The 72089-nt window shown below is 47.1% G+C and overlaps 1 protein-coding gene across 2 annotated transcripts; it reads right to left on the bottom strand.

The window, feature by feature from the left end:
- Positions 1-25898: 25898 nt before the first annotated feature.
- On the bottom strand, positions 25899-59246 carry PPP4C (protein phosphatase 4 catalytic subunit). Of its 2 annotated transcripts, none has more exons than XM_077447397.1 (9): positions 59079-59246; positions 35070-35194; positions 32565-32616; positions 31609-31659; positions 30135-30236; positions 28582-28755; positions 28219-28345; positions 27336-27525; positions 25899-27214 (listed from the first exon to the last, which is right to left on the bottom strand). In XM_077447397.1, the coding sequence occupies exons 2-9, from the start codon at positions 35165-35167 to the stop codon at positions 27085-27087; spliced, it is 924 nt and encodes a 307-aa protein (XP_077303523.1). In that variant the 5' UTR covers positions 35168-35194; positions 59079-59246; the 3' UTR covers positions 25899-27084. The 2 variants fall into 2 exon arrangements, with proteins under 2 accessions (XP_077303523.1, XP_077303524.1); XM_077447398.1 differs by having other exon boundaries at positions 35070-35191; positions 59079-59231.
- Positions 59247-72089: the final 12843 nt, after the last annotated feature.

The raw sequence follows: 72089 nt of genomic DNA, 5'->3' as shown, positions 1-72089 counted from the left end.
AAAGATAACATGATGGCAGCTGCAAGTTCATTTCCTGAACCAATGGAGACTGCGAGTTCGCTTCCTGAACCAATGGAGACTGCGAGTTCGCTTCCTGAACCAATGGAGACTACGTGTTCTTTTCCTGCACCAGTCGTGACTGCAAGACAGGTCCGCGGACCAGTCGCGGCTGCGGGACGGGTCCGCGCACCAGCCCCGGCTGCGGGACGGGTCCGCGCACCAGCCCCGGCTGCGGGACGGGTCCGCGCACCAGCCGCGGCAGCGGGACTGGTCCCCGCACCAGTCGCGGCTGCGGGACGGGTCCGCGGAACCGTCGCGGCTGCGGGACGGGTCCGCGGACCAGTCGAGGCTGCGGGACGGGTCCGCGGACCAGTCGCGGCTGCTGGACCGGTCCGCGGACCAGTCGAGGCTGCAGGACAGGTCCGCGGACCAGTCGCGGCTGCAGGACAGGTCCGCGGACCAGTCGCGGCTGCAGGACAGGTCCGCGGACCAGTCGAGGCTGCAGGACAGGTCCGCGGACCAGTCGCGGCTGCAGGACAGGTCCGCGGACCAGTCGCGGCTGCAGGACAGGTCCGCGGACCAGTCGCGGCTGCAGGACAGGTCCGCGGACCAGTCGAGGCTGCAGGACAGGTCCGCGGACCAGTCGAGGCTGCAGGACAGGTCCGCGGACCAGTCGAGGCTGCAGGACAGGTCCGCGGACCAGTCGAGGCTGCAGGACAGGTCCGCGGACCAGTCGAGGCTGCAGGACAGGTCCGCGGACCAGTCGAGGCTGCAGGACAGGTCCGCGGACCAGTCGAGGCTGCAGGACAGGTCCGCGGACCAGTCGCGGCTGCAGGACAGGTCCGCGGACCAGTCGCGGCTGCAGGACAGGTCCGCGGACCAGTCGCGGTTGCAGGACAGGTCCGCGGACCAGTCGAGGCTGCAGGACAGGTCCGCGGACCAGTCGAGGCTGCTGGACAGGTCCGCGGACCAGTCGTGGCTGCGGCACGGGTCCGCGGACCAGTCGAGGCTGCGGGACGGGTCCGCGGACCAGTCGAGGCTTCGGGACGGGTCCGCGGACCAGTCGAGGCTGCGGGACGGGTCCGCGGACCAGTCGAGGCTGCGGGACGGGTCCGCGGACCCGTCGAGGCTGCGGGACGGGTCCGCGGACCCGTCGAGGCTGCGGGACGGGTCCGCGGACCCGTCGAGGCTGCGGGACGGGTCCGCGGACCCGTCGAGGCTGCGGGACGGGTCCGCGGACCAGCTGCGGCTGCGGGACGGGTCCGCGGACCCGTCGAGGCTGCGGGACGGGTCCGCGGACCCGTCGCGGCTGCGGGACGGGTCCGCGGACCCGTCGCGGCTGCGGGACGGGTCCGCGGACCCGTCGCGGCTGCGGGACGGGTCCGCGGACCCGTCGCGGCTGCGGGACGGGTCCGCGGACCAGCTGCGGCTGCGGGACGGGTCCGCGCACCAGTCGCGGCTGCGGGACGGGTCCGCGGACCAGAGCGGCTGCGGGACGGGTCCGCGCACCAGCCGCGGCTGCGGGACGGGTCCGCGCACCAGCCGCGGCTGCGGGACGGGTCCGCGCACCAGCCGCGGCTGCGGGACGGGTCCGCGCACCAGCCGCGGCTGCGGGACGGGTCCGCGCACCAGCCGCGGGTGCGGGACGGGTCCGCGCACCAGCCGCGGCTGCGGGACGGGTCCGCGCACCAGCCGCGGGTGCGGGACGGGTCCGCGCACCAGCCGCGGGTGCGGGACGGGTCCGCGCACCAGCCGCGGGTGCGGGACGGGTCCGCGCACCAGCCGCGGGTGCGGGACGGGTCCGCGCACCAGCCGCGGGTGCGGGACGGGTCCGCGCACCAGCCGCGGGTGCGGGACGGGTCCGCGCACCAGCCGCGGCTGCAGTAGAGGCACCTGCACGTCAGGTCCGTGCACCGGCTGCAGGACAGGTCCGTCCTCCTATATATACATATATACATATATATATATATATATATATATATATATATATATATACACAACCATTAACATTTAACATATAATAACATGCCCCAGTCTGGTGATCTCTGACGGTGACCCAACATATTCCCCAAATAACCAACTCACTGCGGTACCCATTTTAACATAACCAGGCCTCCAGCTGTGACCGCTCAGAAACAACTTCTGTCAGTGAAAACCAGTATTCCATCCACCGTTCAGGAATACACCGTAGGGGCGCATACTACCGATGAGCCCCCCACCCCTTTCAAATCACCACTGGTTTACCACCAACCATCAAAGACTACCAGAAACACCGCCCCTGCTCCTCCGGGCCCACTTCGCTGTTATGATGACCATCACACGACACCTGAGAATAAGAAGAATAAAAGAAAAAACAAAAACACCACAACCAACCATCATGCCATACAAATAGGGAGCTATAACCCTTTACCATCCTCCCTTAGTCACCCTGTCATGTCCAGCCCCTTCTCTACCTCCCTTCCGTCCTTCATGCCGGGGGCCTCTCTTTACCCGCTTTTCAACCTGACCTCATGTATACACCACCAGCAATCAAATCTGATACCACTGATCTTCTACCTACTGTTCAGGCTGATACTACTAATCTTTTACCCACTATCCAGCTGGACTCCATTGGTACTTAATCTGCTGCCCAGCCAGATTCCACTGATCCTTTACCAACTGACCAGCCTGATACGCCACCAGCTATCCAGTCTGATGCCACTGCTCCTTTACCTACTGTCCACTCTGACTCTACTAACCCTTTATCTGCTGTCCAGCTTGAATCCATTGGTATTTCACTTGTTGCCTAGCCATATGCCACTGATTCTTTATCTGCTGACAAGCCTTATGTTGCTTATATACCACCTGCTGCCCAGCCTGCCTCTGCTAGTTTTGTGCCTGCTGCCCAGTCAGTCTCTGGTACTATGGTCAAGATATCACCAGCTCCAGAGGTCTAATACCCCCGCATCTCTGTGCTTGTTGCATGCCTGGCATGGGTTACCCGTTTGGTCTTAGATTCCCATAGACAACTTTCATGAGCTATTTGCTTATGTTGTGCCAAAGCTTGGTGGTCCAGATTTCTGCTTTTTATTGACATCTCCAGTAGTAGAGGTGTTCTGGGTGAGGGCAGATTTCCATATGACTTTTGTCCTGATCCAGTTGTAATGTGTGCCCCTGCGACTCCAAAGGTGTTAGGGGACCTTTGCTGGGGAACCAATGTCTTGGTAAGACCTGAATGACTGTTAAAATCCCTTCCACTTACACGTACAGCCCCAGTAGTAGAGGTGTTCTGGGTGAGTGCAGATTTCCATATGACTTTTGTCCTGATCTAGTTGTAATGTGTGCCCCTGCCACTCCAAGGGCATTAGGGGACCTTTTCTGGGGGAACCAATGTCTTGGTAAGACCTGGGTGACTGTTAAAATTCACTTACACGTACAGCTCCAGTAGTAGAGGTGTTCTGGGTGAGGGCAGATTTCCATATGACTTTTGTCCTGATCCAGATGTAATGTGTGCCCCTGCCACTCCAAGGGCATTAGGGGACCTTTTCTGGGGGAACCATTGTCTTGGTAAGACCTGGGTGACTGTCAAAATCCCCTTACTCGTACAGTTTTCAGTAGTAGAGGTGTTCTGGGTGAGGGCAGATTTCCATCTGACTTTTGTCCTGATCCAGTTGTAATGTGTGCCTCTGCCATTCCAAGCGTATTAGGGGACCTATGCTGGGGAACCAATTCCTTGGAAAGACCTGGGTGACTGGTAAAATGAAAAACAGTAAAGGGACTCCATGTTAAGCCTGCAAATAGTGATGATCTCAGCATTGGGATATGTTCTGTCTTGTGGAGCTGCAAGATCCAAGTGTTGTACTTCTTAAAGAATCTGATCTGCAGGGCACTCAGCCAGCTTCCAGACCCCAGCAGCAGGGCACTCAGCCAGCTTCCAAACCCAGGAGGCAGGGCACCTAGCTAGTTGCCAGAACCGGGCGGCAGGGTATCTAACAGACTGAAGGACTATCAATTTTCAAATGTACCTTGTATCATATTATAGGGCACTTTTAAAGCAGAACAGGTTGCTTTCAACCAAACTATAAACACATCTTATGGCTGGTGTCATAGCTGATCACCAACACAACACCATGAGAACTGCAGATCAAGCAGAAATTAAGATGGAAGCTTCCTTGCATTTAAAGGATAAGAGTTCAGTCGACGTAATAGTAACCACCAACAATGGTGTCAGTGGGTGCAAAAATCCCCAGCATTGGTGTCAGTAGAAGCAATATTAACCCCCAAGCATTGATGTCAGTGGACCTGAACCTAGGTAATATTATGCCTATTTGGATGCACTGTGCCCGCACGGGTGTGCCGAAGAGCCGCAACCTCGGAGCTGCTTTGCAGCACAACATGCACACCTCCAGTGGCTGAGGTGAAGACCAGGTGGCTCCTTAGACCTGTGACTCTGGCACAACTCCGTTTGCATGCGGTCACACTGCTCCAACTCCAAAAAATAGCCACAAAAATAGCTGAATTAAAAGAAAAATTTAGTCCATTCAAAGATGCGTCAGAATACAGAGAAAAATCTTCTCAAATACAGAAGTTTTTGGCTAAAGTTGATAAAGACATCGAAACATAAAACATTTTTTTTTTTTTAACCGAAGGGATTGGAATGACTATAGAGAAAACAAAGTGCCCGTATTTATCAACGTATAACATTATCTTAATGGTTATACATACCACACCAATCCTTTATAAACACTCCACCTTATCCCCGTCCCCCCCCACCCATCCACTTCTCTTCCCTGCAGAAAATCTCACAAGGTTCATAGTTGAGTTATCCTTTTCTCCCTAGGTATTATCTTTTTCTGTCTTATTTTGTAATTTCCTCTACACACACATTCATTTTAAGAGGGAAGTTTAAGGAAAAAAAACAACTTACATTTTAAATAAGGAACTTTGAAGCAAAATAAGGGTCAATGCCCATCTGCAGCCTCACAAGTACCATCAATGCAGCCTCATCAGCCCACATCAGTGCAGTCTCACCATTGCCATCAATGCAGCAGCCTCACCATTGCCATCAGTGCAGCAGCCTCACCATTGCCATCAGTGCAGCATCGTCACCATTGCCATCAGTGCAGCAGCCTCACCATTGCCTTCAGTGCATCAGCCTCACCATTGCCTTCAGTGCAGCAGCATCACCATTGCCTTCAGTGCAGCAGCGTCACCATTGCCTTCAGTGGAGCAGCGTCACCATTGCCTTCAGTGCAGCAGCGTCACCATTGCCATCATTGCAGCAGCGTCACCATTGCCATCCGTGCAGCAGCGTCACCATTGCCCATCTGCAGCCTAGAGTGGACAGGGAGTGAGTGGGACGAGTGTGAGTGAGTGAGAATCTCCAGTGAGACAGAACAGCAGTCCAATGGCGGCCCAGGAGCTGGGAATTATTACATGGGCCGCCGAGGGGCAGCACAGTGGTGGAGTGGTTAGCACTCTCACCTAGCAGTAATGGGGTCGCTGGTTCAAATCCCGACACCAACTGCCTGGAGTTTGCATGTTCTCCCTGTGCCTGCGTGGGTTTCCTCCGGGTACTCCGGTTTCCCCCCACACTCCAAAGATATGCTGGTAGGTTAATTAGATCCTGTCTATAAATTGGCCTAGTATGTGTTTATAAGCACATCAGAACCCTATGGGGTAAAGCACCACACTATATCAAGGTGCAAATCAAGGGGATGTGGTGGAAACACCCACCCACCCCGCTACCTCAAATTACTAAGTGTTCAATAAAGGATTTCAATTCGAAAAGATGTTGTCCATGTCATTTACTAGGAAGAGGAAATTAATTCATTATAGTAATGATTAGTTATGGTATATTACAAGAACTAGGAACTGGGAATGAAACATTGTCTAAACCTCTGGTTTATGGAGACTGAAATGTAGAGTAACAAGTGTAATCTGGTTAACTCTAACCAATTCTTCTTTAATCAAATATATATATATTACATATATATTACATGCATATTTCTCCATTTACATGAAGGTCAGGTTAATATAACCCAGCCAGCACAGCGTTCCCCCATATATCAGAGTCTGCAGGATTCCCCCTTACAGTGCAAGGGAACTGCACAGGGGAATGCTGTGGATCATGATCTAAGGGGGAACCCGCAGACTTTGGTGTAAAGGGGAACTCTAATGTAAGGGAGCGGGGGGGCTCTGGTGACCAAAGCGTACCTTTATATCAGAGTCCACTGCATTCCCCTTTACATCACAGAGTTCCAACTTGCATTTAAAATGGAAACTCTAATGTGGAGGGGGCTCTGGGGCACTTTCCGCAGAGTGAGAGTCGCACACATGATACAAGAGATGGTCTGGGGCTGCAGAAATGATACAGGAGATGATCAGAAACTGCAGACATAATACAGGATATGATCCGAGTTTACAGACATGATACAGGAGATAATCGGAGAATACAGACATGATACAGGAGATAATCGGAGAATACAGACATGATACAAGAGTTGGTCAGTGACTGCAGACAAGATACAAGAGATGGTCAGAGACTGCAGACATGATACAAGAGATCAGTGGCAGATGGTGCTCACAATTCTAGGAGGGGGGGTGCAAACAAACTGAAAAAAAAAGAAAAATATCAATTGCAGCCACTGTGACCATCAAATGCAGCCACTGGATGGGATTGGGGGTAGGGTGGATGGAGCCGGTATGGGATTGTGGGGATGGATGGAGCCAGGATGGTATGGGGGATGGATGGAGCTGGGATTGGATCGAGGGGATGGATGGAACTGCGATGGGATTGGGGTGGGATGCATGGAGCTGGGATGGGATGGGATTTGGGTGGGGTGGATGGAGCCGGGATGGTATGGGGGATGGCTGGAGCCGGGATTGGATTGGGGGGATGGATGGTGCTGGGATTGTATCAGGGGGGTGGATGGAGCCGGGATGGAATTGGGGTGGGATGGATGGAACCGGTATGGGTTTGGGGTGGGGTGGATGGAGCCAGCGTTGGTATCAGCGTTGGTATCGGTGACCACAATAACAATGCCCAGCAATGGTGTCAGTGGATGAAATGATATCTTCCAGCATAGAGACCCCTTTCACACTGTGCCACCTAGGGTTTCAGCGGTAAAGCAGCGCTATTTTTAGTGCTGCTCTACCGTCGCTCTAGCGTCGCTAATCAGTCGCTAGAGGGGCGGTTTTAACCCCCCGCTAGCGGCCGAAGAGGGGTTAAATCTGTCCGCAAAACTTAGCCGGCGGTATAGCAGCGCTGCCCCATTGATTTCAATGGGGAGCAGTGGTGAGTCCACTGCTGCAAAGAAGCTGCTGGCAGGAATTTTTCTGATGCCCTGCCAGCACACTGCCTCAGTGTGAAAGCCCTCAGGCTTTTTACAGGTGCTATTTTTAATGCTATAGCACCTGCAAAATGCCTTCAGTGTGAAAGGGGGTCTAATGCTAATATTTGCAACAATAACCCCCATCATTGGTGTCAGTCACTGCAATAATAACCTACAGCATTGTTGTCAGTCACTGCAATTATAACCTCCAGCACTGGTGTCATTGACTGCAATAATAACCCCCAGCACAGGTATTAGTGTCTGAAATAACAACCCCCAGCATTGTTGTGAGTGGCCAAAATAACCCCCAGCATTGGTGTCAGTGGTCACAATAAAAACCTGCAGCTTTGGCGTCAGTCACCGCAGTAATATCCTCCAGCATTGTTGTCAGTGGTCGCAATAGAAACCTCCAGCTTTGGTGTCAGTGACCGTAATAATAACCTCCAGCACTGGTGTCATTGACTGCAATAATAACCTCCAGCACTGGTGTCATTGACTGCAATAATAACCTCCAGCACTGGTGTCATGGACTGCAATAATAACCTCCAGCACTGGTGTCATTGACTGCAATAACAACCCCCAGCACAGGTATTCGTGTCTGCAATAACAATCCCCAGCATTGGTGTCAGTGGCCAAAATAACCCCTAGCATTGGTGTCAGTGACCACAGTCAGTGACAAATGTGAATGGGCCCTTTAATAGAATAGATAATTGACCAGCTGATCAGAGAACAAATGTAGCGTGCAGTTCACTAAACAGGCACACAGTTAGAATCAATAATGCAAAACAGAATGGCAGGCTCTTGCTAAGAAACCAACCCGTACGTGGTCTTCTTCTCAAGAGTCCTCCCCTGGAATGCTATGAAGCTAATGGGTCTCTCCCAAACCGGAGATGGCACTGGACCACCACGGAATCCTTTCTTTTTTTTTTAACAAACCAGAATGTTCCTTTATTGCAAACAATTAAGGCACGTTACATCAAATAAGTCCAACATGGACCAAATCCAAAGCAAAGAAAAACAAAACATAGTACTTGTACCGTAGGCAGACATAAAATGGAAATACACATCCAAAAAAAAGAACGGGAAAGTTACAGGGAAAAAAGACAAAGAGAAGGAAAAAGGTAATTAGAAGGATGTGGGACTCCCACTCTCCCACCCGACAGCCCCACCCTCTATCCATGCCATCCATACCCTGGAGAATTTTTGGGGACAGTGTCTGTTCATGTAGGTGAGTTTATATAACGGGAGCACCGCATTAATGGACTTTTCCCACATACCAACCGTAGGGGGGGAAGGGGTGTGCCACCTCAGTATAATTTCCCTTTTGGCATAGAACAGGAGGTAAGTCAACAGCAGTTTGGTATATCTGGGCCTCTGATCATCGTCCTGAATCCCCAGCAAAGCCAACTCCGGCGACAGGGGGAGTTCCAGCTGGAGGCGACCATTAATAGAGTCAACTACCTGGGCCCAGTACTCAGCGACTTTGGGACAACCCCAGAACATATGTAAATACGTGCCCACAGCCTGTTTGCATCTGGGGCAGTCCCGCGATCGCTGGGGGTACAGTTTATGAAGCCTTTGGGGGGTGTAGTAGACCCTGTGCAGGAATTTAACCTGAATCAGCTTTTCCCTGGAGGATATCAGGATAGCAGCGCTATCCGCCAGACAGTCCTCCCAGTCTGACCTATCCAGGCCAGGTAAGTCTGCCTTCCACAGGTCCCACAATTTATGCATCTTAGCAGAGTCCGTCCGCAGCAGGCCAAGGTACAGAGCCGAAAGGGGCCTATCCACCCTCTCCTGCACTAGTATCTCCTCAATAGGGTCCATCTGCAGTCTAATCGGGGAGGGGAACTGGGCCCCGATGGCATGGCGTAACTGGAGGTAGCGGAACAGCATCCAACCCGGTAAGCGGTACTTCTCCTGGAGGGCTGAGTAAGAGAGCAAGACTCCGTCCACGTATATGTTCCCTAACGTTCTGATCCCATATCTAACCCAAATCCGAGGATCCGGCACCCTCTGTACATGGGAAAGACCAGGGTTGCCCCAAAGAGGGCAGTGAGGGGACCAGTCCCGCGGGCCAACAAGCCCTCGCCTGGCCACCATCCATGCCCTGAGGGTAGTTTTTGTAAGCGCCGGGAGCTCGCTGCGTGCCCGCCTCCCCTTATATACCAGGTCGCTCAGCTCAGCAAATGACCCCACGACCTCCGCTTCTAAGCACACGGCAGCATTCCCTCTAGGGAGCGCGAGCCACCACCGAACCGATACCAACACCGCCGCCCAAAAGTACGCCCGATAGTCCGGTAACGCCAACCCCGCACAGCGGGCAGGGAGCATCAGGGTTGTACGAGCCAGCCGGGGGGTCCCCCCCTCCAAATAAAGGAACCCACGCATTTGTCAACCTCCGCAAAAAAGAAATTGGGTACCCAGGTAGGACTTTGGCGAAAAACATACAAGAATTTGGGGAGGAAAATCATCTTTAGCAAATTGATGCGGCCCATAAGGTTCAGAGGGAGGGTAGCTCATGCCGCACACCTAGTCCGAAGCTGGGACAGGACCGGCTGCAGATTAAGCTCCCCAAAGCTTGACAGCTCCTTTCCAACCTGGATGCCCAAGTACCTGAATTGATCGACCCAACGAAGAGACACATCTACAGTACGGTCCTGAACTTGCGGGTCAATTGGAAATAAGTTGGATTTGGACCAATTGATGTGGATACCGGAAAATCTACCGAAGGTGTTAAAAATCTCAAGAGCCGCTGACAGGGAGTCATCTGCATCCTGGAGATACAGAAGGGCATCATCCGCGTATAACGAAATTTTTTCCTCCAGTGACCCCAACTGCAGCCCCTGCACCCTCTCCGAGGCCCTAACCAGCACCGCCAGGGGCTCAATCACCAATGCAAACAGGGCCGGGGAGAGGGGGCAGCCCTGCCTCGTGCCCCGCTGTAGTGGGAAGGATGTCGAGAGTCTATTGTTGGTCCGAACACGGGCCCGAGGTTCCCGATACAGTATCCGCATCCATCGGAGAAATCTAGGCCCAAACCCGAAGCGACCCAAGAGTTCCCACAAAAAGACCCATTCTACCGAGTCAAACGCCTTTTCGGCGTCCAGGGAGGCGATGACCCGTTTCCTGCAGTTACTATGCGCTATGGATAAATTAAGAAAAAGGCGCCGGAGGTTGATGTCGGTGCCCTTCCCGGGCACAAACCCGGTTTGATCTGAGTGGACCACCTCCTCTAATACCGCAGACAACCTGTTCGCCAGGATTTTCGCCAGCACCTTGACATCTACATTCAAGAGCGATATCGGTCGGTAAGAGGAGCAGTCCTCAGGATCCTTACCCGGTTTGGGCACCAACACCACCACCGCCTCATACATAGATGCCGGTAGTGCCTCCAAACGGAAGCACTGAGCATACAGGGACACCAGCCGGGGGGCCAGTAGATCTGGGTACTGTGAGTAAAATTCTCTAGGCAGGCCATCTGCCCCAGGGGTCTTCCCTGCCTGCAATTGCGACAGGGCAACCTGGACCTCCTCCAAGGCAATATCCTTCTCCAGTGCCGAGCATGCCTGAACACTAAGGGACGGAAGGGGAATACCTTCCAGGTATCCAGACAGCTCCTGAGAGCTATAGTCCACCCTGGTTGAGTAGAGGTGTGGATAGTACTGGGCAAATCTTAGATTCACCTACTCTGAGGACCGCAGCAGTGTCCCGTCCAAAGCCCGTACCCCAGTGATGTGGTTGACTGCAAACTGTCCCTTAGCCAGCCATGCCATCAGACGTCCAGTCTTGTCCCCGTACTTAAATATTTTTTGGGCTGTGACTAGCCGTGACTTCTGCATCCCCTCCACCCGATATAAGGACAACTGGCGCAATGCAAATTGCCATTCCCCATATGCCAGCTGATCAGGAGTGGCCACATACCCTTCCTCCTTTTCCCTAGCCACCCGTTCTAGTTCGTCCAGGGAGCGGGAGGCCTGCTTGCAAGCGGCTGAAATCCTAGCAATATATTCACCCCTAGTCCAAGCCTTAAAGGCATCCCACGTAACCAAGGGGGACAAGTCAGCCTCATTCTCCAGCCAGAAGTGACACATCCCCTCCTGTATTGCCTCCCGCACCCCCTCATCCTCCACCCAGTACCTGGACAACCTCCGCAACCGCTCCCCCGGCTGCCCATACGAAAACCTAAGGAGCAACGGAGTATGGTCCGAAATTCCCCTGGGCAGGATATCCACCTCCAACACCCCCTGAAGCATGGAGCTGGAGGCGTACACCATATCAATATGGGACAAGGTACGGTAAGTATTGGAGTGGCACGTAAACCGCCTGGAGTCCGGGTTGAACCGGCGCCAGACGTCTGTCAGGGCAAAGCTGTCAGCCCAGGCAGCCAAACCAGGCGTCCACCTAGACGCCGCTCCCATCCTATCCACATCAGGGGTTGGAGTCAAATTAAAGTCCCCCATTATCAAAACATCCTCCACCCCATAGGAGACCACCCGCTGCATCAGCTCATGAAGTAAGGCCTCATCCGCCGGGGGGGGGGGAGATATAACCCCACTAAAACACAAGGGCTGTCAGCTAGCAAGGCATGAAGGACCACATATCTTCCTGCAGGGTCAGTTTTGATATCCAAGAGCTGGAAAGGCAGCTGCTTGTGTATCAGGATGCTGACCCCCCTAGAGTAAGTAGAGTGCGTGGAATGGTAGTGTGAACCAACCCAGGCCCTTTTCAAACCCAGAATCCGAGATCCCAACAGATGAGTCTCCTGTAATACACAGACTTGCGGGGAGTATTTTTTAAGGTAGTTAAAGACCAGCGTCCTCTTTTTGGCAGAGTTCAACCCCCATACATTCCAGGAGATCATAGAAACCTTGGTCATTGTACTAGTGAAATAGAATGAGGCACACAGGACCGGACAGGTGCAGCGGCAGATAGTGCCAGTGTCCCCTCCAACCGAGGAACACTGAGCCACCCCCACCGCCCCCACCCCGTCCCACAGTCAACCATATTGAATATTTGAGCTTGCCTTAAAGGAACATAACAACAAAACATAAGAAAATAAATCAGAACATAACAAACTAACGCCCACAGAGTGAGCGAACCCCAGTCGGCAACGGCCAACCTCCCCCCCCCCCCCCACCCCGCAGAGCCCACCCAAGGTAAGTCTGCATGTTTCCCTAAAAACCGGCCTGAAGGAAACTAATAGCAGGAGGCGTGTGTGTACTCAAGAGGCAGCAACGTGCATTGCCTATTCAGCTGCAACAGTTAGAGTCTCTCAATCTTTACTGCCCTCATGTCTGTGTAAAACAGCATCAAGTCCAAGAGATGCTGCCTGAAAATTTAGCCGTGTCAAGAAGATCACCCGGCCTAAGCCAGGGGTGCAAACTTAAAGTACCTTGTGCTTTGCGGGAACATACCGGAGGACCATCTCTGGCCTGGGAAGCAGCGGGCACAAACGGACCGAAAGTGCACTGAAAGTGCAGGGGGGGGGGGACAGAGGAAACATCCCCCAGCTTCACCCCGACCCAGCCACATTGCTCATCCCGTCAGGAGCACAGGGGGGGACAAACCAGGGGAGAACAGCATCTGCAACGGAGCTAGTGCAAGTCTCACAATTCCCCTCTCCTTCATGCCAGGCGTCCAAAGCAAGTACTAATGGAGTCGTCCCCCCCCACAAGTCCAGAAGCACCCAACCACCCCACTTAATAGGTCAATCCATCCAGTACTCACAGTCCAGCAGCCTAATAGACAAGGTAACTTGGTTCAGGTATTCGGTAAGTCTTCATCCCCGAGGGGGGATAGTTTCAACCCACGCGGCCGCCTCCTTGGGGGACAGAAAGAATCTGGTAGTTTCTCCATCAATCACCCGGAGCTTGGCAGGGAAGAGTACACTGTACTTGATGCCCTTCGCCCGAAGAGCCGCCTTCACAGCATCAAAGGAGCGGCGGAGCTTCTGCGTCTCCAGGGAGAAATCAGGAAACAGCATCAGCCAGTTATTCTGGTAAGTCAGCTCCCCCGCCGCCCTAGCCGCCTGAAGCAGCTCATCTCGGTCCCGGAAATTTAGCAGGCGTAGGATGAACGTACGGGGAGGGGACCCCTGCGGACCGGGCTGCGGCGGCAGCCTGTGGGCCCTCTCCACCGTAAAGTAGGGAGACAACCGAGCTGCAGGGAGCAAGGAACGGAGCATCTCTTCCGCAAATACAGCCGGATTCGGGCCCTCCGCGCCCTCCGCCAGGCCCACGATGCGCACATTATTCCGGCGGCATCTGTTCTCAGAATCCTCGGCTCGGTGCTCCAGTAGTTTGACTCTAGCTTGCAGGGAATGGATGGCGACTGTATTTTGCCCCGCCGCATCTTCCACCAGTCCCACTCTGTGCTCAGCCTCCGACACTCGGGAGCGGACTTTATCCAGGTCCTGCCGGAAAAGGCCCACGTCCATCTGCACCTCCTCAATCTTATTAGTCAGGGCCACCTGGCAGGACGTAACGGCCGTCTGACAAGCAGCAATCGCAGCCATGACTTCGGTGATGCCCGGGGCTGATGCAGCAGTGTCCCCTCGTGCGTCCGTCTGAGACGCCATGTTACAGCGGGGCGGCCGGTCGCTAGGTCCAGGGGGAACCAGGGATATCAGGGGGAAATTACAGTCTCTTACCCCCTTTTCCGCGCCCTGGGAGTCTGGAAGGCATTCACCGACCCCAACCACCAAAAATGACAGCAATCCAAACGGTTTAGCAGGTTACAGGATAAAAAGGGCAGCAGAGCTCTCTGGCACACGTCTTCTCACTCCGCCATCTTGGACACGCCCCCCGAAATCCTTTCTTTAGTTTCCTTGTCTCGGGCTAGCCAGCCCCGAGACATAAAGTCAGATGGAGCCGTACCCCAGGCTATAGCCTTCCTGGGGGCTGGTCGGGAGGACCATGGAGTCAGAACATACTTCTGGACCCGGAACCCCGAACCACGTGACATCCGCATCTTAAGTACCCTATCCCAGAAAGCACAGCAAGAGTGACACTCCCACTGGGCAGGCTCCAAGAGAAAGTAACCTTAAAGCACCCAACCAAACTGCAGTTCAGGTATAACGTTAAATTTCAAAAACATAGCGCGTGCTCTTCATGAGCCAGCGCTACACATTCTAAAGGGAACCTGGAGAATCCGGCAACTTCTCCTCCAGCCCGGCTGCTGTGTTCAAAGACTCCCGTGTGAGCGGGAGCAGCTCTGTGCAATCCCCGCTCCTGTCCTCTCCTCCCTCCCGCAGTGCAGATCCAATCCAATCACAGGGCAGAGGAGAGAGAGGGAGAGCCAATGGAAGCATCAGAAACAACTTGCTGGGCAGAAGCTGTAGATAATGGCCACTGTATTTTCATATAGATATAGGACACCCCCAACCCCCCCCCATACAGAACTGTTAAATAAAAATGCTTGATATGCAGTTTGTCACACAAAGTTCTTGTTTTGTGTGAAAAACTCTGCATCTCGAGTAGGGTTGTCACCTCATCCCTTTAACCACTTGACATCCGCTCTATAGCCAAATGACGGCCACAGCGCGTATCTGAATTCCCCTGTGCACGCTCCCTGCAGGGCACGCGCGGCGCGGGCTGTGATCACCGAGTCACTCGGGTGATCACCGATCTGAGTAAGGGGCCGGTCCCGCCCCTTACCATGTGATCAGCTGTCAGCCAAAGACAGCTGATCACATGATCTACACAAAAGCTCGGTAATCGCCATTTTTTTCTAATCGCGATGTCAACCGATCACTGGCTTATGTTAAAGGGACATCGGTCCCGAAGAGGAAGGAGGTGATTATGCCTCATCTGTGCCACCTGACAGTGCCCACAGTGCCACCTATCAATGCCCACCAGTGGTGCCAATCAGTGCCACCTAGCAGTGCTGCATATCAGTGTAACCGATCAGTGCCCATCACTGCCGCCTCATCAGCGTACATCAATGCAGGAGAAAAATTACCAGTTTTACCATTTTATAACAAAATATTTTAAAAAATATAATTTTTTTCAAAAATGTCTTTTTACATTTTAACAAAAAATAAAAAAAACGCAGAGGTGATCAAATACCAACAAAAGAAAGCTGTATTTGTGGGAAAATAAATTATAACAATTTAATTTGGGTACAGTGTTGTATGACCGTGCAATTGTCATTCAAAGTGCATCAGCGTTGAAAATTGGCCTGGATAGGAGGGGGGATTTAAGTGCCCAGTAAGCAAGTGGTTAAACCCCAACACTGTTTTTTAAAAACATTTTTTTATCTTAATGCATTACCTGCATTCGAATAAAAAATGAATTAAAAATCCCTTTAAACCCGAACACATATGAATTACACGGGTTCTGTGGCTGATTAAGGTGGTAATTAAACCCATTTGGTGCCTTACCTGCATTAAATTAGCCTCAGAACCTGTGTAATTCATATGTGTTCAGGTTTTAAAGGGATGAGGTGGCAATCCTAATCTCAAGCATTTTCACGTAAAAAAAATTTCCATTTATTTTTTATTCTAATGCAGGGAATGCATTAAGATTTAAAAAAAAAAAAAAAAAGGACAGTTTGACTTTAGAACCACTTCAACCACTTGACCTCCGGAAAGATTTACCCCCCCATCATGACCAGACCATTTTTTTTTACTATGCGGCATTGTGTAAAGGCCCGTACACACGATCTGACTTTTTGACAACAAACATGCAAATTAGCCGTTTTATGGCAACATGCGACTGTGTGTACGCTCCATCGGACAAACTTTTTCTGTTTTCATAGGACTTTTGTTGGCTGTGCGAATGGACAAACTTTTTGACAACATAAGTCCGATGGAGCAAAGTCCGATCGTGTGTACAGAAAACCATCTGACTTTTGTACAAAGTACAAACACGCATGCTCAGAACCAATGCAAAAGATCAGACAATACAGAAGTTGACCAAAGGGTGGCGCCGGAGTAATTGAACATCCTCTTTTCAAGTGTCGTCAGTACGTTGAAACGTCACGTTCGTGTTTGTTGCCTAAAAAGTCAGATTGTGTGTATGCAATACAAATTTACAGCCAACGCCCTTTGTACAAAAGTCCACGGACCGTTTCTGTTCTGTTTCTGGAAGTCTCCTTACATTATTGTATTCACTCCCCCCATACATCAGTGAACCCCCTCAGACTGGCCTGGCGGCGCTGTCACTGACCTCCTGTCAGGTGCACCTTGCATGGATCAGTCAGTTGGCTCCAGCTTGGTGGCTCTGGTTTCCTGAAGTCTCCTCTCCACAGTTCACACGTCTGACTTGTCCCATGACCCCCATCCCGGCGGTGCTCCCATTCTTGACTCCTCTCCAGACTCCCTCAGAGACTGCAGATATGATATAAGACAAGAGATGGTCAGAGGTTGCAGACATTATACAAGAGCGGGCATGGTACAAGAGATGGTCAGAGACTGCGGACATGATACAAGAGATCAATGCTTCACTCTCCCCTTAATTGCTTCCTTACCGTGCCCTCATTGTTGCCTTACTATTCCCTCATTGTCACCTTACTGTGCCCTCATTGTTGCCTTACTATTCCCTCATTGTCACCTTACTGTGCCCTCATTGTTGCCTTACTATTCCCTCATTGTCGCCTTACTATTCCCTCATTGCTGCCTCACTGTCACCTAACTGTTCCCTCATTGTCGCGTTACTGTGCCACCATTGCAGCCTCTGTGCCCTCAGTATCGCCTTACTATTGCCTCATTGCCGCCTCATTGTCACCTTACTGTGCCCTCATTACATCCTTACTGTGCCCTCATTGCCGCCTTTTTGCGCCATCATTGCATCCTTACTGTGTCCTCATTATCACCTTATTATTCCTTCATTGCCGCCTCATTGTCGCCATACTGTGCCCTCATTGCTGCCTCATTGTCGTGTTACTGTGCCACCATTGCAGCCTCTGTGCCCTCAGTGTCGCCTTACTATTGCCTCATTGCCACCTTACTGTGCCCTCATTACATCCTTACTCAGCCCTCATTGCCGCCTTTCTGTGCCATCATTGCATCCTTACTGTGTCCTCATTATCACCTTACTATTCCTTCATTGCTGCCTCATTGTCGCCATACTGTGCCCTCATTGCTGCCTCATTGTCGTGTTACTGTGCCACCATTGCAGCCTTTGCAGAAAGGTAAATTTCCAGGCAGGGGTCACTGGCAGGAACAAAAGCCTGGTAAGATATACACCTTACACTACCATAAAAGGTTGACTTTGAATATTTTTAGAACAAAGCGTGTGTGTGTGTGTGGTCTAGGTATGATGCTAGGCATCTCGGAGCTGATACGGCGACTCAGTTTGGTGGCACGCCACCAATTGCTAGTTATGTGCTCAGATACTGCCACCCAGTGGTCACCAAAGAGAATGCAAGCTATAAAGGTTACTGGGTTTTTATACCAATACACTATATTGTCAAAAGTATTGGGACACCTGCCTTTAAACACACATGAACCTTAATCGCACCCCAGTCTTAGTCCGTATGTTCAGTATTGAGTTGGCCCACCCTTTGCAGTTATAACAGCTTCAACTCTTCTGGGAAGGCCGTCCACAAGGTTTAGGAGTGTGTCTATGGGAATGTTTGACCATTCTTCCAGAAGCGGATTTGTGAGGTCAGGCACGGATTTTGGAATTGCGGCCTGGCTCTCAGTCTGCACTCTAATTCATTCTAATTCCAAAGAAAGAGGGTGCACCCCCCAAACACGTTAGCTTATACCTTGTGATGGTATAAAGGCACAGGGTTCCATACTGTGTGGGATAAAGGCAAGCAAAAGGCCAGACTGAAGACTACTGCTCTAGAGATTGCTAGGGCTTCCTTGAGCAAAAGCAGATTATTGTCCCACCTACTTGGCATCCAATGTATGGGTTTACTTCTACAATGATCTCAAATTTTAGGGTGAAACGTTTGCACTGTACAATAATGTAAGGGGCTCTCTTTCTACTGACCACCAATGCAAAAGGTAATTTCTCCCAACTACCAAAGTAGGGGCGCATTACACTACTGACCCCCCCAATGTAAGGGGGCATTTCTTCACTGACCCTCAATGTAAGGGGAATCTTTATAATGATCTCCAAGACCATTTTTGTTTACTATTTGTCCACTTTTCCACTGATCCCAAATTTAAGGGTGAAAACGTACCCCCTGTCCACTAAGGTGAAGGGCTTTCTTCTACTGGCCATCAACGTAAGGGTAATTTCTCCACCAAAGAAAGGGGACTTTTCTCCACTTAGCAATGTAAGGGGCATTTTTCTATTGACGTATATTCTTCTTTTGTTTGTCTACTGCTCCACTGAACCCCAATTAAGGTGTGAAAACCATCCACTATCCACCAATATAGAGGGTTCTTCTACTTACTACCAATATAAGGGGGGGGGGGGGGGTTTACTCAACTGACCACAAATGTAACAAGTTATGTCTCCAATGACCACTGATGTAGGGGGCATTCTTCTCACTGACCACCAATGTAAGGGGGACATCTTTCTATTGACATCTGAGCTTCTTTTCTATTTGTTACACTTCTAAATTATTAGTAAAGATAATTTTGTCTAAGAGAACGGGAAGGGTGTTAAAAAATAATGCAATGTGGGAGTCAAATATCCTAGAAATGCCACCTTCTTAATTGTTTTCTTTAAAATGTCCGCAACTCACTGACCGTGATAATGCACCTTGAGCTGCAGATATTATGTTCAGCTGGGTTCCCTGAGATCTAAAAAATATTTCAAGTCTTCCTCCAGGGTAAAAAGGTTGAGAAAGGCTGTGTTAAAGTCTTGAAAAAAAAAGTGATCTGCACGCCCAGAAGTAGGAATTTCAAAGCGCCGTGTCTTGATTGAGGTACTAGTATGTTTCGATTAGCTCTTCAGGGATAAGTAAATTGCTTTGAACCCACAAACTTGTACATCAGCCAACATTTCTCCACCTTCCTGCAGGTAGGATAACACATTTCAATTGCAAGTAGTTACAAATACAGACGCAAAGCAGAAACAAGTATTCCAACAGGACAAAAAGTACAAATTGCTGTAGCTTCAAGGAAATCTGTCATGGGGAAAATATGTAGGGAATGGGCGACATTCCTCCCACTGACCACCAACGTAAGGAGGACATTCTTCCCACCGATCACCAATGTAAGGAGCATTCACTGCCTTGATTGGGTCCTTGGGCAAGTGGGTTTAAAGGAAACTTGGGGGAAGAGAGTAGAGAAACGCCAGTCTGTAGCCCCCTCTTACCATCTGGAGGATGTGGAGACGGAGTAATCCTTTCCTACTGAGAAAGTGGGGAAGTCTTCCCCCTACCCTTATATCACTTGGTATCCTTGTCGGTGAACTTCTGGCTGCTGAAGAGGAAACCTCCCTTCTGTTTGCCTTTTCTGACAACCCCCCCACCCCCAAAGCCCGATACCCCCTTTTTTTTTAAATCACTGAACCGGTTTCAAGCCTGGGTGCCTCAAAAAAAATTCCCATCCTTAGGTTTAATAGGAAACTTCTTACCCTTCTCTGTAGGCCAAGAAAAGGCCTGATCCAACTCAGTGCCAAAAAGCAGGGAACCCTCAAATTGAAGACCACACAACTGATTCTTAGAAGAGTTGTCCCCATCCCAGGTCTTGACCCACAAGGCTCTCCTTGCGGAATTTAACAGGGCACCAGTCTTGGCGGTTGTACTCGACTGCCACTACTGCCCTACCTATCACCTCTAAATAGACCTGTTTGGGCTTGGAGGTTCGAGACACATGATCCATTAGTCTGGTGACCCACATGTCTGCGTTCCTTGCCACACAAGCCGAAGCAAAAAGGTAGGACCCGTTGCTGCTGCATTGGCTTCCTAGGCCCTGCGCAAGGTCTCGGCTCGTCGGTCCACCTGGTCTCTGATGTTGCCTACATCCTCAAACGAGAGGTCAAACTGCTTAGAAACCTGCGCCAGGGAAGAATTTAGTCTAGGTGTTTTAAAGAACCGCTCTTCCTCTTTAAAAGGGACACCTACATTTCCACGTTTTAAACTTCAAATGTTTTTCTTTCAGGCTCCTTCCACTCCCTCAGGATGATATCTTTGAGGGCCTGGTGAACCAGGAGAACTTTGGACTAGGGCTTAACCAAGCCTCTATACATTCTGTCCTGGGAAGACACTTGGGCTGAGGGTTCCTGAATTTCCACTGACGCATATACTGCCCTAAGGAGGCCCTCCATGTCATCGGCCGAAAAGATATGTCTGTCGGGTTTGGAGTCCTCATCAGAAAGACTGATCAGGAGCCTCAGAATCCTGAAAAGGGAGAGGGGGAGAGAGGGGGAGAGAGAGAGGGGGAGAGAGAGAGGGGGAGAGAGAGAGGGGGAGAGAGAGAGGGGAGAGAGAGAGGGGGAGAGAGAGAGGGGGAGAGAGAGAGGGGGAGAGAGAGAGGGAGAGAGAGAGGGAGAGAGAGAGAGGGAGAGAGAGAGAGGGAGAGAGAGAGAGGGAGAGAGAGAGGGGGAGAGAGAGAGGGGGAGAGAGAGAGGGGGAGAGAGAGAGGGGGAGAGAGAGAGGGGAGAGAGAGAGAGAGAGGGAGAGAGAGAGAGAGATCAGGGGGTACAGGAAGCCTTCTACTGCCCTCTTAAAAGGAGAAGCACCACTGGGAGGAAAAACCCTTTTTGCTAGTCTGGGGTTCCAGATCCCTAGGCATAGAGGGATGCTTTGTAGGCCTCAAGAGTTGACAGCATCTCCATCTGTACAGAAAGAGAAAGTCCCTCATGACCTCAGATGTTTCTTTCCCCGCTAACTTGTGAATACATTTGTAGCAAAAAGGTTTAGAATGGTCCTGGGGCAACTTATCGTTACAATACCCACATCTTTTAGAGCGGGAAGGAGCTTTCACAGGATGGCTGGCAGCCCCCTGGGGAGTGACGTCATCTCCTGCATAAAGACACACAAGTTAGCTTACAATAAGCGCAGAGCTGTGTCCTGCAGGGGTAAGTCAGGGTGCGCCCCCCCCCCCCCCAAATCATAACCCCTGCAGCCTCCTCCATAGCTGTAGTCGCTGTGGGCCCCTCCTCTTGCTCCATCTGTGATACCGACGTCCTCCAAGTGGGCAGGTACTGATCAGACCGGCAAGAGCAGGATGTGGATGCCTGTTCCTCCACCAGCAAGACCTCCACTTCTGGTCAAAAAACACCACCATTTTCTTGAGGCCTGGAAGCGACTCTGCAACGTAATTTACGGCACTGGAGAGGAAGCCACGTCATTCCTCTTACAAACAGCAGATGGATGGCGCCTGGCTCCCACTCCTTGTAGGAGACCTGCTAATCATCGCCTCACCAAAGGAAGGTTGTGCGAGCCACCACTGTAGATTCCACAGCTTCCCAAGGGGAAAACTGACTGCCAGCTTCCCTGTTGAATGGAAGCCTGGCCAGACAAGTGGGAGGGAGCAGGAAACTGGTCCCTGAAATTCTGGGTACCCCACTGTACCCAGGGTCTTTAAGTACTCAGGCAGTCTCTTTCCAAGTCCAAGATCTGCTGCCACCACGCCACCCACCCAGGAAGGAAAGAATTCATACCGGACCCAAAAAGCTTCACAACCCTGTGGTCCAGCTCCCAGGAGACCACGAGCACCAGGTGTTACAGGGGGATGGTTTTGTTGTGGGGAAACAATCTGAGGAGCACAGGGAGGGGGTGGGGATTTTAGCTTTGGCGATTGCGTTTACTGTCAGGTGGGACCAGTCGTCTTTCAGGGTGCCATCCTGGAAGAAGACTTGAGAAATCAAATTCTGCCAGGGTATGTAAACTTATGAGCACAACTGTATGTATAAAGCTTTCTATTTTAGGTTACAAAAAAAACGCTCTAGAATGACTAAGCATAATATTTTAACATTTGTACAGTAATCCACCCCTCTGCTTGCCACCCAACCATATGTTTTAAACATATATAAAAAGACAAGTACATTAATACATAATCATGAATTTAAATGTATTATTGGGAGGCTGTATACATTCAACTCCATGAACAGGTTTACTTCCTCGGGACAGAGAGATGGTATCTACAATACACACAAAAAAAGCACAACACTAATCTCTCTCAAAAAAAAAAGCAGACCTTGTGGGCACCACACGAGGCAGTATGTATAATAATAAAAAAAAAAATTACATCTTTATTACAAAATAGTTTAAAATCACACAGCAACACATTCTACAAGAGAGTAAGTCAACAGATAATCAATTACAGATGTGGAGGTATGAATCCTTTCATATAGAATAGTGGAATGTCCAATCAAATTTTGTGTGTGTAAATAAGTATCAGAATTAGTGTTGTGCCCAAAGTCCACTTTTTTTTTTTTTTTTTTGAGAGAGATTTGTGTTGCTCTCAATCCTTTTTTTCTATTACTTGGATGTTGGCAAGGTGGGGGTCCTCCCTTTTGTATCTACAATACACACCAGGAGGAGACTATGAATATATGCACATAGAACTTCCAACCATCACCTGTTTAAGAAAACACATTGGATATATACAGCAGCCTCTTATACGTTTAACTCCAGAGGAATCCCAGCTTAAAAAGTGGTTGTAAACCTCAAAACATGAAATATGAACAAAGCATCTCCCGCTATAGTGCACAAATCAAGGTCCATAAAAGCACAGGTGAGGAAGTTTGAGGCCTTCACAGAAGAGTGGACTAAAACTGGGGTGCCATTGAGAGTTCAAGTGCGTGTAAAGGCAGGTGTCCCAATACTTTTGACAATATAGAGTATGTTTTTCGCTGCATTATATTCCTTTAGTAATACAGTAATTTCAAGCATGAAAAAACTCGTGTGCACCCACTTGAGAATATAAATTAATTTCCTTCACTGGCTCCAGTGCTCCAAACACCATCACATAAATATACTTAGCCTAAGGCCGCGTACACACGGGCGGACTGTTCGCCCAACTTTGTCCGCTGAACAGTGTTTGGGCGGACAGTCCGCTCGTGTGTGGGCTTTCAGCGGACAGTTTCAGCGGACAGTTGGACGGACAAGGTTTTTCGGAATTTCCGAAAAACTGTCCGCTGAAACCTTGTTTCAGCGAACAGCCCGCTCGTGTGTAGGCTTGTTCGTCAAACAAAGTTGCGCGCATGCTCAGAAAGGATTTTCACGCCGAAAGCTATAATGCAGTGTATAGGACGTCGTATTTTTCGTCCCGTCGTACGTGCCGTTCACGTCATCGCGCACGGTTTCAGCAAACTGTTCGTTCGTCGTGTGTGGCCATGTCCGTCCATGCTAATTTTGAGCGGACTGTTTGCCGAAACTGTTGGACGGACAAAGTTGGGCGAACAGTCCGCCCGTGTGTACGCGGCCTAAGACCTCACAACACAAGTGATCTGCAAAGGCTTTTGATCTGCCTCATAGTAATGCATGGCTCTCTCACTGCAGGATATCGTTCACATTAAAATCCAGCATCACACATGAAGAGAGAACCTCAGTGTAGCAACTTACAAATCCCAGATAATATACTCACAAAGCCGCAAAAGAACAGCCAGGCATTAAACAGAGAAACAGCGCCCCATCAGAGCTGGCGCAATGACGTCACCACTTGACATTGCCGATACGCATTTCCACAGAACCCCATTTGCAGGGGGTGACGTCATCACGTCAGCTCGGAGGAGCCGTGCTTCTCAGTTGATGCCTAGCCTGCAGTTTTGTATGTTATCTGGATGTGTAGCAACTTTTATTTACAAATAACACTTCGCTCATCCAAGCATCACGTCTCAGATGACGAGCATGTACGCGATTTGGTATTTCTGGGAGAGCGCACCGACTGCGCCATCATTCACTACAACACAAGCCAATCAGCGGGGTCCCTGCCAATGGTTTATGTGCGGAACCCACTAATCGGCTGAGAGCCAGAGCAGGGAGTAAAAACAGCACATTAGTAAAACAAAGTAAAACCTTGTTAAGCACATATTTAACCCCTTAATCATCCTAGACGTTAACCCCTTCCTAGCCAGTGTCATGACAGTGTACATCAGCACTGATCACTATTAGGGTCACTGGTGATGTCAGTGGCAGTATCTCCCCCCATCATCAGTTTGTCCATCACATTATCACAGTCCCATTATAAGTCATTGATCACTGTCATTGGTATAAAAGTTCCAGTATGTGTGTAAAATACACTAAATTGTCAAAAGTATTTGGACACCTGCCTTTACACACACGAACATTAAATGGCATCCCAGTCTTAGTCCGTAGGGTTCAATATTGAGTTGGCCCACCCTTTGCAACTATAACAGCTTCACCTCTACTGTGACAAGGTTTAGGAGTGTGGTCAAAAATTCCCATAGACACATTCTCCCAGAAGCACATTTGTGAGGTCCGGCACTGATGTTGGACAAGAAGGCCTGGCTCACAGTCTCCACTCTTATTCCCAAGGTGATGGGGCTGAGGTCAGGGCTCCATTCAGGCCAGTCAAGTTCCTCCACCCCAAACGCGCTCATCTGTGTCTTTATGGACCTTGCTTTATGCACTGGTGCGCAGTCATGTTGGAACAGGAAGGGGCCATCCCCAAACTGTTCCCACAAAGTTGGGAGCATGAAATTGTCCAAAATGTCTTGGTACGCCAACGTGAGTTCCCTTCACTGGAACAAAAAAGGGACCAAGTCCAACCCCTGAAAAACAATCACAACATAATAGAGTCCTGACCTCAACCCCATAGAGAAGGGACGTCCAAACTTTTTTTTCCCCAAAGAGGGCCAAATTTGATGAAGTGAACATGCGTGAGGGCCGACCATTTTGCCTGACATTCTTTGAACCATTAAAATGCGGTCCAAGTGTGTTAGTTTGAGCATCAATACACTGCCCAACAAGAATTCTCTTGCCTTTGGCTGTGTGCGATTAAAGAGATGAGCTTGGGGTTATGATTTGGACATACCGTATTTATTGGCATATAACACGCACCTTCACTTTAAGAGGGAAGCTTCAAGAAAAAGAAAAAAAATAAATAAATAAATAATGACATTTTAAATAAAGAACTGTGAAGCAAAATAAGGGTCAGTGCCCATCTGCAGCCCCACCGGTGCCAGGAATGCACTCAAACGCCAAAGATTACCTACAGGAGAATCTCCTGTTTACACAGCAGCCTCTTTAATAGAAAGTCCAGCCTCCTTTGATAGGACAGAACAGTCGCCCAATGGCAGCGCCAGAGACGGGACTTCCTATTACAGAGGCTGCTCGTAAACAGGAAATTCTCCTGTGTGTACGGCGCTCGTGCCGACTCCTCCCTGTCCCCTCCAAGGTATATACATCTTTTGTGGCCCCGGTGCTGGGAGATCGGGGGACACAAAAGATGTGTCCAGATAACCAGACGGGCTGTTCAAAACCGGAACGCGGGGCGGACTTTGGAGATACCTGCCATAGACACTCCTAAACCTTGTGGACGGCCTTCACAGAAGAGTGGAAGCTGTTATAGCTGCAAAGGGCGGGCCAACTCCATATTAAACCCTTCGGACTAAAACTGGGATGCCATTAAAGTTCATGTAAAGGTAGGCATCCCAATACTTTTGACAATGTAGTGTATTAGTTATATGTTGTACATAAATAACCTACATTTAAATAAAAGTTCAGCTTTAAGCATGGGCCAAGTAATTGAACAAACCAAAGACACAGTTTGATGTTTCCAGTTTTTTTTTTTAATCTTTTTTCATGTTTTATTAGCAGACTTCTGTGGCTGTATCTACCAAAAAAGTAAAATAAAAAATAAAAACTTTTGACTGATATATGTGCAGGGTGTTGGGGGGGGGGGGGGGGGGGGGAAACAAAAACAAAAAAAAAAAAACTGGGAAACAGTTTAAATTTCTCTTTCTTGTAATGCAAAGAGCGACGATATAAAAAGATGGCAGAGAGAAAGAGGAGAGGGCTAGGAGGAGGGCCAATCCAGGGGATTGCTGACAAATGAAGCCATCGAGTTTTTTGTTTATCCCAGCCAGAGTAGGCTGTTGGCATGATGACCTAAACCCCCCACCCACCCCAGCAGTGCTCTGCATTTCAGCACTGTGTCTCAATAACGCTGTTTGCTTAATTCTGCATCTTGTCTGTCAGAAGAAGCCAAAACATGGGGTGAATTTAGCATGGCGGCTAACAAAGTCCGGAGAAGGGAGGTATAAATAAAGAGAAAGGGGTGAAACTCGAAATTTATGGCAACATATTATGGGAAATGCGCACATCTTTCTCAGCCCCGCTAGGAATATGAGCCCAGGGTCTGCTTGCACTAAGGCACTCCAAACTAGCATTGTCCCAGCAGAAAGACAGACCGTGCCAGCCTTAACTGGTCAGTCAGAGATCATGAAGAGGAATGACTGGATTTGGGTGCTAGGAATTTATAAAAATTGGAGGAAGAAACTCCTAAAAAAAATAATAATGTTTAAAAGGATTTTGGTTTCCTTGCATAACTCTCCCCCTTCCCCAATGTCATCCCGCCCCCCCCCCTACCCACAATGCTCCTTTGCCCTCAACCCTCCCCCCAAAAAAAAGTCTTACACATCTTTAAAGAAAACCCAGTTCCTGAGACTCACAGTACATTGCTCCATTTTACAACCCACAGAGCACTTCTCCTCTATTCCCTACAATGTTGTGACTGCCCCAGTGTCATAAGAGTTCACTGTCCCCTTTACACCCCCTCACTGCATCACATCATCCTTTGTAAGACCTAAAAAGGGACCAAGAGATGCTCTTTACTGGTTCTTCCGTGCTGGTCCTGAGGCCAGAGAGAAAGGGTCAAGAGGTGCCGGGAGGTCAAAATAGACATCAGGAGGAAATAGTGGAGAGGCCCCCCAGAGATGAAGGGTGGGACAAGTCACAGGAAGTAGTCAGCAACAGGCTTCTTTGAGGGAATCCCTCTGGTCTCTTGTGGTGCTGCTTCAAAGATGATGAACTCCTTTTGGAGGTGTTCGTCCAGTTCAAGTATGGCAGCAACATTTCCACATCTAGGCAGGAAAGAGGCAGAGTTAGACCGACAATATCACATGACAGAAGGGGCAAACCAAGCCACCTACCCAAACAAACCACCCAAAGACACCATAACCCTCAAAAGAGAAGGAAGCTCACCTATAACAGTAGTTTGGAGCCGACCACACCGTCAAGACTGTCTCATTAAAATGCCACTTGTACCCTTCCATAACCAGCTGATGTGCCCGACAGATCATGTCTATGTTGTTGGCTGCATTGAACTGTGCTACGACGTCACTGCCGAATAGGTAACCAGCTCCTCGCGGGCTCACTCCCCATCCAGTGGTGTCTAGAAAGCAGAAGAGCATTTATACACTGAGCCCATTTCACAAATTCACTATGTTGCAAAAAGTTTGTGCACCCCTGACCATCACACCTACCTAGCCAAAAATATAGGGACACACCCTTCAACTGAGTGCAGGTGTTTCTAGTGAAGGGTATGATCCATGCTAAAGCATACTAAGGCTCCATTTGCATGGGGGGAGGAGAAGTTTGGCAATTGTTCACTTCCAATCCTGTGGTATCAGTTTGGGGAATGCAAATTTCTGGTCCAGTATGACTGTGGCCCTGTCCACAAAAAATGATTTTGCCCAGACTGGAGTGGTGGAACTTGTGTCCTGCACAAAGCTCTGATACCAACTCTTTTGAATACTTTTAGGATGAAATAGAACACAGACAGCAAATGTGTTCACAATCAACATCAGTCCCTGATAGATAAATTATCTTTTGGCTCACTGGCCAATATACTTCCACAGACACCCTCAAAAAATCTTGTAGAAAGCCTTTTCCACATACTGTATATTATTGGGCTTGGAGTACATGGCTACATTATTAAACCCAGCCACTGATTAAAAAAAAAGCAAACGGCTTTGCTACTGAGATGTCACAGTAAATCAAGTAGTTAGGAATTATGAATGACAGTAGTATATTGCACATACATTTCCAAACCAAGGGCAAACAAATAAGGCTGCAGCACATTTACCTTCTGGATCAGACCACAGAAGGTCGCACATGGGCCCGTCGTGGGGGACTTCCTGTTTGCGGTCTATGGTTCGGATCTGGTCCAGAGTCTGTATAGAGGGCGACAATCCACCGTGCACACAGAAAATCTGTGGGAAGAAAGATCAAAAGACTTGAGAAAAAATAAAAGGCTCAAAGCCAAAAAGGAGACAAGCAACCAGTGAGGACAGACAACCAACAAGGCACTACTGACAAGCAAAGGAGGGTAAATCGGGTATATTTGTAACTAAAGCATGAAATCATAAATCAGGTGGTTGGTTTACCATTCAAAATATCAAAAAACAAAAAGCAGAGAAAGCCAGAAAGTTGTAATTCTATTCCTCACCTTTCCATCAATGATGGCAGACAGGCTGAGATAGTCGAAGATTTCTGTGCAGTACCGCCATACAGTCACTGAGCCATATTTGCGCAAACATTCATCATAGAAGCCGTACACTTGAGTAATCTGTCGACTTTCGTGGTTGCCACGAATCAGTGTGATCCTGTCTGGGTAGCGGACCTGCAATTTTATAAAGGATAATACAATCAGCAATATAGTCTTCAAATGTTTAAAGGGCGCCAGCTTCACTTGTATGTCCCATCTGCAACTGGTGTTTGGCTGAAAACTTAATTTCTTTGCAAACCTCTCACTCGCCCCACCATGTGCCTCTGGTTTTCCACTGAAGGACAATGCAGTAGGCACACTTCCCATCTGCAGAGCTAGTCTCCGCAAGACCCCAAGACTGTATTTGGACACACCCAAGGGCTTCAGGTGTTGTTAATGACAGCTACTATTTCCTATGTGGTATACACAACTTACAGAGCCAATTTCACCTTGGTGAAAAAGTTAGCTTTAGGGCAGGGGTCTCAAACTTGCTCCCCCCAGCTGTTGCAAAACTACAAGTCCCATCACGCCTCTGCCTATAGGAGTCATGCTTGTAACTGTCAGTTTTGAAAGGCCTCAGGCAACAACTGGAGGGCCACCATTTTGAGATCTCTGCTTTAGGGTGTCCTTCCATTTGAACAAAATTACTTTTCTGGCAAAGAGTCTTAGTTGCTATGTGTAACATGGCACTAATACCCAAAGGAAATACATTTTTGGGAGGCAAGGCAGAGCCCAGCCCAAATTTATTAGCAAGGAGTGCATTGTCAATAAAATAAATTTGGAGCATGGTCACAGAACATGTAGAGATGTTTTGGTATCACTGAGCCTAGTAGTTGATACCCAAGGCCACTTTCACACTGAAGACCGCCCCGTGTCCATGGTAAAGCGCCACTCGTTTTAGCGGTGCTGTGCAGTTTGGGAGCGGAGTGCTTTTAACCCCAAATAAGGGGTTAACATGGGGTTAAAAGTGCCTGAAAAACACTGCTGATTGATTTCAATGGGCAGGGAGTTTTGTGAGCGACGTATACACCGCTCCCACACCAAAGACGCTGCTTGCAGGACTTCTCATCCTGCACGCGGTCCACCCCAGTGTGAAAGCACTCGTAGTATAAAAATTCTGCAACAGGTTTTTCTTGTTCAAATTTTTTTCTTCTATTATCAAATATGTCACCAGAAAAAAGAAGCTATATAATAAAATCATAGCTCCACACAGTACATTTTATTGGGTAGAAATGGAAAAATAGCATGTGAAGGTCGCGGAGCCGTTGAATGCCCAGAGATATTAAAGTCTCATCAGAAAGGGTAACTAGCAAAAAAATAAAAATAAAAAACACCTACCTTAAAACATTCAACCTGTGGTGCATGAAAGTACCCACTTTATTCTTTAAACTTGAACCCCGAAAACCCCTCTCAAAGCTTAGGCTCAATACAAAACAATAACTTACCAGGTTTAAGCCCCACCCCCAGCTATCAAGCTGCAAAAGTAAGGAGAAAACGTATTTTAGACCTTTTACCTTCAGTGCTAGGAGGAGTAGGAATGTTTCAACGCTATAAAAGCCACGGTCCACAAAGTCTCCCATAAACAGATAATTAGTTTCTGGAACATCTCCCCCAACCTGAAAGAAATAGATTTAATGTTTACTTGGAGTGTTAAAAACAAGTGTATTAAAGTGGAACTTCTCTCCCAATCCACATTTTAAAATCCTCATATTGCTAGCATGAGTAAATAGGAAAGTATATCATATTTACTTGTTTTATACTTTATTTCTTCAGTTACTTCCTGGTTTCTTGCCTAGGTAAATTATGTCATACATGCCAGTAGTCTTCAGGAGGGGGTTTTCTCAGCTGAGCACACTTTACCGCATGCATGCCTGAGCCGAGGGAAAATGGCTTCCAGAAAGTCAATGCTACATAAATCATTTGCCCTTACTCAAGATGGCCACGTCCAGAAATGTTAGAAGGGTGTTTTTCGAAGTGATCTCCCAATGAAATAAAGCATGGAGACATGGATGGGGGAGTTTGCATTGTACATTCTCTTTTGGGGTACTCAGAGTAGGGTGTGGAATATAGGTTAAGTAGGTTAAGTGAGTTCAGAAGAAGTTATGTAGCAACTGTTACAAAGTACCCACAGCAAAAGAATTGGAGGAAGTGCACGAGTACCTCATATGGGCTCTAAGCAGAAGTGGTGGTAAAGTGTGCAACCTGTGCTGTGAAGTCACAGCTGGTGATCCACTTGATGTAAGTTCTAGGTGGCTGGATTCTAGTGTGATATCTCTAAAATTTTACACTATAGAAGTGAATATCTTCCACAAAAAATTACATATAAAAATAGAGCCATACAGTAACAGATAGGGATGACCTTGCTGGTCAATGAAGCTGGACTCTAGCATGTCCAGGCTACCTTATAGGAACAGTGTAGCTAAAATGAATGCTTTCTTTAAAACCATCTGTCTAATGTCCCCTCTATTCTTGTACAAAAGTACAGGAGCTCACACAGTGATATACAATTACCATTCGGCCAGCAGGCATAATGCATCTCGACAAGATTTATCCATGCTAGCCTGGGCCGACAGAAATGGGTTAGCAAGTGGCTGGCGAGAAGAGTTTGAGAGCCAACCGTGTGAACTGGCCAAATATTTAACATGAACACGGAGGGGAAGGGAGGAGAGAATCACATGCCCGACTTACTTGGGGTAGGCGGAACACTTTGGTGGGGGTGGGTCAGCCCGACACTTGACCTCTGGGGGACACCTGCTAATCTCTGGGGGAGGTCCCTATTCCAATCCCTGAGTCCTAACCTTGTTCTTCTAGGGCAGTGATGGCGAACCTTGGCACCCAAGATGTTTTGGAACTACATTTCCCATGATGCTCAACTACACTGCAGAGTGCATGAGCATCATGGGAAATGTAGTTCCAAAACATCTGGGGTGCCAAGGTTCGCCATCACTGCTCTAGGGGAAACCCCAACCTTACACATTAAGTACTCACCCTGAATAGCTCTTTCAGGTCATAGAACTGTCCATGGATATCGCCGCACACCTATTACAGAAGAAAGGCCAATTAATGTCAGCACAAAGTTGCAAAAAACTTTGACGTAAGAAAAATAAAAACCTTCAGAAGTGGAGTAACCTATACAAAGTCAGCTGACTCGGTCTTTTGCATTGGCAGTCATAATTAACCCAAGTTAATTTAACAATAGCAACACAATTATAAAAAAAAAAAAAAAAAAAAAAAAAAAAAAAAAACTAACTATGACATCATCTTTGTAAAATAACCAAGATATCACGTCTCTAACCCTTTCACTGCCAAGTCTGTACGCCTTAAGGCGGCAGTCATTCACCCTGTCCTCGGGGCCCACTAACAGGCCAGGTTTGCAAGATAACTGAAATACAATCACAAGTGATCTCATTTGCTGCACAGTGATTCTAGTCTGCATCTCCCCAAGGTAATACTTAAAACCTGGCCTGTTATTGGGCCCTGAGAACAGGAATTGATGACCTCACTTTAGTGACCATAAGCTAAATATCAGAATTGTTCAGCAGACTCTGAGCAGTTCTACAACTGATCAGCGGCTTACAACCCGCTGATCAGTTATTAACCCCTAATGCAGCAGCTGGTTATTTATATTTACCACTGCAAATAGATATTCAATAAAAATGGTCTGTTTTTAAACTTTACATAGCAATTATACACTAAATTTTTTAGGTTGTTATATCTGTTCATTTATTCGAAACAATACCCAGCCAACGAATAGATTATGCAAATATTTGTACATTGCAGCCCTAGACTCGGAACACAAACTGGTAAAATGGACACAAAAAATAAAATTTGGAAATTTCCATAAAAAAAAAACACACACACACACACACACACACACACACACGTTGAGAAGCACCGATTGACTTCCTTTACATTAAAATGACGAGCTAGAGAACATTTCTTACCGTGACAGGGGAGTCCACCCTCTGAACATTGCTCTCTTCCACTAGAATTTCCCTGTAAAACAAGAGACAGTCAGACACTCAAACTACCACTCAATGTCCAGTGCGCATGAGGCCTGACAGTTTCTGTGCTGCACAGAACTTGCCAGGACTGACCATTTGAGAAAACTGTCACGCTCTCCATTCCTGGGATTCAGTCCTTTCCCCTTCAGCGTGTGCTTGTTTACATTTACCGGTCTCACTCAGAGCAGCACCCAGACCAATCAGACTGCGGGTGCGGTCTTAAAAGGAAATAGGGCAACAAGCTAATTGGGGTCCATGCAACTCAAAGTTCTACCAAACCCCCTTATGTCTCCAGCATATTCCTGTGTCTCCTCTCCCCCCCCCCCCAATTCCAATCACACCCCTTTCAAACCAGGGCGTTTTGCAGGCGCTATCGCATTAGAAATAGCGCCTGCAATCCACCCTAAAGAAGATGCACCATTGTCTGTAGTGTCAAAGCCCCGAGGGCTTTCACACTACAGCGGTGCGCTGGCAGGACGTCAGGGAAAAGTCCTGCCAGCAGCTTTTTTGGAGCGGTGTGTTTACCGCTGCTCCCAATTGAAATCAATGGGGCAGCGCTGTAATCCTGCCAACAAAACACCGCTATTGCGGCATAATGCCCGCGTTTTTAACACTTTCTCGGCCGCTAGTGGGGAGTAAAAGCGTTCCGCTAGCAGCAGAAATGCGCCGCAATCCGCCGGTAAAACGCCACTAAAAATAACGGCGTTTTACCGCCCATGCTATCGCGGTGTGAAAGGGGTCTAACTGAACCCATGCTTCCAGCACTCCTGTGATGCCCCCTCAATACTCCTGTGTATTCCAGCAATCTCAGCCTCATCAGTGGCCCCAGAATACACAGTGACCCACTCCGTGTCAGTGTCACCAGCACGCACTTTAGTGCCTCCATGACACATGCGCCTCCAAGCATCTGTTACAGCCATTTCCTTGAATGTCTCTTCCCCTGTGGACACAGAATTCTGTCTGACAAGCAGCATGCAAGCATATACTAGGCGCAGAGTGCACATATGTGCCAAGGAGGTTATTGCTTCTGTAGACACTATCCCTAATCAGGACTACAATGTAGCTAGCCAGTTAAGCTCCTATATTTGTATACAATCTATTGTCCGAGCAAGTTTTGTATCCCAGCTAAGGCTGTCATTAAATAAGGAATGACCACCAAAGATGTGGCGAGTACTGCAGCCAGAGTTGCTTTTAGGCGTTAAGCCCCTGCTGGTGAAATATAAAAAAGGAAAAATAAATAGATGAGGTGGCGGTGTTACTAAGCTTGCTGCAGCGGACACCATCTGCAGATCAGAGTTACACCTGCTTTCCCTCATTCACACAGGAGGCGCTATGGGTTCTCCTGCAGCATGCACTGGGAGCTCTGCTGTCAAAGTGAAAGCTAGGTCCTGGCATGTATGTCCTGGTAGGTTTACACATTTTTCAATAGCCATTTTTTTTTAACCCCGTACTTCATATAAAGTCCCGTTAAGCTCTTGTTTTTAATTTTTGCCTCATATTGATAGGGATCGAGGCTATGACATCATTTAAAGTCTCAATTTTTCCCTTTCCCCATTATTTGATTAATGATCTTGTAAGGTCGGATCAATATATAGATGAGGATTTGACTTCTATTAAATTCTACGTGGACACAAGTCAGATAGAAGTCACCTTGTAGTACACAAACCTTTTCTAAACTTGGAGCGACTTCAGTAGTGCTAAAGTGTTTGTTACCCTAACATTTAATATTCCTGATACGTGGCTGCTGTACCATGTACTTGTATGGCAAAGTCTCGTTTTCCCGTCAGTCCCTCTGCTTTACTTTTAATAAGCTGACCACACTAAACAGGACAGTTCTTTAGATATGTTGGGAATGCAGTGTACTCTCTGATGAGAGAGCGAGCGAGAGAGCGAGAGAGCGAGAGAGCGAGAGAGCGAGAGAGCGAGAGAGCGAGAGAGCGAGAGAGAGCGAGAGAGAGCGAGAGAGAGCGAGAGAGAGCGAGAGAGAGCGAGAGAGAGCGAGAGAGAGCGAGAGAGAGCGAGAGAGAGCGAGAGAGAGCGAGAGAGAGCGAGAGAGAGCGAGAGAGAGCGAGAGAGAGCGAGAGAGAGCGAGAGAGAGCGAGAGAGAGCGAGAGAGAGCGAGAGAGAGCGAGAGAGAGCGAGAGAGAGACTCCTGACACTTAGTGTGCAGGGGTTACGACAGGAGTGCAGAATGGGGTAAGGCATTTGTAATGCACAGAGTGCAGGAGTTTGCCTTTTTATTTTTAAGCTGAATGGATTGTTTACAATCATTTGTAGACAGCTCTCATTGACCAACATGGGATTTCACATGTCATGCAACTTAGGGTCTTACAAGTCAAATCCCCAAGTTGCGGCAGTGTGAACCAAGCCTACACTAATCTTGGTTAAAAAAAAAACTAAATACCACAACACAAAGACAGATGACAGGTAAGCGTGGATACTCACCGGGCCTTGGCACAAAGGGCTTTTACTTCACTCTCTTTGATGAGTTCACAGCGCCTGAGCTGTTCGATTTGCCGGTCGAGGTCGCTGATTTCAGTCATGGCTCCTGCTCCACCAGCCTTTGTCTACTGGAGAGAAAAGGAAATTTGTATTACTGTCCAGTAGTAGAGGAAGGAAAAAAAAGTGACAGCAAAATGGATACAAAAGGCAACCAAAATATAACCCGATCAGTGGAGACCCGTCCATAGGGGCGCACAACCACCATCTGGGGCTTCAGTGTTTCTCCCCAAACCCCCCCCCCCCCCCACACACACACAAACACCATTTTTATCCACCTTGGGACGGGTAGAATTTGGATCCTCTGTTCCAGAGGAGTTGATCTAATGATTGAAAATTTGCCGACAGTCCTGTGCGAGAGGAATCAGTCAGTATAGTCTGGCAGTGAAGGAGTCCTGCTGTCAGAATACAACACAGAGGTTAGGTTTCTCCCATCCACCAGGCTTTTGTAGATAGAGGAAATCTGCTCCCCCCCCCCCACCAATTGGAACAATAAAAAAATAAAAAAAAAAAATAAACAGTCTATGGGCAATTTTGTTTCACTTGCAGGTCATACCATTAACTTCAGAACGGGAGACACTCGAGGAGATTTTAGAATAATGGACAATCCTCTCAGCAGCCAGCACAGAGGTAAAGTGAGGACATATTGTAACCTATATCCTCTGCCAGCTTTTACAACACAGCAAGACTGGCTGATGGAAATGGACTCTCACAAACCTCAAACTCCTGCAATACCAAGATATTGCCTGAATGTGAAAAGCCTGCCAGGGAGAGAAAACCAACATACAAACCGGGGAATAGGAATATGCATTTCCATTGAAACTATACCAAGATGAACTTGCAAAGTGACATTCATTGGCTGTCCAGTACTTGGAACTTATCCAAGTCTTCTCTTAGCATTGCACAGAAAACGATTCCTGTGAAAGTTGAGGGGGACATTAAAGTGCAGATCTAGTTTTCAGATCCAATATATTCAAACCTGCCTCAGAGCAGCGATAAGGAAGGTTATACAGAACCGGCTTCAGGAAGTACTTTACTCATAACCTTGACACAAGTTGTTTCCTCAATGGACTCCAGATACAATGGATAAACAGAAGCCACATTAAATCTGGCAACTTTTCTGAATTACAACTGTAGTATTTGCTACAGCCCTGGAGCCAGCTCCAAAACGTCAGGAGCAGCCATATTATACGGTTACTGTGTATACTATACTATAGTACTATACCCCCTATTCCCCCTGGAAGGGCAAAACACATTCACTTAAACTGCTGCCAGGGTGGATATCAATGGATTTTTTATTTATTTTTTACAAAAAAGTAAATACTTTAACATTTATTTAAACTGCTTCCCAACCAACTGCCGTAGTTATACAGCGGCAGGTTGGCTCCCCTGCACTACCTGTCGTAGCTATACGCTGGCTCAGGATAGCAGGTGTGTGCGCCCGCTGCATAGCAGGGGGTGGCAGGTGCTCGAGGCTGATGGATGCAATGAACGCCGACCACGAGCGATTGTGAGCAGGCGAGACAGAACAGGGACGAGAGTGTGTGTAAACACACACACTTCCCTGTTCTCACAGGAGTGACAGACCGTGTGTTCCTATTAGCTAGGAACCACAATCCTATCTTGTATGGGATTATATTTAAATATTTATTATTGTTTTACCAAAACTACAAAGAACACATCAGCCTAAACTGAGGAAACAATATTTTTTGGGGATATTATAGCAAAGAGTTAAAAAAAAATTTTTTTCAATTTCATTTTTTTTTTTTTTTTGCGCTTTTATTTTTTGCACTATAAAAAGAACACAAAATTAAATGGCGATCAAATGCCACCAAAAGGAAGCGATTGGTCTGCTCAGGAAGTGGGTATATCCTTCTGGGGCTGAAGTAGTTACATTTCAGGTTTTTTCTGTAGCCAATAAAATTCCCAATATGTTATCCTATGTGTCCAGCTTTTTTTTGGCAGGGGCGTTTTCTGGATGGGAAAACCCCAGAACTAGTGGGTTTGAAGAGCAGTTTCTCAGCTGTAAAAAAATACTCTCATAAAAAGAGTGTGTGTGTGTGTGTGTGTGTGTGTGTGTGTGTGTGTGTGTGTGTGTGTGTGTGTGTGTGTGTGTGTGTGTGTGTGTGCACAAAAACTCATTCTACAGCTCTCTACAGCCGAGACTACTGACATTTTTTTTTTTTATAACATCCAGGGTGCAGGAGGCCTAAAGGTGCTCTGGCCAGCAGTTGCACGCAGTCCCCACATTGCAATGTATATGAAAACAGCAAGGGCTCACCTACAACCCAACGTGTCAGAGAAAAATAGAGCCAATGGCCAGAAAAGCAAAGAATAAGAATTGAAGAACGAGTTCACCTTCATGTCCCCACTCCTGCAGCGGCTTGGCGATCCAAGCCCTTTGTGTGAAAGCAATACGGAGAGAAGTTCCCCCATCCCCATACCAGCTGTCACTTTTTGACAAGAGCGTGGCCATGTTGGCGGAGGGCTTTGAATAAATAAACTACAAGTAACGACATCCATTGTGGCTGTCAACTTGTACTTCTCAAACTGTCACAGTGCAGTTGAGCTGTGTGGTAGTTCATAGATTCTTCCTGTCAGTGTAAAACTGCCTGCCCATATGATGTATGGGATGTACAGGCAGACAGATTACACTGACAGTCTGCAAGAGACCTGCATGGTGTCAGCGATGTGCTGATGCAAAGCTTTCCAGACTCTTAAAAATAGTAAATGCAGGAGGATGCATTTTAAAAGTTAACCACTTAAGTCCCGGACCATTTTGCTGGCCAAAAACCAGAGCACTTTTTGCGATTCGGCACTGCGTCGCCTTGACAACTGCGCAGTCATGCGACATGGCTCTCAAAGAAAATTTACATCCTTTTAGTGGTATTTGATCACCCCTGCGTTTATATATATATATATATATATATATATATATATATATATATATATATATATATATATATATATATATATATATACATATACACACACACACACACACATACACACACACACACCCACCTCAGTTTAGGCCGATACATATTCTACAAATACACAGCACATAGATACGCAGTAAGTGTTTATTGGTTTGCGCAAAAGTTATAGTGTCTACAAAATAGTTATGACATTTTTATTAATTTTTTTTTAAGTAATGGCAACAATCAGCGATTTTTTTGGGACTGCAACATTATGACGGACACATCGGACACTTTTGGTGCGATTTTGGGACCAGTCACATAGCGATCAGTGCAATTAAAAATGCACTGATTACTATTGTAAATGTGACTGGCAGTGAAGGGGTTAACCACTAGCTAGCACTGAAGGGGTTAAGCGTGTCCTAGGGAGCGATTCCAACTGTGTGAGGGGGGGGGGGGGTGGCTGTGAGAGACACGTCACTGATAATCACTGCCGATTAGAGGGTGGCGGTGATCAGTGACACCGTTATTAGGCAGAATGGGGAAATGCTTGTTTACATTAGCATTTCCCAGTTCTTCCTCTCCGTGAGACGATTGCAGGTATCCCTGCGGGCAGAGTCTGCAGGACCCGCGATCACGCTCACGGAGCTCCCGGAAGCAGCCTCTTAAAGGGAAACGTACAGGTATGTTGTTAATCTGCCCTTCTGCCACAGTATATCTGCATGAGGCGGTCGGGAAGCGGTTAAACTTATCCTTTAAAGGCCAATTCACACTACATGCATTCCAGTTTGTAATGCCCATGTAAAAAAAAAAAAAAAAAAAAAAAATCGCATTCGAACGGGTGTGGAGTGCATTTATGTGGTGTGAACTGGCCCGTACAAGCTTTTCCTCTACCTTCCAGACTTAGAGCATTTAACCCTTGCAGTGTTGGTGGCATTACTGCAAAAGGTATTTTCTAATTCCTGGTGTACAGATTTACATTGCACCTTACACAAGGCAGATTGGTCCTAACAGCAAGTCCCATGCTCCTCCATTGTCTGGACTAGGTATTTTGTTTGCTCTAAGCAGCCAATGGAGGAGACAAAGAAAGCAAACATATGCTCTAAAGAAAACAGCATAAAAGAGAACCAGTGTTACAAATTACTATTGGTCAGAAGCTGGCCCCATTACCATAAGTGCCTGTTCACACAGGGGCGACACGACTTGCAGCGCGACTCACAGACGCGACCTGCACACGACTTCAGCAGCGACTTGCAAAACGACTTCTGTATAGAAGACAATGCAAGTCGTCTGAAGTCGCCCCAGAAATAGTACAGGAACCTTTTTCTAAGTCGGAGCGACTTGAGTCGCTCCTATTAGAATGGTTCCATAGTACAGAACAGAGTGCGACTTGTCAGGCGGCTAAGTCTCCTGACAAGTCTCTCCTGTGTGAACCGGTGTTCTGCCTAATAGAGTCCGGCCATCGATATGTGTCCGTTCCGTACTGCGCATGCGCAGTACGGAGCAGACGAAGCTTCGGAAAATCTCCGAAGCTGAACGGCGCCTGCGCCGTGAGTGGAGGAGGTAGCCCCACTATCCAAGCGGACATAGGGTTTAGAATTTCAGAGGGCCCCTCGCGGGCGAGCTTCGCTCGCCACGCTTCGGGCTCGGCCTCGCTGCGCTCGGCTCTTTTTTATTCTAACTCTATGTCCACTTGGATAGTGGGGATAGAACCTGGACTCACGGCGCAGGCGCCGTTCGTCCTCGGCAATTTTCGGAATCTGTGCTCCTGTGTACTGCGCATGCGCAGTACGCAGAGGACAGCATCTGATGGAGGACCCTAATTGACAAGACACCGGCACTAAAGCTCGAGGTGTTCAACCTTACTTAGTCATCTCTTTATACAAGAGAAAGCCACAGAGTGACTCAAACCATGATCTACCTGAGTACTGTAGGACAGCCTAAAAATATTTTAGGACATACAGTGGAGGCAGGACAAAGGCAATGCCACAACACTAGACAAACTGATGTAAACAACCACCACTGACAAAAAAAAAAAAAAAAAAAAAAAAAAAAAAAAAGTACAATAAATCTATAGCACAGACACAAGTAAATCTGCTAATGCTTTTAAATACCTTTGTATGTCTAGCAAAAAAAAAAAAAACAAAAAAAAACCACCATATGGAAAGTAACAAAATGTCAAGTCTGTCATTACAAAAACGGCCACGAGGCTCGTTGCCATGGCAATGCAATAGGTAATACACTGAATTCCACACGTCATAGGGTGAGCCTGAAGGGGAGAGGAATGCTTACTGCAAATGTACATATGGGGAAAAAAAAAAAAAACACCACACTAACAGCAGGCAGATTTATAGTGTCATTTACTAAGTAGAGAGAAATGTTAGGAGCCTGACATTCTATGGGCTTGTTTACACCTGCTGTTGGGAGGGGCTAAAACGCATTTTTAGTGCTCATCCAACCAAAGGCAGCAGATGCGGGCGTCTACATGCCACAGTTGCAGCTGTTCGCAACCCCTGAAAAATCTATTGCCTTTTGTCGTGTTTCAAGCAAACACTACCACATACAATGCATGCACTTGTGGTGCAATAGTGAAGCATTTACATGGTTAAAACATGTCAGAACCCGACACCACTGCAATAACATAGTAAGGACACATATAGGAGTTGTATTTTACCAACTTGAAAGTTCCGGGCCTGTCATCCTCATCCATGGTTCATTGACCAGGATCAAGCATTCAGCCACAACAGAATCTGAACCACCGACTTGAGCTACACAATCGTTAATTTTTTTTAAAAAAAATTGTGATCTTGATTCAACCCCCTCCCCCCCCCCCCTCCCATCTATTGCAGAGTTTGCCAATTCTTTCGCTTCCACCCTGTTATGGTATGGAGACGGATGGGGGCCCATCTTCCCCTCACTCATCTCCATACCCAGGCCAATCGACTCCGGTAAAGGGTGGGGCTCCTCTACCGCCACCAATGGTGATCTCACGGCGAATGTCCCCCAGAGACCACCATTATCATTAATACGACCAGCTCCTGAAAAGATGGACATCTCGGTTGTGGCAGCAGCTGCTGCAGTTACCGAGATATACACCTTCAAAGTGCAGAGGTATATCTACAAAATCGCACCACAAGTGTCCCATCTGTCTGCCATAATGTCGCATGCACTAAAAATATATTCCCAATTTTGTTTGGGAGCCACGTCGCACAACCACGCAATGGTCAGTTAAAGTGATGCAGTGCCAAATCGCAAAAAAAAAAACACGCTCTGGTCTTTGGCCAGCCAAATGGTCTGGTGCTTAAGTGGAACTTCACTCTCCCAATCAACATTGATTGTTAATCCTCAATGCTGCCAACAATAGATAGGAAAGTATACATTCATTGGAATGAAACATACTTTTCCCCCTTAAAATCAGGGGAAAATCATGTGCGCGTGTTATACACCAAACGGCCGTCTCGAAGGGGAAGGAGGGAATGAGCGCCGCTGAAATAGACGGAGCCGAACCTCCTGCGTACTCAGCTCTGCTCGCAGTCACGCCAAGTCCCGCCTCCTAGCATTGACGTCCTGCCTTTGGACCGGTTTTATGTCCTCCATAAGAGCCGGGCCGAGGGGCTGGACAGCGAACTGAGTACACAGGAGACCCCGGCTCTGTTTTTTTTTTTTTTTTCGGGAACGAGGCTGTAGAGGGGAGCGATTTCTCAGTAAAAAAATGAAGCATGGAGACATGCATTAAAAATGAAATAGCGCTTGTGGTGCTCAAATGCAGCAAAGATCTGTTTTAATAAAAAGTCAGCAATAGCAGCTCCTACATTTCTATTCTGGCAACTTCCTTCCAATGTCCCTCATGCATAAAGAGTAATTCAGCGGGTTAGAGAGAAGGCCGAGAGCCCAGAGGCCCTGCTCAGAAAGTAAAGGCCACGGCACAGCCAAGTAATACAGTTTATTCCCATTACATAAACTAGTCACACGGCTTAAAAGCCAGCTATGTGTGTACACCTAAGAGAGGATTAATGCTGCAGACACCTAGGACTTACACTGGATGTACAATCCTGACCGGGGCTGAAAAACAGCACAACGTACACAATAAGACCGGACAACAGGGAAGTTAGAGGTTCTCACAAAACAAACATTGTAAGAGCCAATCAAAGCAAGACAGTTTATAAATAGACACAAGTCCTTATTCATTCAAGGAAGTAGTCAATTTGTATCTACAGGAAAGGGAAAAATATAAAATAAAAAAAGGGGGGCCCAACACGCAACACCTCAGGATTCTGACTTTTTAAATGTCATCTGCTGATTGCAGGTGCAATGCTGTAAAGCAGGGGTAGAGAACAGCTCTCCAGCTGTTTTGAAACTACAAGTCCCATGAGACATTGCAAGACCCTAACAATCACAGGCATGACGGGATTTGTAGTTTCAAAACAGCTGGAGAGCTGAGGTTCCCTGCTGTAAAGGGTAATGCCACTTTTATAATAAATAACGCACACACATGTGCAAAAGTTAACTTTTCTTCACAGACTGCAGTACTGTAATTTTCGAAAACATACAATGCAATATGGCTACCTGGCTGGGCTCTATACACAGATTGTGAACAGAATGCCACCCCCAGATATGTAAATTGCTGCTTGTGTGATTTTCACAGAAGTCTGCATCAAGATAAAAATCTAATTGAGCATCCCCTGCAAAAAAGTATCTTCTGGGGAGAGACTCCCAAAAGGAGGGTGGGGTGGGGGGGGGGGGGGGGGGGGGGAGCCGACTAGCAATTAGAAAATCAGGTCTATCCACATTCACAGGCATGGCACAGCTCACATTGGGTGCTTCTGAAAACAGCTTGGTTAGCCCTAAACAACCCGACTGTATAATCTACTGCAGACTATAGGATTTGGATTGGATAAAAACTATACAGATTGTTTATCCTGCACGTCCCTCCTCCCAACTGCAGGCAGATTGGTATATCTAAATGGAATTTGTACAGAAACTATAATACAAGTCTTACAGACCAAACCCAGAGAATGTCATCAGAAGGAAGCAGGGCTACAATCAATGTAGTGCAATACAAAGCAGGAAATTGAACCTGCATAAATAATGACACACGTTGACATGCCATAACCAGATCACATCTGCATACTATATTTAGAGACAAAGTTCCCTTTAACTCAAAAAAAAAACAAAAAAAAAACAAACACAATAATACACTAACAGTTAAAGTGCAGAAATAGGAAGAGGAAAGAAAAATGGGGGAAAAAAAAAAAAGTTATATAAAAACCCAGCACCATACATACTAACCTCCATGCTAGTGGAGCTGTCTGATGCTGCAGCTTCTCCCCACTAGCGCTAACCTCAAGAACGAAGTGATCACATTCATCTGATCAGTCAGTTCTCAGTCTTCAAGAAGCAAAGAGCGGCAACTCCGTTACCACTCTCTGGAGCACTGGGCTGGGGGAATGGGGAGGGGGGGGAGGGGTGGGAGCTGGCTCAGGCTCTCAGCAGCACGCCAACAGGCTGTGCCAGCTGCCGGTGAGGTACCTGGGTGGATCATAACATTATTGGGGTGTCACAGAAGCCGATCTGGTGGATCACTTCCACTAGAAAGCCTGCTGCCAGTGCCACAATACATGAAAAGCTGCCACCGCCATAATACACGTGGCAGTGGCAATAAAAGGGTTAAATAACTTTGCATTTAAAAGTAGCCCCCATTGTCCATCCAAAAAAATAATTGTGGTTTGACAGAATAGGAAGGCTTAGAAACTGTCAGGTCCTAATTGCTATGCAGGATTCAGCAAGACAAAAAAATAAAAGTGAAGGGAACTCTCCAAAAAAAAAAAAATAAATAAATAAAAAAAATTGCTTTTATTAGAGCAGGGGAAGGCTCGAACCTGTCAGATTTGTATTGCCGTCGGTGTCCCATTCAACAAAGTCACACATAGCTGCAAAAACCCAACAGGAGTTTTAATCATTTCCTGCTGTATCAATAACTAAGGAAAAAAATAAAGTCTTTGGCATAGCATACACCTTAACAAGTCCTCTGGCACAGTTGGCAAGGACGAGAACGAGCTCTGAATAGTACAATACCAGATTTTAAAGTGATTTATTGAAGTCAAGTGAAGTGCACGTCTCCTGGCTTCCAGACTCGACTGTCTGGCTCCAAATGTCTACACTACACTGAATCCGCTATTGGAAATACTACGCCTGGATGGCAGAGGACTGCAAAGGTGGTTAGGCCCTAACCTCACAAGTAATAGAATTCCACGTTTCACGCTCCGCTAGTTAAGTCTACCTACGAGAAAAAAAAAAAAAAAAAAAAAAAATCCCACACACAGAAGCCAGGATTATACATCCCATAGATGTGTGTCTAGGTATACAGGTACATTTTTATAGTTCACACACAGGGGCCCACACAGAACCCAAATAAGCCAACACCTGTATGTCCAAGGAGAGTGAAACCAGAGGTAGCAATGCAAACACAGGGAGAGGTGGTTTAAATGGCCTTCATTAAATGAAATATAAAAAAAAAAAAAAAAAAAAACACATTTTTAATATTTTTAAAATAATTTACATTTTTTATTTCAATTAATGAAGGCCATTTAAACCTTTTCTCCCTGTGTTTGCATTGCTTCCCCTGGTTTCTCTTTGGACATACAGGCGTTAGCTTATTTGGCTTCTGTGGGCTGTGACCGGAAAGGGGGGCACCTGCCCCTTCAAGGCGTAGGCTTGTACTACAATCTGGCTGATCTACCTGGAAATGGTGGCCAACGAGACAACCATGCCCTTCTTTGGACCAGCCACCAAAACAAACAGTGAGTCTGACTTCCGGAAGGGAGCCGTGGCAGACAAATAAACCTTCAGAGCCCGAACCACATCCAGGGCATGAAGGGTCACCTCCTTAGGATGTGTCGTCTTAGGACACAGATGGCAATACAATGTCTTCATTGATGTGAAGCGAGGAGACCACCTTCGGCAGAAAAGAAGGTTGCGGACGCAACACCAGCTTATCCTTGTAGATAGGAGCAACTTGCAGAACAAGGTCGCCAGTTCCAAAACCCTCCTGGCTGATGTAACGGCCATTAGAAAGACCACTTTCTGGGAAAGAGTAAACAGAGGGATCTCTGCAACTAATCTGACCCGCCGTTGACTGACTTGCCCCTCCGCTGGAGTGCTCCGCTGAGCGATACCCACACACCCAGAGGCGACATCCGATGAGGGGAAGAAGAGGGTCCAGCCTGGGAGGAAGCCTCACCAGGGCTGTATGGAGACGATGGAAGGGGGAGGTAGGAGAGAAGAGGTGTCCGGGCCACCCCTCTCCGGGCCTGTCAATCAGGGTGGGGTGATCCAGGGCTCCAGCTGCACGGAGAGCCACTGCTACCACGCCAAAACCCCCTTCTGCAGCCAGCTACCACAGGCCTTTATATCCACCTCTGCCCTATTCCCTTCCTCCCAATCATTAGTGCCATACTCAAAGCAGCTCAGTCTTATGCCAACCTGTGATTGGAAGCCCCTGACCCCTCCACCTATGCAAAGCTCCATGGTTGGGGGGGGGGGGGGGGAGAGAGAGAAGAGACTATTTAGCACTTTAAAGCTCTTAATATATGCAATTTATACAGTTTTTTTTTTTTTAAATGCTTGAATTATTTTTCCCCATTATGGGCATGAGTGGGGCCTTATGTCTAGGTTTTGCCTAAGGCCTCACAAAGTCTAGAGTTTCTGCTGGACTGAAGCTGTACATGAGCAGGTCAAGGCTCAAATGATTTCAGATAAATTCAAGGCCTCGAATGAGTAACTGTGTGAAAAAGGAAAGGAGATTAGATGTCACCTGTGACACAGTGCTGATGTAAAATGCATGACCCTGCTAACTGCTGACACAATGGTCAGACTTATTTACAGACTGCTAACTAAAAACACCTGACTGTTGTCTACTGTTGACCCCAGATCTCGCATTAAAGAGGCCCTGTGCTACTTAATTCTATTACAAGGGATGTTTACATTCCTTGTATTCGGAATGCAAGTGATCCAAAACTTTTTTTTAAAGGGAGAGTGTAAAAATAAAAATTTAAAGCTCCCCATCCATCCGTGCAGAAAGGAACGCATACTCAAGTCAGGCCCACATATGTAAATGGGGTTCAAATAACAGGTGACATCACTGCGATCATTAGAGGGGGTCTTGTGCTAGAATTATTGCTCGAGCTCTAATGCAAAACAGGTAACCAGAAACATTTTTTAAATACCGAAGTTTGTCACCATTCCATGGGTGTGTGCAATTTTAAAAGCACGACATAAAAAAGGTATCAATTTACTTGGCGTAACATCGGCTTTCACATTAAGCACCCTCTGGCCCCCCCAAAGAAAAAAACAAAACAAATGCAGTGCGACAAAGTATTGCAACGCTCACAAAAAAAAAAAAAAAAAAGTGTGTATGTATGTATGTATAAATTTTACATATAAAAAATTTACACACACTGAGTTTCTAGCAAAAAATAAATAAATAAATACTGATTTTAACTTGTAAACAAATGTCAGAAATTGGCTTGGTCCTTAAAAAGGTTTTTTTTTTTTTTTTTTTTTAACAAACAAGATATACTCCCACTCCTCTTCTAGAATCCCCCAGCAGCACCCCTGGCTCCTCCCCACATCGAGCGCCCTGCATTCCAAGGGGGTACCCGTGCGGGCATGCTCCTGAGTCCTGATGCTGCGTCCATTGACACAGACAGCAAGACATGGCCCCGGCCATGCCATGTCACTGGATTGGAGTTAAACTCCTTTATAAAAAAAAAAATAAAAAAAAAAGGAAGCCTTCAAGACCCCTTTCACACTGGGGTTGTTTACAGCTGCTTTAGCGCTGGAAATAGCTTCTGCTAAAAGCCTAAAAAACCCCCTCCTATGCATTTAAGTTTGACTTCAGACTGGGGCGGTGCACATTTTCGTTCTGAAAAGTCTTCCAAGCAGCATCTTTCGGACCGGTTGGTAGCGCTGCATTTAGCGCTCCGAAAACGCCCTGCCCATTGGAATGAATGGGCAGAGCTTCCAAAGCACCTGAAAAGCCCCAACACAAAAGAGTTTTTAACATTAAAAAACACCCTGCTGGTAGCCAAAAAAGCGCAGCTAAAATAAGCAGCACTTTAGCGCTAATACAGCCCCAGCGTGAAAGGGGTCTTAAAGTGACCCAGGGCAAGTCCTGAAAAAAATACTAACATTCCTGCACCTGAGGACTCTCCCCTCTTCCCTCCATTCAACACCGCAGGCCTAAGTAAAGTCTTCTATTACAGTAACCTACTATCTGCTTTTTACAGATTTGACAGGGTCACTTTAACAATTAACCCGTTTCCCCAAGAAATACTCCATTAGGATTGTAACCAGATAATAGCACCGTCATAAAACCATGTCAAAATTCATGATCGTATACATATCACAGCCAAGAACCGTGGACTAGGACAAAAACAAAACATAAAAGCACTTACCAGCTAGAGATGTGGTGGGAATAGGTCTGCTAAACTCTCAGTCAGTCAACAGAATTAAACCACAAGAGGTCACAACCAAAACACATACAGATTAGTTACCAAGGATCTTAAGAAGGCACTTTAGAGAGTTGTGACACAATTATGATCAATTGGTGTATCTGGATTTTGCAGAAGCATTTGACGCAGTTCCCCAAAAACATTTACTGTACAAAATAAGGTCCGTTGGCATGGACCATAGGGAGGGGGGGGGGGGGGGTGGGGAGTACATGGATTGAAATCAGGCTACAAGGGCAAGTTCAGAGGGTGGTGATAAATGGGGAGTACTTGGAATGGTCAGGGGTGGGTAGTGCGATCCCCCAGGGTTCTGAGCTGGGACCAATCCTATTTACAGTATAGGGACCAAACCTATTTAATTTGTTCATAAACGACCTAGAAGGATGGGGTAAACAGTTCAAACCATCTGCTAAGCAGGGCAATAACTTCTCCGCAGGATGTGGAAACCTTGCATGAAGATCTGAACAAAATTAATGGGGTGGGCAACTACATAGCAAATGAGGTTTAATGCAGAAGAATGTAAAATAATCCATTTGGGTAGCAAAAATATGGATACAATCTATACACGGGGGGGGGGGGGTTCTAGTAGATGATAGACTCAGCAATGGCATGCAATGCCAAGCTTCTGCCAATAAAGAAAACAGAATATTGTGTGAATATTGGCATTAAAAAGGGGAATCGACTCCAGAGATAAAACGATAATTCTCCGGCTCTACAAGACTCTGGTCCGGCCGCACCTGGAGTATACTGTCCAGTTCTTGGCACCAGTCCTCAGAAAGGATGTACTGGAAATGGAGCGACTACAAAGAATGGTAACAAAGCTGATAAAGGGTCTGGAAGATATTAGTTATGAGGAAAGGTTGTGAGCTCTGAACTTATTCTCTCTGGAGAAGAGACGCTTGAGAGGGGATATGATTTCAATTTACAAATACCGTACTGGTGACCCCACAATAGGGATAAAACTTTCACAGAAGGGAGTTTAATAAGACACGTGGCCACTAACTAAAATAAGAAAAGAGGTTTAACCTTGAACTACGTAGAGGGTTCTTTACTGTAAGAGCGGCAAGGATGTGGAATCCCCTTCCACAGGCGGTGGTCTCTGTGGGGAGCATCGATAGTTTCAAGAAACTATTAGATAAGCACCTGCAACATACAGGGATATACAATGTAATACTGACATATAATCACACACAGGTTGGACTTGATGGACTTGTGTCTTTTTTCAACCTCACCTACTTTGCTGGTCAGTAGAGAAATTAATCTTTACATTGGTGCTTAGCTGTAGATGTACCCCTATTACCCTGGTGGTCGGTAGTAGATGTGCCCCCCCCCCCCCCCTCACATTGGCGGTCAGTAGAGAAACGCTTCCATACATTAGTGCTTAGTAATGGGTTCTTCTACATCGCTTGTCAGTGGTAGACGTCAAATAGAGGAGGGCATGTTTAAAAGATAATTTTTTTCATCATTTTATTCTTTCCTGCTCTGTGCAGTGGTTTTGCAGCGTAGCCTCAATCCTCCGCTTCTCCTCTGGTTCCACTTCAGCGCTCCTGGCTGCTTCCCCTTGACCAGGGGCGCTTGCTATTGGGGGCACTGGTGGGTGCTCAGTCCTGAGCCTCCCCACTGCTGTGTCAAAGTGAATGACGAGAGAGACCCCCGGGACAGTCGAGGCTCTTGTGCACGTCGCTGGATGGAGAGGGGAACCTGCAGCCTTTAGGCTGGGATCACACTAGTATGGAATCGGATTGGATGAGGGTTTTCCACATCCAAATTGCATGACAGGAGACTGACCGGCTCTCAATGGAGCCGGTTCACACACCTCCATGGCAGCTGCGGAGCAGCTTGCATGGGGGTCCTGTGCATCTTTGGCTCAGTTTCAGGGCTGATTTCAGGCAAAAAATGAATCTCTGAAAAAACAGAGAACAGGGATGTACCAGACCCCTCCTGTCAGTCACTCCGTATGGAGGTGTGAACCCAGCCCCAGACTTTAAAATTAGGAGGTAGAGAGGTTTCCCCTTACATCTAGATTCTGTGAAGGAAAAAAATACCTCTTACATTGGTGGTCAATAAAATGGAAGACACCACTACATTGCGAGTCAGCAAGACTCCCCAAACTGTGGCAGCCTGTAGGTACAATGTCACCCTTAAACAGAAGAAAATCATAGAGGAATGCAGTGTATGATCCTGTGCAATTCACATGCAGTTCTGTGCACACCGCACCAAAACTAATGCATATACTAAAAGGTACGGCAATAAATAGTTTTATTCCCCTTGTGAACCAGTCTGGGCAAGCTTACTGCGTTTTGGGGAGTCAACATTGCAACCGACACCTGCTGCAGATCGCAAAGGCACTGCGCTTTGATTGCAGTGTCGTAATCCGGTTCTAGTGTGAACTGGCTCTTACAGATAAGATTGGCGTTATACCGCTGGCTCTGCCAGGCGATGCCAGCCCCAACAAGATGCAGACACCCATCAGACGGAAGGACAAATTACTGCTCAAAGGACCACCAGCAACCCCTGAATATCCACAGAGCCCTGGTTTGGAAAGGCTGGTCTAGAAAACGACTGAAGGCAAATTTGTTTTAGAAGGATTGTGTTCACTCAGCAAACCAGAAATGACACGTGTCAATGGAAACAGTATTTACTTTAGTACCTTTAACTAACCTTCCCCTCTAAAGGAAGCCAATTCACCGTCTGACAGACGCTGTTGATGTAGCTTATCAGAAAGCTCAACTTTCCCTGCAGGAAGGTATTTTAGGTGCGTGGATAATGGAATTAATTGAGCGGAGCATCATCTTCCCCAGGGGTAGACAATCACAAGGAATAAAGAAATGTCAAGTTTTGCAGGAAGCCGATTATGTGCAGATCAGCAAAAATTATCCGAGACAAGCTTGTCTTATAGTCAGGCCTCTCGCACATGCTCTATTTAAAAGGACATTTGTAAATACAAAAAAATGCATTAAATGGCATTCACACTGAGCATTTATCTGCACCAGAAAATGGCAGGTCTTCACAAGGGCACATAGACAAACTGCTTCCCATGTGCCCTGTTAACACTTAAAGTGGTTCTAAAACAGAATTTTTTTTTCTTCTTTATGCATTAGGATAAAAATCCTTCTGTGTGCAGCAGACCCCTTAATACTTACCTCGATCCAGCATTGTTGCACACGAGAATCTCGGCTATCCGAGGACACCATTGGCTCACACTGCTGTCAAAGTTAGTCAATAAGGAAAGATGGGGCAGAGCTACAGCTCTGTGTCTAAAAAGACAGCAGCGGCTAGGATCAGGTGTCACCATAGCAAGCCGCTTAGTGTTGGGGCACTTGGCAGGGCCCAGAACGCAGGTGGGGGACCAAAGGAGGAGGATGTGGGCTGCTCTGTGCAAAGCCACTGTATATATAAAAAAAAAAATTTTTTGTAAACACAAGACTTTAAACACTTCAGACCTGGAAGGATTTTCCTCCTTAAAGCGGGATTCCGCTGCGCTTTTGTTTTTTTCTTACCTGTGTCACTGGTAGGCGATTCCTACCGTCTTAGTATTCATGATCGGCGTGTTTTTGACCCCCGGCGTGACGATTTTTTTGCTTTGGATAACTTTTAAAAAAGCAGTCCGGCAGTTTCCATTTTTACTGTGGGCGTCTGAAGCCCACAGGCATTTACTTCCTGTATGCGATGACGCTGGGCTCCCAGCATCCACCGCTCCATCTCGCGCATACTCACTGATAGCTATAGTGGTAATGGCAGATACAGCTGCCTGCCCACTTTGAAAATGGCAATTTCGGACACGAACTCATCACGTGACCGCGTCCTCCTTCCGATATCTCACAAGATTTCGGCATTACTATGTCCCCATGGATTCTTGGGAAATGGCTTAGAAATTTCCCAGGGACCATTGCGAGGCCGATAACCCCGCCTACTCCCACGGGAGGACAGCCCGGAAGTCAGCACAAACATCGGAAATATAAGTTAAGTACTGAATAATATTTTATTTAAGTGTTCATTACTGTAAGTATGTTAGCATGTGCTTTAAATAAGAAAAAAAAAAAATTTAGGTACAAAACTGCTTTAATGACCAGGCCATTTTTTGCGATAAAGCACTGTGTTGCTTTAACTGACAGTAGTGTGGTCGTGCGACATTGTACCCCAACAAAATAGCTTTATTTTGGCCGCATTTGATCACTTTTTTTTGTGCTATAGGCTGGGTTCACACTGCTGCGGCTAGGAGACCCGGATGTGATTCGCACCGCACTGCAGTGCAAATCACATCCGATCTCTGTGTGATGCGAGTTCAGCCATACAGATAGTATGGCTGAATTCGCATCGCACCCGCCCCAAACTCGCACAGGACCCTTTTTTTGGTCCGCAGCAGAATCAGATCGCATGGGTGTTCACATCATGCGATCCGATTCCTGTCCGAGTTTGCAGATCGCACTGCGATATGCGAACTGATCTGGGGGTGTCATTAACATTTCACTGACACTCCCAGCAGTACGCATAGGGCAGTGTGAACTGCCGCTGGGGGGCATGCGATGCGGGAACCCGCCGCGTTCCCGCATCGCTTCAGTGTGAACCCAGCCATAAAACAAAATTTTTTTTTTACTTTATGCTAGAATATATCTCTATCCATATTTTTGGGAGAAAAAGAAAAATAATATCGCAATAGGCGTATATTGATTAGTTCGCGCTAAAGTTAAGGTATCTACAAACTATGGGATAGATTTAGGGACTTATACAAAATTTTTTTTTTTTTTTTAACTGGTAAATGGCGGGGATCTGCCATTTTTAGCAGAACTGACATTGCGGCGGACAAATCTGACCTCAATTGACATTACTTTATCAATGTAAAAATTACACTGGCAGGAAAGGGGTTAACACTAGGAGCGATCAAGGGGTTGTGTGTTCCCTGGGTGTGTTGGGCTGCCAGATCACTGGGAACACTAGATCTCTGTCATGTCATTAGGCAGAACGGGTAATCATCTTGTTTACATAGGCAGTTCCCAGGTCTGCCTCTCCTCACCGCAATTGTGGGTTGCTGGCAGTCCAGTCCACGGAACCCGCAGGTACGACATACTCCTTGTGCGGACCGATGTACAGGTGCGTTGGTTAGCGCAGGAGAGTCGACCTGCCGCAGTACATCTGCGTGAGCCGGTTGGCTAGTGGTTAATATCACTTTAAGGAGAAGTATAGTTTTTTTTTTTTTTTTTTTTAAATCATACTTACCCAGGTGGATGCAGCATCAATGCGATGCTGCATCTGTCGGATGCAGCATCAATGCGATGCTGCATCTGTCCCCTGCTAGGGCTAAGGCTGAGAACCGAGCATTCAAACACCACTGATCGCTTGCTTCTCAGTACTCCAAGCAGAGAGCTGGTGACTGCCAGTCACTGGTCTCTGCTCCCCACCCTCACTGGAGCGATGGGCTGTGGAGGGGACGGGAGCGGCTGGCTCAGGCTCCTGGGCAGATCCTAACCATATGATCGCGATCTTTCCCAAGCCTGGACCGGCTCTGTAGCTTCAGCCCACTGTCTGCTGAAAATGGGTCACAGGAGTGTAGAAAGGACTAATCCACAGGAAAAGTGCAGCCAAATTAGCAGCGAACCTCAGTGCAGAAATCTGCAACATGTTAATATTTTTTACATGTGTGCAAAAGGGAAAGAAAAAAAAAAAAAAAAAAAAAAAAAGAGAAAAAAGGGGAAAAGGAAAAAAAAAAATGCAGCTCTGGAAGGCACCTTTAGTCAGAACGGACACTTCCCATGTTTAGACAACATCATAAACCTGGCAGAAGGTCAAACTCACATCACTTTCTGTGACAATGAATGTGCAGCGCGTCAATTACATCAGCACTGACATCGGTGCACTCAGGAATTTGCATGTCAAATTCCTTAACCGATAAAGCGCATGCAAACACAGCTTCTCTGCCAACCACTCTAACTGTGCATGCATGCAGTGTTTAACTACCGTAAGTGTTGTAATGTACGCAGACGTTAGTGTACTTGCATGCGCTGAATCAGCGGTCGAGGAATTTGACATGCAAATTCCTCAGTGTCCCGATATCACGGCTGATGCGCTGCGCACGTTTTCCTGAAACAGCTGATGCCACGTCATAGGAAGCGATGTGGTTTCAACAATTTTTACAAACACCTGCACTGTAAGAGTTCTTGCACCTGGGCCTGTTCAGCATATTTGCCAGCACATTACCCCCACCCAGGCAGCCCTGGTGCAATGTGGAGCCTGTCAACCACATAAATGGCTGTGCGTTGTGGTATTGGTGTAGATGGTGGCGCCATCATACACACTCGTTTATGACAGCACCGATGTATACACGAGTACAGCAGAGCACAGTTATTCATGTCAATGACAGGCTGTACGCTGCACCTGGGCAGAGGAAATACACCAAGTTCAGCCAGCCCATTTGCAAGAACCCTAAACAGCAGCGTTTGGTCAGATTAGGCGACCCGTCAGGATTGGTAGCGTAAGCGACGTTCCGTCACCGCCATCTTGCTACACCCCACACTCGTCCACAGTGAGAGGGCAGGAAGTGGACATCTTGTTACACCGACCGGAGTTTTGCATTTTACAAATATTTTTACCAGTAAACAGGGCTTATATAGTGAAATTCAGTATTTTAAAACCCCTCAAACTGTTTTGATGTTGCAGCAGTGTTGTCATATTAGCAAACCCCGTGAGATCAGCTGGCTTGCCACTGCTTGTAAAAAGCAACATCTAAACAGTGAGACAGTTCTTTTTAATAGTGCATTTCATTATAAGCTCAGTTTACGGTTAACAAGATGTCCGCTTGGCGCCTTCTCACTGTATCCTTACTGTGGACAAGTGCGGGGTGTAGCAAGATGGTGACGACAGAAAGTCACTTCTGTTACAAATTCTGAAGAAAGACACAAGCATAAAAAGTCCAAGAAAATTGAAACCTCAGCATCCAGGAACAGATTAGAGACTCAACGAATCCAAGACCTTCACATGGACTGCCTGCTTACGCAGCCTGAGTCACTGGGTGGTGGGTGCAGGCAGCTCATGTAAGCATACAGGGATGCAGTGGCTGCACGGACAACGCCGCTCATCTTAATCTGACAGGCATGTAGGAGATCTTCCCTGAACACAGCCAGGGTGTGTTTGGGGGCCTTTTACCCATGTCTGACAAATTAGGGTGAAGTGCTGTGGCTACCTACACTTCCATGGGCAGCCTGCATGTAGTCATTACATAAACAGCCCATTCAATGCCTGCAGACCTCCATGTTCATGTGAATGAGACCTAAACACATTTAAAATAAATGCAGGAGGAAGTGATCTGGGAAGTAAAAAAAACTTTACTTATCGCAGAACAATTTCTCTATAACAAAATAAAACACGGGACGCCGGTCTGCATGAAGGAATGCAAGTGATCAGTCCATTTCTAGAAAACACAGGTGGGGCAATCATGGCAGAAACTGTGTGTGTGTTACAGGTAAATGCCAACTAACCTCCAGAGAATTATGGCCCTTTCACACGGACATTCTGCTCAGGTCCCCCTGTCCTGATGGGACCCTTCATTCACCCCTATGGGGCAGTAGACGTCAGCAGCGGTGACATGTCCGCTGACACCCACTGCTATCCGATATGATAAATCCAGAGCGTTTCTAAATCTGCTAATACATTTAACACTCATCCCCCCACCGATGGACCATTCTGCACTCTGCTGTGCCTCCTTTTCTCTTTCCTCCAGTTATCTCTCACTTAAAGAGGGATTCCACCTAAAAATAAAATATTAAAAGCCAGCAGCTATAAATACTACAGCTGCTGACTTTTAATAAATGGACACTCACCTGTCCCGGGTTCCAGCGATTCCGGCAGCCGAGGCCGATCGATCGCTCGGCTCTCGGCTGCTGCCTTCACCATTCTAGGTGAGGGAATCAGGAAGTGAATCAAATCGGCTTCACTTCCCGGTTCCCTACTGCGCATGCACGAGTCGCGCAGCGCAATAGGAATTGTCCGCGCTGTCACTGGGACCCGTGTGTGTCCCAGCAGACAGCGCGGCAGGACAGGAAATGACAGACTCCCACGGGAGTCTATGCCCGGAAGTGGGTGTAAATACCTGTCTTTGACAGGTATCTCCACCCCCCTCCCCCCTGCAAGGTGCCAATTGTGACACCGGAGGGGGGGGGGGGGAGGGTTCCAATCAGCGGAAGTTCCACTTTAGGGTGGAACCCCGCTTTAACCCCCCTAGCGGTAATCCCGAGTCTGGCTCGGGGTAGGAATATACTGATAGGAGCGGTAACCCTGAGCCAGACTCGGGATGGCTTCGCTCGATGCAGGGGAGGACACAGGGAGAGTTACTTACCTTGTCCCCTGGATCCAGCAATGTCCTCCGCGCTGTGTGAGCGAGCAGACTTCCGCTCGATTCACAGTGCCGAATGCTGCCGAGCTCCGTTCCCTGCGGCGTTACAGCGCACGGGAGCGGCGGCAAATTCAAAAAAATAAAAAGACACAAAACACACACAGCACTGTAATCTTACAGATTACAGTGCTGTATTAAAAAAGACACACCCCCTTTGTCCCTAGTGGTCTGTGCTGTGCCCTGCATGCACTTTTATATTATAAATACTGTTTTTTACTGCCTGGAATTTGGAGATTGTCCATAGCAACCAAAAAGTAAATTTTTCAGTGTTTTTGGATTTGATTACATTATTGAATAATTTTTATTATTCTTTATTATATTATAAACTTTATCATACCCGGGATGTCTGCTAGACTCTGGTTTGAACAGATTTAAGAGCGTTATTCCCAAGAATTACAGGACTACAAAATAAAACGCCAGATTTTCGTGCAAAATAATTGTACCGCTTTCAGCACCTAATTCCAGACTAAATCATACCGCCAGGGAGGTTAACTCACACTGAGGGCTGGTTAGAAATCTTGCAAGTTGATTTGAACTCACACAATTTCTGGCTGACGTTTCAGTCCGACTTTGGAGGTGCTTTGACAGACATCTGTGCGGGTTCCTGAACAGATGTCTATTCAAATCATTCCCAAAGTCGCCAAAAGTAGTGCAGAAACTACTTTTGGGAATCGTGCGGAGCTGCAAAGTTGGCATCACACCAATTCGGATGGCGATGCTGCTGGCAATAGCCCGGCGATTTGAAATGTCAAATTGCATGTCAAACTGGCCCGATGTGAACGTGGGCTAATAACAGGGTGTGAGATACTGGCCAGATCACCAGGTGAAAACAGAGTCAAAACCAATGCAGCCACCACATCTGATGACTGGTAAGCAGCAATAGAATACATTTTTGGTTTGGAGTATAACTAAACAACTTTTTTGTCTTGGCTAGAGTGCAGATGGATTAGAACACCTGTCAGATTTTATAGCTGCCTGTGCCCATTAAGGAGAGTAAACCCTTCATTCATTCTGCTTACCACAATTATTGAAAGTAAAAGCCCAAATTTAGGGTTGTCCCCTGAAAAGCAATAGAGGGGACACTAGTTCTGATGGCCTGGGGGTCCCCCCCCCCCCCCCCAAGGAATTCCCTTGATTTACAGGGATTTCCTCACTTCCTGTTTTGGCTCTGGGACAGGAAGTGCAGGGTAATCCACTATATCTACATACATAGGCCTGTAACTTATTTGAACACTGTGCATGTCTTACAATGCTGATACATCTTTATTGTAACAAGTTTGTTCTTGTATAACTTGTATGTAGCAGATGTATTGAGGGGGCCGATATTACAGATGAATAAAAAAATCGTACAGACAAAACATCCACACACCGCTCTATAATACACAACTGTCTGTATAAAGACTGGAAACAGTCATAGATACCAACCAAATATCAGACCCAATTATTATAATGATAGGAGTGTTTATTCTATAATTAGTACAGAAGAGGAAATGCAAGTCCCTGCATCCTAATGACATAATACCCAAGGACTGCTTTAATAGGACGCAAGTGCTACCAATCATACCATATAGGTGAATAATCACTGGGGAGTATTAGGAATGGATATTATACCCCTAAATACATGACAGTGTGTGCAATACTGTATTAGAGGGAAGTCTCTGTGGGGTCATTATATACAATTATAACATGCCATACCAGTTACCTCTATTATAATAATCAGCCACAGGAACCATTATACATTTATTGGAATATAAAATTCCTGTAGAATATAGAAGATAAAAGGGAGAGGGGGACACAGTGTGGCTGAACACTCAGATTCACCATAATAATCAGTATATTCTACCAGTCACCATATTGTGTCCTAGAGAGTTCATGAAGATCATCACCCATTACATGGGATATTACACTGAACACAGGTTACTACAGATATAGATAGAACCCTGACATCTTCCTTTTGAGACAGAGAAAGGGACTGAGGACACAGATTCCCCAGTCCCTTTCTCAGCAGCATCAGCTGCACTGAAGATGAATGGACAGGAGACAGAGGCTCCTCTCCATTCATAAACGGAAGCATTGTAAACAGTTTACGATGCTCAGTTATGAACTGACAGTGACCACTGACACTATGCATTCGGAAAAGGAAGGAGCCGGTAAATGAAAGATTTATCAACTCCTTCCGCCGCTCTCCATCCCAATAGGGGGAGCAGAGGAGGAAGAGGAGAAGCAGCTGTTAGCTGCTTTATTGAAATCTATACAGAGGTCAGTGATTGTAATTTACCCCCCATGGTCATCTGCCGACTGCCCAGGTATCGGAGCATTTGTACAAGTACTTGTGAAAATGCTTGGCATCGGTGCAACCCTAATAGACACATACCAAGCTCTATACCCAGGCTCCTGCATGGGATAGACGCATACCGAGCTCTATACCCAGGCTCCTGCATGGGATAGACAGGGGGGGGGGATCTACATACAGGCTCTCCTATGGGGAGATCTACATACAGGCTCTCCTATGGGGAGATCTACATACAGGCTCTCCTATGGGGAGATCTACATACAGGCTCTCCTATGGGGAGATCTACATACAGGCTCTCCTATGGGGAGATCTACATACAGGCTCTCCTATGGGGAGATCTACATACAGGCTCTCCTATGGGGAGATCTACATACAGGCTCTCCTATGGGGAGATCTACATACAGGCTCTCCTATGGGGAGATCTACATACAGGCTCTCCTATGGGGAGATCTACATACAGGCTCTCCTATGGGGAGATCTACATACAGGCTCTCCTATGGGGAGATCTACATACAGGCTCTCCTATGGGGAGATCTACATACAGGCTCTCCTATGGGGAGATCTACATACAGGCTCTCCTATGGGGAGATCTACATACAGGCTCTCCTATGGGGAGATCTACATACAGGCTCTCCTATGGGGAGATCTACATACAGGCTCTCCTATGGGGAGATCTACATACAGGCTCTCCTATGGGAGATCTACATACAGGCTCTTCTATGGGAGAGATCCACATAAAGGCTCTTGTATGAGATATGGATAAAATACACACAGGCCCCGATATGAGGTGTCAGTATCCGGTATGCCTCGGTGGCGGCGGCCCCCTGGTGAGGCTGAGCCCAGTATTACCTTGTCGGTATTCGGGGGAGGCCCCTGCGTCCGGTGTAAGACGGGGTATCGGCGGATGTTCTTCCCCCCTCAGCTCCTCCGGTGTGGCTCCCGCCGCCGCCTCCTCCTCCTCACACACCGAAAGAGAAGCACCGCGAGAAGATGACGTCAATACCGCCGCGCCCCGCCTTCTCCGACTCCACCCCTTCCACTTCTACTGCGGCGCGTTCTCGCCTCTGCCTGGCAACCGTGCCCTGCGCGAGCTCGCAGCGGGAAAAAAGAGGGGGAGCGGGGAGGGAACACGTGACCCCAACGTCATCATCCGGGCTTTATGTAATGTGTGTGAGGGAGAGGAATGGGCGCCCCCTGGGTACTTCCGGTGTGATAAACGGGACATGTTAGCGTGAACTGCCACTGTACTCCTAACCAATAAATACCAATGTACCCCCAACCAATAAATACCACTGTACTCCTAATCAATAAATACCACTGTACCCCCAACCTATAAATACCACTGTACTCCTAATCAATAAATACCACTGTACTCCTAATCAATAAATACCACTATACCCCAACCTATCAATACAACTGTTCCCCTAACCAATAAATACCACTGTACTCCTAATCAATAAATACCACTGTACCCCTAATCTATAAATACAACTGTTCCCCCAACCAATAAATACCACTGTACCCCCAACTAATACCACTACTCCTAACCAATAAATACAACTGTACCCCATGCTATAAATACCACTGTACCCCCAACCAATACCACTGTACTCCTAACCAATAAATACAACTGTACCCCATGCTATAAATACCACTGTACCCCTAACCAATAAATACCACTGTACTCCTAACTAATAAATACAACTGTCCCCCCAACCAATAAATACCACTGTACCTTCAACCAATAAATACCACTGTCCCCCTAACGAATAAATACCACTGTCCCCCCAACCAATAAATACCACTGTCCCCCCAACCAATAAATACCACTGTCCCCCTAACCAATAAATACCACTGTCCCCCTAACCAATAAATACCACTGTACCCCTAACCAATAAATACCACTGTACACCCAACCAATAAATGCCACTGTACTCCTAACCAATAAATACCACTGTACCCCCAACCAATACCACTGTACTCCTAACCAATAAATACAACTGTACCCCATGCTATAAATACCACTGTAGCCCTAACCAATAAATACTACTATACTCCTAACTAATAAATACAACTGTCCCCCCAACCAATAAATACCACTGTACCTTCAACCAATAAATACCACTGTCCCCCTAACGAATAAATACCACTGTCCCCCCAACCAATAAATACCACTGTCCCCCTAACCAATAAATACCACAGTACCCCTAACCAATAAATACCACTGTACACCCAACCAATAAATACCACTGTACTCCTAATCAATAAATACCACTGTACTCCTAACCAATAAATACCACTGTACCCCTAACCAATAAATACCACTGTACACCCAACCAATAAATGCCACTGTACTCCTAACCAATAAATACCACTGTACCTCCAACCTATAAATACAGCTGTCCCACTCAGCAATAATGATTGGCAGCCCTGATGAGCACTAATAGGTGGCACTGATTAGCATCACTGGCAGGCACAGATTGGGCCTGGTGTCTGATGTGCCTGTAACAGTAGCCAGTTACCGGCTTCCTTCTACTCTCCTCACGCTGACCGTGAAGAGAAAAAAAGCAGATTACCGGCTTCTGTTTACTTTCTATGATCAGTTTTCATTGGCTGACAGCTGATCACGTGGTAAAGGGCAGCTGTGGTTGGCCCTTTACTCTGTTCTGTGTTCTGAAGGACTCCACTATTGCAGAGCGTGCCGCCCGCACGCCGCCCCACGCCGCCCCACGCCGCAAGGGGCATGTGATCACAGCGATCACAAGAGGATGTCTATGGACGCCCCCCCCCCCCCCCTAGAAGCCCGTGATGTAGCCGTCTTTCAGCTATAGTGCAGACGGAAAGTGGTTACCACTGGGGTTTTGCTAATTAAAGAAAGCCTAAAAATTTTGAAGCGGAGTTCAGCCTGGTAAATAAAATTCAAAGTTAGCAGCTACAAATACTGTAGCTGCTGACTTTTAATATATGGACATTTACCTGTCCAGGGAGCCCATGATGTCGGCACCCGAAGCCAATCTTCGGATCGACACACGAGTGTCGCTGCCGCCATTCCTAGTGAGGGAACCAGGCAGTGAAGACTTTCGACTCTTGGTTCCCTACTGTGCATGTGCGAGTCGCGCTGCCCTTTCTAAATGGTCCCTGCTGTCTTCTGGGACCTGTGTGTCTCCCAGAAGACAGCGGGGGGGGAGAAGGAGGGATCTGACATGACATAGTTTTGCAGCACAATGTGCGGTGCTCTTTTGCTGGATTTGACAGGTATCTGCTCCCCCCTGAAAGGTGCCAAATGTGACACCAGAGGGGGAGAGGAATCCAATCTGGGTGGAACTCAACTTTTACCACTTGCTTACTGGGCACTTAAACACCCTTCCTGCCCAGACCAATTTTCAACTTTTGGTGCTCTCACACTTTGAATGACAATTACTCAGTCATGCCACACTGTACCCAAATTAATTTTTTGTCCTTTTTTTTCCACAAATAGAGCTTTCTTTTGGTGATATTTGATCACCTCTGGGGTTTTTATTTTTTGCGCTATAAATTTGGAAAAAAACGCATATTTCTTTGTTTCTGTGACAAAATTATGCAAATTATTAATTTTTCGTCATAAATTTTGGCCACTATTTATACTGCTACATATCTTTGGTAAAAATAACCCAAATTAGTGGATATTATTTGGTCTTTGCGAAAGTTAGAGTCTACAAGCTGTGGTGCGAATCACACAAAATTGATCACATCTGATGTACTGGTGGCCTATCTCACTTCTTGCGACCCGAACAAGTCAGGAAAGTACAAATACCCCCCAAATGACCCCTTTTTGGAAAGTAGACATTCCAAGGTATTTAGTAAGAGGCATGGTGAGCTTTTTGATGTTGTCATTTTTTCCCACAATTCTTTGCAAAATTAAGATTTTTTTTTTCCACAAAATTGTCATTGTAATAGGCTATTTCTCTCATGTGGCATGTGTATACCACAAATGACACCCCCAAAAAAATTCTGCTACTCCTCCTGAGTATTACAATACCACATGTGTGGGACTTTTTCACAGCCTGGCCACATAGAGAGGCCCAACATGCAGGGAGCGCCGTCATATGTTCTAGGAGCATAAATTACACATCTAACTTGTTGACTACCTATTACACTTTTGAAGGCCCTGGAGCACCAAGACAATGACACGTGGCACTGATGACAGATGGCACTGACACATGGCACTGATGACACTTATACGTGGCACTGATGACACGTGGCACTGATGACAGATGGCACTAATATGTGGCACTGATGACAGATGGCACTTATACGTGGCACTGATGACAGATGGCACTTATACGTGGCACTGATGACACGTGGCACTAATACATGGCACTGATGATTCTTATACGTGGTACTGATGACACGTGGCACTGATGACAGATGGCACTAATATGTGGCACTGATGACAGATGGCACTTATACGAGGCACTAATGACACATGGCACTAATACGTGGCACTGATGACAGATGGCACTAATATGTGGCACTGATGACAGATGGCACTAATACGTGGCATCGATGACAGATGGCACTAATACGTGGCACCGATGACAGATGGCACTAATACGTGGCACCGATGACGCGTGACACTGATGACAGATGGCACTGATAAGTGGCATTGATGACACGTGACACTGACAGGTGGCACTGATGACAAATGGCACTGATACGTGGCATTGATGACAGATGGCACTAATATGTGGCACTGATGACAGATGGCCCTATGTGGCACTGATGACACGTGGCACTGATGACAGATGGCACTTATACGTGGCACTGATGACAGATGGCACTTATACGTGGCACTGATGACAGATGGCACTGGGGACAAATGGCACTGACAACAGGTGCCACTGGGGACAGATAGCACTAACAGGTGGCACTGGGAACAGATAGCACTAACAGGTGGCACTGGGGGCAGGTGGCACTGGGGGAGGATGGCTCTGGGGCGGATGGCACTGGGGGAGGATGGCACTGGGGCGGATGGCACCTTTTTTTTAAACTTACGGCCGCTGCAGCCGATCATCTCTCCCTTCTCATACGCTGTCTGTGTGAGGAGGGAGAGCGGCACTGAGAGATGATCTCATATGTTTACATATGAGATCATCTCACATTGGACACGCTGATCGCGCTGTAAGCGCTGCTGTGATTGGCCGTTTACAGCGATCTGTGACTGGCTGTGTCCGAGGGACAAGGCCAGCACAGAACTTCCCCGATGCGTGCTAGCGGCAGTTAGCGTCCGCTCTGTAGCCGTATTTTGGCTATAGGGCGGACGCGAAGCAGTTAAAGAAAAGCATCCATTGTTTACAATTGTCAAGTGATCATATGGTACCAGCACTGAGTCGGTACACTGATCAGTCATTGGCTGTGTCTGATGGTGCGATCCAGGAGGACGTCATATGATGTCCACCCGGATTGATGAAAAGGCCCGCCCAGAAGTAATTTTGCTATAGGCCGGGCGGGATCTAGTTAAAGGCATAGTTCACCTTTACCTCAAACCTGCCTATGCAGGCAAATCGTGTCTGTGGATAAAAAAAAACTGAGCAGCTTTAAACAAAGTTGAATAATAATAGTCCTTGTACCCTCACAGCATCGCACATGTACTACCAGATTTTCTTCCTTCTTCTCTCTACTTGAATTGTTCTTTATTGTTTTCTTGTTCTTCTATGTATCTACGATGTCAGATACTGAAATTGTAATTTCTCTTGTGGAAAATTTGAATAAAAATATTGGAAAAAAAAATAATAGTCCTTGCTATAAGTGTAGGCCATTTATGTTCCTCATGAAGCCTGACTGAAAACTCCCAGGGATGGTATCATCCCATCCTGCATTGTTGCTAGGAAGTTGCTAAGATACTCCCAGCTGTTACTGCTCACCCCCACCATCACAGGAGCAAGCTCTCAACTCAACTCTTATCTACTGTATCAGGGGAGAAAATCTGAGAAAGAGCTCACTCCTGTGAGAGCTGGGAGTGTCCTAACACCATCCTAGCAACATGGCAAGATGGAATAATGTCAAATCTGGGAGTTTTCCAGTCAGGCTTCATACCTAAATGGCCTACACCACTAGCAAGGCCATTTTTGTACCTCATAAAACCTTACTGGAATACTCCCAGGACGTTGCTAGGATATTGCTAAGTGAGGCCTAGTCATGACTGCTCACCCACACCCTCACAGGAGTGAGCTTTTTCTTCAATTAAAACCCCCTCACATACATTTCTCTCCCCTGATGCAGTAGCTCTGAGCTCAGCATTTGAGAGTAAACTCCTGTGATGGTGGAGGTGAGCGGTAATGACTAGGCCTCACTTAGCAATGTCCTGGGAGTATTCCAGTCAGGCTTCATGAGGTATGTAAATGGCCTACACCAATAGCAAGGGAAATATTCAACTTTATTCAGAGCTGCACGGTTTGTTTTTATCCACAGTCACCCCTTACCTGCATAGGAAGTTTGTTTTTGCAAAGGTGAACAGACTCTATAAAAAGGATTGTTCACCTTTACACAAAACCTGCCTATGCAGGTAAGCGAAGTTTGTAGATCAAAACAAGCTGTGTGACTCTGACTAAAGATGAATACCCTTGCTATAGGTGTAGGCCGTTTACATTCCTTATGAAGCCTGACTTGAATACTCCCAGGACGTTGCTAAGCACTCCCAGGATGTTGCTAAGGACTCCCAGGACATTGCTAAGTGAGGCCTTGTCGTCACTGCTCACCTCCACCATAACAGTAGTGAGCTTGTTCTCTGATTCAAACTCCCTCACATACATTTCTCTCGCCTGATGCAGTAACTCTGAACTCAGCATTTGAGAGCTCACTCCTGTGATGGTGCAGGGGAGCAGGGATGACTAGGCCTCACTTAGCAATGTCCTGGGAGTACCTAGCAACATCCTGTGAGTATTCCAGTCAAGCTTCATAAGGTATGTAAATGGCCTACAGCTATAGCAAGGGCTTTATTCAACTTTAGTCAGAGCTACACAGTTTGTTTTTATCTACAGATACCCCTTATTTGCATAGGCAGGTTTGTGGTAAAGGTGAACTATCTCTTTAATGTCCTTTATTTTTTACATTAGGATGCGTCATAGAGCCCATAGAAATTGATGGCAATCCGTGACAATGTATGAGAACCCAGATGGAGAATGAAAATCTGACAAAAATGCAAAGGTGTGAATCCAGCCTGTCACATAGTCACTGCAAGCAGCCATTTTGTATACTGACTTGTTCAGCCTATGACAGGTGGCAGGCACTGAAATTAATTCTGTGGCGGATTGCTTTTAGGCGATTACCATACCGCTGCCTCCTGAATGCTTGTTTTTTTGATCCCAAAGCAATCTTACAATAAAATAGCATGCTGCAACCTCCATAGCTGTCTTAGGTGTGCATTTGCAGTGGTGTCCAATTAAGGTTAATATGTGTGTTTGGTAGGTGTAATGCCTACTGAACGTGACACGCCGAGGTAAAACTAGCGCGGCACAAAGTGACACAAACGCACTAGTCAGAGCTGCCCCATTCAGCAGTAAGGTGAACACCAGACGTTGGTGCTGCTAACCCAACACATTTTTTGTTTTCACCTCAGCACTTACCACAAATGCAATATCAGAAGTTGTTTACAAGCTTTCTAAATCTGCAGCTTTCATTAAGGGCCTATTTATTTTTTCAAAACATTTTAAATAAAAATGCAGCTCTCTAAAAGTCTGTTCTAATAAAAGTCCATAAATCCTATTGGACACCCAGAGTGTGTTACAGAAATACAATTGTTGGCGAGATGATATTCCTCCACCGACACCACAGCACACCGGGCCTCTTACCCTCAAACGCAGACCACTAAAAATTATAGGTGGACTGATAACACTCCAACACTCCTCAGGCTCGCTCCTGTTCACCAGATACTCACACAGTAACAATACAAAACCATGGCCAGGACAATGTCTGAATGGACAAAACGTGTTGGATGGAGCATGGACACGTCACGTCACACTGCTGCACGCACAGACTGTGGCCATCTTGCTGGTTAGAAACTTCCTAGGATTCTGTATGCGACATGCTCAGTTTTTATTGTTACTGTGTGAGTATTCTGGATTTGTTTTATTAAACATGTGAGTGCTGTTTACCTACTACACTATGAGGACTAGGTTTCTGTTGTAATTTTTGGAACATCTAACCTGTGGAGAGATATTCTCAGAGGGGACACCAGGAATTTGGCTTGGTGCAATATCTGGTAAGGAGTGTTAGACCATTGTCAAACCATCTATAATTTAGTGGTTGTCAGGAACTGTGAATCAGACGGGGACAGAAAATGCAATTAAAATCACACCCTTTAATATAATAGTTAAAATTGTATAACTGGTAAACGTAGTCAAAACATAGCCAGGGTTCGGTAGCCAAATCGGGTAGTCAGAACAAGCCAGGAAATCAGGAAGCCAGAGTTCAGCGTAGTCAGAAGCAGCAGACAGGATCAGGACCCAGAAGGGACGTCAGCCAGGCAAGTCTTCAACAGGAAAACAGAAGAGTCTCTAGATATGTTGACCAAGGCGAAGGCATTGAAGAAATGAACCAGGCAGTTTAAATAGCCAGAAGGGGCTGGCTGTAGGCTTGACTGACGAGCAGGAGATGATCACCAGGTGAGTCACTGTGGAATGGTGAGCACTGGCAATTAACCAACAGCTGAGCAACCTGAGCACAGAGAGGGGAGGGCTGAGAGCCCAACCCTGACAGTGATCCACAACTTGAGGCAAATGCCCGGTATACACGATGAGATTATTGGACGAATGATCATCCGTTTTTTTTTTTGCATGCTACACTCAGATCGAACCTGAAGAGTTTATTAAAGTCACGAAAATTCTCATACGACAGAATAAAAATTCGGGAGTGATGTCAGGTGTAATGCATTTTCAAACAGTGATCTGTGATTTTCAGCAGGACTGCAACATTGTGGCAGACAAATCTGACCCCAAATGACACTTTTTGGGGACCAGTGACATTATTACATTGATCAATGCTATAAAAATGCACTGATCAATGTAAAAATGACACTGGTAGGGAAGGGGTTAACGCTAGGGGGCGTACAAAGGGTTAAGTGTGTTCCCTGGGTGTGTTCTAACTGTAGGGGGGTGTGCTATGAGGGACATGACAGAGGTCACTGTTCTCGATCACTCGGAACAATAGAACTCTGCCATGTCCCCTTGTTCTGCCATCCCCATTCTGCTTCCGTACTAGTGATTGCTGGAGGACATCAAGTCCGTCCGACCCGCCGGCGGTGTGTCCTCGTCTGCACGAGCCGCCGTACAGGGACAGTGATTCCAGCATCGCTGCCAACCTGCTGCAGTATATCTGAGTATTTCTGCGTGAGCTGGTCGGCTAGCAGTTAAAGTAACGCAGCGCTGTATCGCAAAAAGACTCAGTTAGACTTACCGGTGACGGTATTTCTAAGAGCCTTTCAGGACAACCCCGGAGAGTGTAGCTCCACCTTGCAATCAGGAAACACATGCCCACTTTAAAAACACCTCCTCCTCCTCCATGGCTTCAGTTATTGTGGCCTTCCGACGCTGGAAAACAAAGCACAGAAAGCACAACACCATGGTAGAACTTAATACATTTACTAAGCATAACCTAGGGAGGGAAGTAACGGTTGTCCTGAAAGGCTCTTAGAAATACCGTCACCGGTAAGTCTAACTGAGTCTTTCTCAAATCGCCTTTCAGGACAACCCCGGAGAGGATAACCGAGAAACTTACCCTAGGGCGGGACTACTGCCTGCAGTACCTTCCTGCCGAAGGCCTGATCTGCTGCAGACAGTAGATCTAACCGGTAATGCCGGAGAAATGTCGAATAACTGGACCAAGTGGCAGCCTTGCAGATTTGTTCAGGCGTGGCACCGGCCCTTTCAGCCCAGGAAACTGCCGTGGATCTAGTAGAGTGGGCAGCAATACCTGAGGGAGGTATTTCTCCTTTTGCTTTATAGGCTTCTGTTATAGCCAACTTAAGCCACCTACCCAGCGTACTTTTAGAAGCTTTCTCCCCCTTGCGTGATCCAGAAAATATCACAAAGAGGGCGTTTGATTTTATAAATTCTTTAGTAACTTTCAGAAACTGTAAAAGACATCTTCTCACATCCAATGTGTGAAAAACTTCCTCTCCTGCATTTGCTGGGCTTGCAGAGAATGTAGGTAACACTATTTCCTGTGATCGATGGAAAGTTGAGGATACTTTCGGTAGGAATGCTGGATCCGTCCTCAGTACCACCCTGTCCTGATAAATTCTAAGGAAGGGTTCTGTAATAGCTAGAGCTTGGAGCTCGCTGACTCTCCTGGCCGAGGTGATGGCCACCAAAAAGATTGTTTTTAAAACCACCTTCTGCAAAGAAGCTTCCTGTAAGGGTTCAAACGGTGCTCCCGAGAGACCCTGTAAAACTGTAGACAAATCCCAACTGGGAAAGTCTTTAAGGGCTACTGGTCTATTTCGAGCAAGAGCCCTAAAAAATCTAGAAATTAAAGTTTCTTTAGATAAAGTCTTTTCAAAGAAAACTGATAAGGCAGCCACCTGAGTCTTCAGGGTACTGGCTGCGAGACCCTTCTCCATTCCTTCATGGAGAAACTCCAAGACTGACACCGTGCTCTTGACCTTGAGTTCTCTAGAACTGCACCAGGAGTTGAACTTTTTCCAGACCTTCATGTAAATTGCCTGTGTAACTGCCTTCCTACTGGACAGCAGGGTCTTTACTACTTTATCTGAGAGACCTTTAGCCTTTAACAGGTCCTCCTCAGAAACCAGGCGGTTAGCTGCAGGAGTTCCACTTCTGGATGACTTACTGTCCCCTGGGATAACAGATCTTTTCTGAGTGGTAACCTCCATGGGGGCTTCGAGGCTAGGTTTCGAAGACCCGCGAACCAGGGTCTTTTTGGCCAAAAAGGAGTGACTAGTATTAAGTCTGTCCTTTCTTCCCTGAATTTCCTCAGTACTAGTGGAATTAGAGGAAAGGGGGGAAAGGCATAGCACAGCTGGTAATGCCAGGGGTGAGCGAATGCATCCAACCCTATTGCTGCATCTCCTCGGTGAAGAGAAAAGAATCTGTCCACCTTTGAGTTCTGCTGGCTGGCAAAAAGGTCTACCTGAGGAACCCCCCAGGCCTCGGAGATCATCAGGAACACTTCCTGATTCAGACTCCATTCTGCCTCTAGCAATTTGCGCCTGCTTAGGAGGTCCGCAAACAAATTCTGAGAGCCCTTCAGATGCACTGCCGATAGTGAGGCTGTGTTCTGTTCTGCCCAGGCTAACAACAGATTGGCCAGCTCCATCAAGCTCCTGCTTCTGGTTCCCCCTTGCTTCATAATGTAGGTAACCGCTGTTGTGTTGTCTGACAACACCTGAACATGGTGGCCTCTCAAACTCTGCTGAAATGCCACTAAACCCAGAAAGATCGCCTTCAACTCCCTCCAGTTGGATGATCTTTGAGCTTCCTGTTTGGACCAGACCCCCTGAGATGTCTGACCATCCAGATGGGCTCCCCAGCCCCAGGCACTTGCGTCTGTAGTAAGGCGCTTGTCCACAGGAAAGGTCCACACCAGGCCCCTTGAGAGGTTTGCCTGGTCTCTCCACCACCAAAGAGCCCTTTTCGTCTTTGACGAAATTTTTAGCTGTTTTTCCAAAGGATCCTGATGGGACCAGCTTGACAGAACCTCCCTCTGAAGGGGTCTGGAATGGAACCTGGCCCACTGAACAGCCGGGATTGCTGCCGTAAGCAGGCCCAGAACTGCCATAGCCATCCTGACTGAGACTGTCTGGTTGCTCTGTATCCGCTGTACAGCTAGCTGTAACTTTTCCTGTTTTTCCAACGGCAGGAAAACTTTCTGGAGAATCGAATTTAATGTATACCCCAGAAATTTCATTTCCTGTGAGGGGGTCAGGATTGACTTCTCTAGGTTTAGAAGCCATCCCAGGCCCTCGAGGTGAGACTGGGCCCTCTGGAGATTGACTAGGACCTGCTCCCTGGAGTCTGCAAAAAACAAAAGGTCGTCCAGATAAGGAACGACTGGAATCCCCTTCAATTTCAGGGGTTCCAAAGCCTCTGCCATAATCTTCGTAAAGACCCTGGGAGAGGACGAGAGTCCGAACGGCAGAGCCCTGAATTGGAGGTGCCATACCGAACTCCCTACCTTCAATGCCAGGCGCAGGAACTGCTGCGATGCCTGATGAATTGGTATATGAAGGTAGGCATCCCTTAGGTCCAGGGATGCCATGAAGCATTCTGGGGTCAACAGCTTTGTGATGGAGAAAATTGTATCCATCCTGAAATGTTTGTACCGAATGAACCTGTTCAGGAATTTCAGATTCAGGATTAGACGGTACTTCCCTGAGGGTTTTTTCACCAGAAAAATATGTGAATAAAAACCCCCGCCCTGCTGGCTTACTGGGACTTGAATCAGAACCTCTTGCTGTATCAGCTCCTGTAACAACAGCTTCATTGCAGAGGCCTTCTCCTGATCCCTTGGCAATGTTGTCACATAAAACCTGCTCGGGGGTAGTTCTGAAAACTCCAACCTGTACCCCTGATCGACAACGCTCTTCACAAACAGATTTGGAGACAGCCTGTCCCATTGTTCGCGAAAAGCTGACAGTCTCCCCCCCACTGGGGAGATATTGTCACTTGTTCTTAGGGGACTGCTCTGGGGGAGATCTAAAGAGGACTCCACCCCTGCCTTTGCCCTTCTGTGAACCCCATCTGCTCTTGTGCTCCTGGTCTTTTTTATGGGACTGCTGAAAAGCACGAAAATTCTTTTTAGCCATCTGCTTTTTCTTAACTGGAAAAGCCTTCTTTTTATCGGCTGTTCTATCCAGCACAGACTCTAAATCAGGACCAAAGAGCAAGTCACCCGAAAAGGGAAGACCACACAGCTTGACCTTAGAGGCAGTGTCCCCAGACCATGTTTTCAGCCAAACTGCTCTCCTGGCTGAATTTACAAGAGCCGAAGACCTAGCGGCCAGTTTAACTGATTCTGCTGATGCATCCGCCATGTATTTGACTGCATTCAGGATCAGTGGAAAGGACTCTAAGAGATCCTTGCGGGGTGTCCCCGCCTCAATATGGCTCTTCAGCTTCTCTACCCAACATTCCAGATTCCTGGCCACCACCGTAGCTGCCATTGCTGGTTTTAGACTGACTGACGCAGCATCCCAAGCTTTTTTAAGGATGGAGTCAGCTTTTTTGTCCATTGGGTCTTTAAGGATCCCCATATCTTCAAAGGCTAGATCCGTTCGTCTGGATACCTGCGAGAAAGCTGCATCGACTCTGGGTTTCTTGTTCCAAACCTCTGAGTCCTTATCTTCGAAGGGAAACCTTCTTTTGAGAGCTTTAGAGAAGAAAGGGGCTTTTTCTGGGTCCTTCCACTCCTTTCTCACTGAGTCTGAGAGGACCCTGTGGACAGGAAAAACTCGCCGTTTTGTTTCGTCCAACCCCTGGTACATTTTGTCATGAACTGACAGTTGTACTCTTTCTTCCTGAATTTCTAGAGTAGTGTAGATTGCTTTTAAAATATCATCTACTTCCTCTAGTGATAGCTTGAATTTGGAGCCCCTGCTATCTTCTTCCTCTTCCTCCTCCTCCTCAGAATCCCTGAAGGAGATGAGAGTACTACCCCCTTCGTCTCCAGACTCTTCAGTTTCCACCTGTCTGGATGACGACGCCCTGGGGCTGGGCGGTAAGTTCTGAGGCTCGGTCTGTGCGGGAGGGTTTTGTATCAGGATGGACTTGACTGAACTCAAAGAGTTTGTCAGCTCTTTAACCGAAGAAAACAAATCCTTATATTGTTGAGATGTTTCCTCTTCCACCAATTCTCTGATACAAT

The sequence above is a fragment of the Lithobates pipiens genome, unplaced genomic scaffold, assembly GCF_037356315.1.
Source record: "Lithobates pipiens isolate NorthernLeopardFrog02 unplaced genomic scaffold, aLitPip1_a1.2 Scaffold_22, whole genome shotgun sequence".
NCBI classification, from domain to species: domain Eukaryota; kingdom Metazoa; phylum Chordata; class Amphibia; order Anura; family Ranidae; genus Lithobates; species Lithobates pipiens.
This window is presented reverse-complemented; position numbering and strand designations above follow the sequence as displayed.

Bases quoted from the DNA above. Each gene is read 5' to 3' on its own strand.
- PPP4C (XM_077447397.1), bottom strand. From the start codon at position 35,167: ATGACTGAAATCAGCGACCTCGACCGGCAAATCGAACAGCTCAGGCGC. The intron at 30,237-31,608 runs GTGAGTACTTAA...TATTTCTTTCAG, and splicing joins ACCTGAAAGAGCTATTCAGG to GTTGGGGGAGATGTTCCAGA. The intron at 27,215-27,335 runs GTGAGCTTCCTT...TTTCCTGCCTAG, and splicing joins GCTCCAAACTACTGTTATAG to ATGTGGAAATGTTGCTGCCA.